The sequence below is a fragment of the Tiliqua scincoides genome, chromosome 2 (genome assembly GCF_035046505.1).
Source record: "Tiliqua scincoides isolate rTilSci1 chromosome 2, rTilSci1.hap2, whole genome shotgun sequence".
In the NCBI taxonomy this organism is placed as follows: Eukaryota; Metazoa; Chordata; class Lepidosauria; order Squamata; family Scincidae; genus Tiliqua; species Tiliqua scincoides.
Window position 1 is genome coordinate 129,012,500 of NC_089822.1, and position 60,948 is coordinate 129,073,447.

A 60,948-nucleotide genomic window follows, 5' to 3' on the forward strand; every position below is an offset into this window, starting at 1 on the left:
AGACCCAACAGGGCAGTGGAGGCTTGCCCTGGGGAAAAGAAACTAATGTCCCCATGCATCAAGGGGGCCCCTAGGACCTGAATCTTCCCTATGGGATGCAGCATACATCCCATTGGCACTACTGCGTTAGCACTGGGGAGATAGGTAGCATTGGGTTGTAACACTGCAATCCTATACATTCTTAATCTGGGAGTAAGCCCCATTGAACTCAGTGGGGCTTACACCTGAGTAGACATGCAAAGGACTACTCTGTAGCCCTAGTTCTCATACCCAACTGTCTACCAAGCAGATGAATCACTGGTGCAGGTGGAAACATTTGCAGTGAATAATAGAACCTGGGGGGTGATTTCCAGCAGGAAAACAGTGCAAGAGCCCCCCCCCTTCAGCCTGCCCCATGGATAGCCCCCTCCGCATAGCTCTATTTTTGTGAAAAAGAAGTGCTTCCAGCCACAGGCATGATTCTTAACAAGGGGATTCGGGGAATGTCTAGTTTGACTCTTAATGTGGTTTAAATTCAAAGACATTCAGAGCCTTACTTGGAAATTATTTTTAATGGAATCCTTATAAATGTTTTAAAACAAGACAATGCAATAGCATACCTTTGTCTTCGGTTGTTTAAATTTTAGGGGGAAAATATGAAGCCACTGAAAACCATTAATGTGCTAATTTTAGCACATACTTACAGTTATGTATTTTTATTATATATACATGCATGCTTCCTAAGGATAATATTTTTAAAAAATTAATTACAGCTTTGAAACTGCCCAGTTTGCTTGTATTGTATCCATTCATTCTGTTGCTAATTAATTGTTATGAAAAAAAGACATTGCTTAACATGGAACATTTTCCACACAGACAAAAATGTAAGAGCAGAAATAAATCTGGACATTTTACTGCTTAGTACCATTCTCGCTATGCTCCTTTAAAAAAACAGAAACGAGGTTATAAAGGAAAGTACTTCAGAGTACGTGCAGAGTGCATTCCCACCCCACTGCTGAACTGCATCCTGACCCTGCACAGTCAAAATTAAAGAGCAAGGCTTCCTTCCATACAGTGGCGTAACTAGCAAGGGGTGGAAGGGGTGGTCCGCCCCAGGTACCAGCCTTGGGGGGGTGACACCACAAATGACCCAACATCACTAACATTGTGGAGGTTAGGAATAACCCCATCAGAATTTTCAGCTGAATGCAATGCAAAAAACCGGAGTAAAATATCCCCTTTCCATCAAAAGTTATGGCCAAAAACCCAGAAACCAAAAAATGCATGGAGCCCTATGGAAAGTGAAACCGAGCCATATCGCGCATTTACTCGTGAGTAGGCAAACTTGCCTTAGTCTGTCAGAAAGGGCAGGCTGAGAGGAATCCAGTGACACCAGAATAGTCCCTATCCAATGAAAGCAGCCCCCAAAAACACCCAAGAAGAAGGTCCCTCCCTCCAAGCATATGAATGTATTGAGCCCTATGGAAAGCGAAAGTAAGCCACACAGTCACGTTGATTCGTGAGTAAGCAAATATGCCTTGGCTGCTGGTCATGTCAGGCAAAGGGGAATGCAAGGTTGGCTGCATGGTCCCAATCCGATGAAAGTAGAGCTCAAGAAATGCTCCAGAAGGCAGCACCCCCCGAAGAATAAAACAAGCTTCAGCTGGTAAGGTTCATTTTGTTTATTTTTAGACTTGCAAAGCCAGGTGGGTCCTGATAGTGCTATGCTTGAAATATAAGAATTTACACTGAACTGGGCACTGGGGAGGGCTGAATATCTCACTGATATTTTTGTGGGGGGAGGGAGGTGTTCTTGCAGGCACTACAGAGAAAATTCACTTAGGACGCAATCCTAACCCCTTATGTCAGTGCTTTCCAGCACTGACCTAAGGGCAATGCAGCTCTGAGGTAAGGGAACAAACATCCCCTTACTTTGAGGAGGCCTCCGTGAGTGACACCCAACTGCAGGATGCAGCACACGTCCCATTGGCACCGCTATGCCAGTGCTGGAAAGCACTGACATAAGGGGTTAGAATTGCGCCCTTGGAGGAACAGGGCTGGCTTCCCCTTATTTAATTATTTGTTTTTCTTTAATTTAATTATTTATAATTATTTAATTTATTTTGCTTGATGATGTCACTTCCAGCCATGATGTCACTTCCAGTGGGTCCTGGACAGATTGTCATTCTAAAAAGTGGGTCCCAGAGTTAAAAGTTTGAGAACCACTGCCGTAACTCAAAACAGGCCAATGAGACATCCTCGGGGGGAGGTGACACTCTAGTGACCAAAATTCTGGAAATCATGGCTTTTAGGAATCATGTTGTATACCATTTGATGCAGAATTTCATCCATTGCTTGTGGGGAAATATTCACTGCATTTTTTCTCTGGCTATTATTTTTATTCATTTCATGTCATGACTACAGGGTGAGCCTCATTATTCGTGTGGGTTCCGTTCCAAGCACTCACTGAATGGCAAAAAACACACTATAGCAAATCCATTTATAAAACAAAGTTTCTTTGCTCCAGTGATTTAAAAACAGCCTTGCTGACCTTTGTGATGTAAGATAAGAGTCATTAAGAAAACAATCCATCAATCAGTCGCCCTCCAAGTGCTTAGAAAGGTGCTTCATTCAGCTCCTCCCTTCACCAATGAAAAGTGATCACCTTTCTTTCAAGTGCTAGGGGGGAAGGGAGGGGTCGCCTGGAAAGAGAAGGATTGATGGATTGTCAGCCAGCTGCCCTCTCTCTCTCTCTCTCATTAAGGAGACTATTGTTAAAGGACTGTTCAGTTTCTTAAACTGATTTTAAAGGGATGCATTTTTCCCCTTCTCCAGGGATCAGCACATTCCTTCTCATTTGCAGGGGGCATTCGTGTTGAGTCAAATCCGTGTATAACAAGGCTGGCCCTGTATTACTATCTCTGTCTCACCTACCTCACAGGGTTGTTGTGAGGACAAAATAAGGGGAGGAACCATGTACACCACCCTGAGCTGCTTAGAGGAAGGGTGGTATAAAAATGTGAATGAATTAATTAATAATCAATATAATTAATTAATAAAAATCAATTAATCATTAATAATTAAATAATTAATTACTTGTGTCATATGGGGTGACAAAAATTTATGGGCCCTGGGTGTCAAATGATCTAGCTACACCACTGCTTCCAGAGTGGTTGGCAGGACTCTCGTGAAAACCTAAGTCCTGCCACCACAGTTCTCTTGATAGCTTTCTAAGAACACAAACCTATCTAGCCACCAAAAGGGACACTTCTAAAGTTTTTCATTTATACAGCAAACCATCTTGATCATGACTAAGCCTTCTGAACCAAACAAAGCTGCACATGTTCACTGTCACTGTCACCCACAATGACATCTTAAAAATCAGTGAAATGCATGGGAGAAGCCACCCAGCTAAGACAACAGTGGCCAGCTCCAGAACATGACCAATAACGTGAAGAAGGGTGACTCACAAGGGGCTGCTCACTTTGTACTTAGGAACTGATGTGGCCTGTAAAACACACATGCATAGTGTCATTGACACTACACACTATCACTCAAGCACACATTTCACACTTATAAATGTGTTTTGTTTTTTCCTCTACAGAATATGTATTTGTCTTTCATTTTTAGTTCCACTTAGGAAGGCTGCACAGCTCAGGAGAGAAAAGGCATGCTTGAGAGAAGTTGCTTATCTCATTCTCCTCTTGGCATTTTTCAGTTCCAAATCACGCACACACACACAGACACCCAGAGCTAATTTTTCACTCACAAGTGGAAAGAGGGGGACCCTATATGTTTCTCTCACAGCAGTTTGGGGGCACGATGACCTTAAAAAATGATCAGAAGGAAAGGGTGAAGTTGCCTCTCCTAAGTTTGCTTTTCCTCTCTTGAATTGAGCAAATGAGGCTACCTGGGCTGTTTGGGGTTTCAAAACCACACAGAGGAAAGAGTCCTTAAGTCCACTTGTGCACCTTATGAAAGATATAGCTAGAGGCACAAAAGCTTTCCAAGCGGCTGCTTACATGTATTTTGGAGGACCATATTTTACACATATCCACTCCATTACAAATGACATCATTTACAACATATGTGTTGTTCCTGAGTAAAAAATGCAGCAGTGCTTTCTTTGGTCGAAGTCAGTATTTCTCAAACTGTGGGTCGGGACCCACTAGGTGGGTCACGGGCCAATTTCAGGTGGGTCCCCATTCATTTCAATATTTTATTTTTAATATATTAGACTTGATGCTACCATGATATGTGACTGCATTTGGGGAAATGTTACAGACCTGTACTTTTAACAAGCTACTATGTACATGCTTTTAACAATGCTAGTAAATAGAACTTACTCCTGGGTAAGAGTGGGTAGGATTGCAGCCTAGGATTGTTTAAAATGTTCCTGCTGGATTATGTCTCTTCTGGTCATGTCATCACTTCCAGTGGGTCCTGACAAGATTCTCATTCTAAAAAGTGGGTCTCAGTGCTAAATGTCTAAGTGATTTGCAGTCACCAGCCAAGATCTTAGCAGGAAACAGAGGGATCAACTTTCTCATGATGCCCCACTCCTTGAACAGGTTGATTTCTGTCACATTCTTCATGTTTTCACATAAGCAAGGCTGTCACAGTAATTACCTGTGATTAAGCATCCCATCAATCTCGTACACAGGTAGGGGGTTGGAGATATGCTTTTATTCCCTTAAAGAAAGGAAAGGAACTCTGCATGTACTCAGAGGCACATTGTTCTTTAGCACTGCAACTGAGGCACTGATTTTTTTTTTTAAACTCTCCAGTGCAATAAGCAGAAGTATCTGACAGACACTTTGCATAATAGACTAGAGATTGGTTACAGGACTCCTCTAGGCAATTCATTTAAGAATTGATGTTTCTGTCAATAGTTTGAACATTTATGAAGAGTACAGTCAAAGGACTGGTTTTATTTAATTTCCTCCCCAACAATCTTTGCCAAAAATGTGGTGGATGGAGCTGGTGGGATGGTACAGGGGGTAGAACTTTCTGGGAAGAAGGTATTAACAACCATGGCCACATTTCAGTAATAATCCAGAGCAAGGAGCAGTACTCCATTGTTCCTGTATTCCCTTCTCGTGTATCTTTGTAGAAAGGGAAAAGGCCATGAGATCTAATCTTGTGACAAGAGTGCCCACTAAGATCAAAGAGCCCCAACTCCTTCTCAGTCATGAAACTTACATCTTGATCTAGAGACTGTTTCTCTAGGTTGTTGAGAGAGTAAAATGAATGGGGGGGGGTAGAAATCAAGTAGCCCCCCCGGAACTAACCCATTCATAAGTCCAGATGAAGCAGTCATCTCAGGTACACATCAGGTACACTCCAGAGACTGGTGGAGGGTACTCATTTCTGTCTTCCTATTTCCCTCCTCTGTTCCTTTGCCTCCTTCTACTGCTTGGACTGGAAGAGGGAGTCAGAGTGGAGGAGAGCAGAGTGCAGAGCTAAAACTTTGGCAAGTGGAAGGAGCAAAGACTAGCATACCATAGGTAAGGGAAAGGGAGGCAGCATTTGGCTGGCCACCTCAGCCGTGAGGAAGTCCTGGCCAGCCCTGTAGCCCATCCACAGCTTCTTAGGGGAAAGATGGGGTATGAACTCAATAAATAATAAAATTAAACACATTAAGAGTGCAATCCTATCTTGCATTAGAACAGGCAGGCCGGGAGGCTTGAGCTGTATCCAATGCAAGAAAGGGCTCCACAGTGGCTCAGCCAAAGGTAAGGGAAAACTCTTCCCCTTACCCCTGGGAAGCCACTACAGCCTATATGGGCCTCCTTGGACTTGCGCCACCTCCTGAGGTGGTACAAGTCCTAGGAGAGCAGAGCAGCTTGAAGCCGCTCCGCAATGCTCAGGAATGGGGGTTGGGATCCAGCATAAGAGCCAGGTCCCAGCCTCGCCTCCCGCTCCCTGCTCGCCCGCCCCCAGGACCGCTCTCCCCCCACCCCAGAATACCTCCCTCCCTCCTCCTCTCTGCCTCCTCACCACCCATCCCAGAGCCTTGCGTAAGCCGAGCTCAGCTGACGCAAGGCTCCCCCATGTGGTCAGCGCAGAGACTGAATTCAACCTCTGTGGGCTGGCGCGCATCCTTGCACTGGCCCAGCCGATTCATGAGGAGGCGCAAATGTGCTTTATGGCACGTTCGCGACCCTCCTGGACCAGCGCAAGGCACTTGCGCCAGCCCAAAAGCGACTCAGGATTGCGCCCTTACTTACTTTACAGGGTTGTCATGAGGATGACATCCAGATAATTCACATGATGTGCTTTGCATATGCAGAATGCTCTATAAATGCTAAGCAGTCGCACTAATAAGCTCACTGGCACCGATCCAGTCCAAGTTGGTGACTGTGATTAATGTGCCTCTTTGAGACCGAGTCATAACTAACTATACAGGTTGGGGCCACTCTGTTTGTGTGAATACAGCCTTGATCTGTGCCTTGGCTTCCTTGTCACTCTGCTCCCCCCATGGCCACTGATGCCGCACACACCTTTCCCCCTCTGTCTCTTTCCCTCTTTTACACAGACAGACACACAAATTAAGTTGACACGGAGTCTCAGTGCCCCGACAAGCTGTATGACAGAGAGAGAATTCTCCTCCCTCTCCCTTCCGTTCCTGGGAAGAAGATTTAGACAAATGACAAGCCAAGTGCTCCTACGCTGCATCTTCTTTTTAGATTCCAATGTAAATCCACAAGGTCAAAACCATTAAGGGTGTTATTAAAAACATAAATGTTGCACAGCGAAGAGGAAAAAAATAGTAAGGCAGGCATCAGGGAGGGAGGGAGAGAGAGAGGTGCACACTAAAAGAGGTAGAGGGGGAGATGGAGGAGGCTGGTAATTGTACCTGCTCCCCCCCCCCCCCCGTCAAGCTTCATAGGGTGCTGAATGCCGTGATTTCAAGACATACACAGAACATTGCTTTTTAATTTAAGCCGTTAAGGTCAGTGGCAGCAAATGGAGCAGAGTTTTAAATTACAAAAAGGGAGGGGAACAAAAAGAATTGGGGAGGGAGAAGCAGACTAGGTTGGAATAAAATAACAAAAGCAAGTTTTGAGAAGGAAAGAGCTGACACTGGAGAGTTGCCATGATACTCTTGATACTGTTGTAAGAGCTACCTGCAGGTTCAGAATCACAACCCATGTTCACAAACAGACACACCCAGATTGGAAGATGTGGCTGCTGCTGACCTCCCTTGGTTAGCCAAGGAAGAGGAGAAATGAGACACAAGGGCTGAGGGCTAAAGGCACAGGATGCTGAAGCTAAGTGGGTGAAGGTCTGGACAGCATCAGCTCCATCAATTGCAGCACTGCGAAGGCCCCTCCTGGTCAGCCCAACTTCCTGAAGCCTCCAATACCGGTCAGCTGCTATACTTCCCCCTACATTCACCAATGTAGAAGGAGCCCTAACCTACAGCCCATCAGCCACTGTTTAAGAGGGGGGGCTCAGTTCAGGATGTTTTCCAGGAACCTCCAGCAACCTAAAGCCAGCATTGAGTGCCTGGATAAGGGACCAGTTAAGAACCCCCATGTAGGTAGGCAGGCTCAAAGCTTCATGATAGGGAGGTTAGGTGCATGTGAAATAAATACATGAAATTACTGCACTCAGAGCTTTCCCACACATGTGCCACTTTATTGGGAGGGGGACAGAAGATCTAAGTGCAATGATGTCACATCACAGGTCCTCTTATACTAAACATTGCTGGGAACTGTAGGCTGATGATAGTCACACATTCCTCGTAGTAGAACATTGGAATCCAATTGGAATCCGCATCTGGACATTGGAATCCAATTCTGGGCAGCAGTCTGTGCTATATTAAAGAGAGCTTCTGTGGCTGAGTGCACATCTTCAACCTGTCAAGAGCTGAGACCCACCTCAAACCCTTGCCTGCAACATGGAACCCACAACCGACCCTCAAGAGCCCAGTATAAGAGAGAAGTGGGTACAAGAGAGCAAGTGGTCACACTACTATAGTTTCTTTTCCCCTTCCTCATCCTCTTTTTCTCTTGCCCTGCGGCAGCCAATCAGCATGTGCTGTGACAGCTTCATTCCATTCCGTCTTTCCTTCCAGGTCAACTCGACAGAGAGAAAGGGAAGAAAGTGGCATAACAACCTCATTCACTCCGTTTTGAAAGGCAGAAGAGAAGTGACACAAGGTTAGGTAGGCAGCGGGGATGAGTCCTGGAAGGGGAAAGCAGGTGGGTGGGAGATGAAGGGGACCTACTGAAGACTGGCCAAAGCAACCCCTCTAAAACCAAAGTCTCAAGTGAGATTTATCTCATCTAAGACTTCTAGCCCTGACTACTATCCAAAATGTGTAGGCCTGAGCTTCAAAATAAAATGGCAACCATATCATGGTCCAGTTGGGGTTGGGTCATAACCCTCCTGTTGAAGACCTCTGATTTAGTGCAAAGATGGCTTTTTTAATGCTCTCTGTTCACTTAGTAAGGAAGGAAGGAGTCTCTGCATTTATCCAAACTGCACTGAATTGCTAACCCCTGCACATTCTAGAAAAGGAAAGGATTCCTACCAATCTGCCTCTTGAGGCCATCTTTGATAAATCATATTCATTCCCCTGATCAGTGAACTTACACCATCCAAGCACATGTTTTCAGTATTTGTGAAGGCTTTACTATTACAAGACTCCAACATTATCAAAGAAAGTGGAAATTTGTGAGGAGACAGAGAGTTCCTGCCCACAGACTAAAGCCTGAAGGATAGAGTTGCAAAAGAAGACCATCTCTGAGCTAGTTAACGAAGTGTTTGACAAACACAGAGATGGTAATGAATTAGGGCAGAGATTTTCAGCCACTGTGCCATGGTATATTGGTGTGCTGCGAATGGTCTGCAGTGTGCTACAGGATTTTGGGGGAGGGTCATTTGTTAGTAGGGCCATTCGGGGATGTGAACCCATCACGGTGCAGTGTGTCTTGACAATTTGTCTGATGGTGTGCCTTTATGATTTCAGCACCTTCTCAATGTCCCAAGAGATGAAAAAAGATTGAAAATCACTGGATTGGGGACTAGTTTACACAGATAAAGCTCTTTGCTCAGGCCCAGGTGCACAGCTGACTCAGGTGTGCATCCAGATACAGGTGCACATCATGCCCCCACTGAAGCTGATGGATAAGGGGGCAGAGCACCAGCTCGTCACACAAAGTGGACCTGGATCAGGGCCAGGATGTTCATCACAGTTTCACTGCTGGCAATCTGGACATGAACATAAGAAAATAAGAGCATGAGAACTGCCATACTTGATCTGAGTCTGACCAAAAGCAAACTTTTCCCAGCACTTTGTCTTCAACAGTGGGCAGCCAGATGCCTCTCTGAGCCATCTTTAAAGGTATCCTCTTATATGCAGCAGAGGGATACCAGTTGTCCATCCTCACCACAGTGCAGCGTCTGTTGCTGGCATCTCTTTTGTGTTGTTTTTGTAAATTGAATTGTAAAAATCCCTACTGGGATTTAAATTGCCTGCCTATGTAAACCGCCTTGAATAAAGTCTAAGGAGAAATCTGAGGACCAAGAAAGGCGGTATAGAAATACCTGTGTTGTTGTTGTTGTTGTTTGTCTGTGAGCCCTTTGGGGATAGGGAACTGTTTATTGATTTGTTTAGCTATGGAAACTGCTTTGTAAACAACTTTGTTGATAAGTGGTATTTAAATATTCTTAACATTCTTAATTTCAAAGTCAGAGCTTTATAGTCAGGTCCCATCATATGCACATTATACAGGTGCAAATTCAAGTATATGCACTTCACAACAAAAAAAAGAGAGAAAAGCAACAGTTCAAATAGAGCAGGCAATTCCACCTGCCATTCCATTCACCAAATACCTGCGATGGAGAGAGCATGAGATGAGAGAATGAATCTGCAGTTCCCTCAGTTGCCTCAGTTCCTCTGTGTCTCTCACTTAAAGAGACAGCCTGCATTTTCTGGATTTAAAGTACCTTAAACCATTTTTTGCCCAGCCCACAGGTGTACACATTTGGTCCCTGTTGTGTATATACAATGTTGGGCAGAAATGGCTTAAAGTGGTTTTGACTATACACGATAGTCTCCTTACATGCTTATTCTACAACATAACCCTCACATTCAACCTGACTGTAATGAATGCTTAAACAAATGCAGTGAATTGATCACTTGACTTATGTATTAGGCATTCAATCCAGGCAGATGGAAAAATCAGCCACATGGCTCGAAACCAAGCCAGTTTGAATCATTATATTTATTCCTTATGGGTGGCCTGAACAAGCTGTGAATTGTTACCCACCAAGCCTAAGAGCACAATCCTAATCTGTGCTGGAACAGGCAAGATAGGGGCCAAGAGCGGCTCAGCCAGAGGCAAGGGGAAACATTTCCCCTTACCCCTGGGAAAGGCACCCTTCCCCTATGGGTCTCCTCAGACTTGCGCCACCTCCTGAAGTGGCACAAGTCTGAGGAAAGTAGAGCAACTTGAAGTCGCTCTGTTCTCCCCGGGAAAAGGGGGTTGGGATCCGGCTTAACTGCCATGCCTCCCCCCTGCCTACCTTTGCTCCCAGCTGGGCCGATGCAACCCATGTGAAGGAAGCCGGCTCAGAGGCTTCCACAGGCCAGCACTTCTTTGAGCGCCGGCCCGGCTTCCCCATGAGGAGGTGCAAACATGCCTTACAGCACGTTTGCAATCCTCCTGGGCCGATGCAATGGACTTGCGTCTGGAGGGTGTTCTAAGGGCCAGAGAGGTTGAATGAATGAGCCCATTTATTCACTCATCTAAGTTCCATCTCTAATTTATTTATATAAATTTTATATTTAAATTTTTTTCCGGCCCCCAACACTATGCCAGATATTTGATGAGGCCCTCTGGCCAAAAAGTTTGGAGACCCCTGACGTTTAGGAATTGCATTACAAATGGTCATACTACCCATTGGTGGATAGTATGGAAATCACGTTCCATGCAAGGGTGGACTGGAAATCACATTGGTTTTTTTTCCATTTTGTGATTTAATTTTAACCCCTGAAGCAAAGACATTTAGATCACCTAACAAAATAATAAGAACAGTGCATTTACAGGCATGCGATGCTTAACAATAGACTGCATAATGACGGACCACATATATGATGGTGGCCAAAGCACAACAAAGAGGTTCTTAATGAGGCAATCAAGTCTCCCATGGCCTGCAGCAAAGTGCCTGTTTACACAACAGAGAGGCTCTTAATGCAGAGAAGAGGCAATCTATCTCCAGTAGCCTGTGCAGCCAGCAAGTGTCTGATAGGAAGTGACTGTTTACTCATCAAAGGCACTAGATTGGGTGGGATGTTAGCTTAACAGCCCAGGCTGCAATCCTAACCTCACTTTCCTGGGAGTAAGTCCCAATGAACACAATAGGACTTACATCTGAGTAGACCTGGTTAGGATTGTGCCCCAATCACATAACAATGGGGATCGGAGAACATATCCCCGTTGTTAAGCGGCACACACCTGTATTGTGTAAAGACAGGATTATCTGAATAAGACATAGAGGTTCCTTGTGGCCCAGTTCACTCATGCAAGCTCACCTCCTGAGTTGCCAGGGTGCTGGGGGCTTGTTGGCAGGATTCTGAAGTAGTGATCCACAGCCAGTTCCAAAAACTGTGCTCAAGGCAAGTCCACATACACCAGTGGTCTTAGTAGTCACAGTGCCAGCATGCCCCAAATGTACACCCAAATATTGCAAATACTGCTCAGTCCTTTCAGGTGTAAACCGACATTGTGATATTGTTTCACTCAGTGTTCACTTGTGATGTCCTTGGAAATGCAGCATGCTTGCGTGCAATCTCATCCCTCTCCATGACCTGGCCATCACTTTGTGCAACTGAATTTCCATGTGACACCATTCGTTTAAGTGCAACTGTGCCAGTTTCAATGGTCTTGTTCAATTGTTCAGTTCCACTCATAGTCCTGCAACCACCTGCCTTCGATGGGATTTATGAGCTGGCAAATGGTTTCATGATTACAACCTAAATGGATGTTCAGAGTCAGCTGAAGATCATTGGAAGGCACTGAAGGGCACAAACTTGGATTTGGTTCTTTATGAAAGGCCAGGCTGTCTCTGATGACATTCCCAAATTCAAAATGCCCCATTTTCTGGGAAGAGTTTTATCATCTCCTATACGTTTTTTCAAAAACTCCAATCATTCATAGGTATCAGAGATACAATGAACCCATCAGAGGAGGGTGAGAAGGTGCTCAGTTCAGAACTGTTGCCCACAGACCGTGTGGTGCCAGTAATGCCAGTTCTCCAAAATAAAGGTATTGATGCTCAAGCTGGTTTGTCTGAAAGAAGAAACATGAATTTGTCCCTCCCCAGTCTCTTTCAAGAGCCACTGTATGAATTTTCATGGCTAATAGTCTCTGAACATTCTCCAGATCATAATATGTTCCATGATTATTTGATGCATCGAACAATCAGGGTTTAACATTTTGCAGTAGCAACACAAGAAGTAATAGTTCCACTCAACTCTACACCAGGCAGACCTCACCTGGAAAACCGCATCCCGGGCACCACATCCTATGAAGGACATTGAAACAGGTTCAGAGGAGGACAACGCAGATTATGAGAGGTCTAGAAACCACACCCTGTGAAGAATGGTTAAAGGAGCTTGGCATGATTCACCTGGAGAAGAACAGCGGGAGATATGGTAGCTGACTTCGAGTGTCTGAAGGGCTGTCACAAAGAAGAAGGGAAAGACTTACTTTCTGAGACTCCTGAGGGCTAGACTAGAGCCAGTGGGTTGATACACAGGGAAGTAGATTTAGGGTGAGCATTAGAAGGGCTTTCCTAAATGTAAGAGCTGTCGCTGCAATGGAACAGTCAGCTTCATGTAGTAGTGGGCTCTCCTCCATTGGAGGTCAGCATGCAGAGGCTGGATGCTACCTGCCAGGGATGTTGCAATAGTTGCCTGTGCTGACTCCAGCAGGGAGGATTGCACTGGCTGAGCTCGGCCAACATAAGGGTCTGGGGAGGGCAAGGAGGAGGCGGGGAGGAGGTGAGAGGGAGGCATTCTGGGGCAGGGGGACAGCGGGCAGAGGGCGGTCCCAGTGGCGGGCGGGCAGGGAGCAGGAGGCGGGGCTGGGACCTCCTGAGGTGACACAAGTCTGAGGAGACCCATTGGGGCTGTGGTGGATTACCTGGGGGTAAAGGGAAGAGTTTCCCCTTGTCTCCAGCTGAGCCACTTCAGGCCCCTATCTTGCGCTGGATACAGCACAGGCCTCCTGGCCTGCCTGTTCCAGCACAACATAGGATTGCGTTGCACATCTCCCTCCACATCGTTGTGTCTGTGAAGCCTATTGCAGAAGAAGTTCAGTTGTGTGAGCCAGATAGCCCTGTCAATTCCCTCCCTCCCAATATTTCACTTTGGGAAAATCAAATGGACATTAAAACCTTGAGCCTGTAATGCTTGCAGAAAACGTTGTCTTCGCCATCATGCTCTTTTGAAGTTCAGGCCAGATTCTGTGTTCCTCCATTATCATTGTCAGTCTGGAGTGTCTTCACCAAAATCAATGAAGTGTGTCTGAATCAGCACCAACATAACTCAGGAGCACAGACCTGGCTCTCTGCCTCCACCAGAAGCTATTATAGCCATGTTGACAGTTTAACAATCATATTGAAAACAAAATAAATGCCCTGTCCGGGCTGGAACCTAATCAGTGTTAAGATGCTACAGTAATAAGCACTTTATAAATGCCTGCGAATAGACACAGTGAAAGATCTATGCACCTGAGGATGATTAAAACAGAAGGCAGTTTAAAAACTTTCCCCTTCAGACATGGTGTTTTGCTTTGACAATCGACTTGTCAGTTTCAGTTTGGTTCCTAGTCAATTTCATGGGAGAGATTTCAAGCCCTGCTGAATTGTATATAAATGAGAGAGGTTGTTAGTTTCTCCTGGCAATCTTCAGCGCAGTCTCTCGGAAAGAGATTCCCAAATGGTAGGTGATGATAGCCAGGGTACATTTATGAAAACTTTTGGAAGTGGTAAAAAACTTCCCTTTGGACAGTTTTTTTGGGGTGTGCTCTAGAAGAGGACAAAAGTAGAGGCATTGCTCATTCAAAGTAGAGGCAATGCCAGGAAGCACTGCTCTTACTATCAGCTGGTTTTGTTAACCAGCTGTAAAGTAAAGTCCTCAGTAAAGTCAACACATAGTCAAATCTAATTGACTGTGTCGCATCAGAATGCCATTACATTTAACGTGTGAGCTCCAATTGTTATTACCGTGTTCCGGAGATTGTGAATTATTTCCAAGAAGAAGAAGGCCCCCGCCCCACCCCCATGATACTGTAGCAAAGCAGATCAGGGAACATGTAGCAGTGAACAGGCATCAAACAGGCTGCAAACAAAATGGGTTACACAGGACAGAAATCCCCTCCTCACCCTTCCAAAAAGCATTATTTTCACCCGATTAAAAACCGATTAATTATTGCCAACATGATCATCTATCACTGGTGGTCACATGGCTCTTACAAGTGACTTGCCAGGATATAATATAGGGTTTGCAACAGTGGGGCTTGGATATAAGGTAACATTTAAAAATGGCAAGAGGTTTCACTTTGAGATAAGAAGGTGCAGTTGAGGATGTTCTGAATAGGGACATATAAGAATCTTTCTCCTCAGCTACTTATCAAACACTCTTTTTGTTGCGTTGAAAATTATTTGGATATTTACTCCAAGCATGAGCCTTTCTGTGAAATTTTGTGAAATTTGCTGCTAACTTGAAAAAAACAGAAAGCTTCCCTTTTTATAACCCATAGAATCAAATAGAAAGGTTTTTCCTGCAGTACACTACTTGCAAGTGCAGGGAGGGGGCAGCTACACAAATTAATGCATCCCCACTAAAAAATTCCCCAAAACACCCTTCTTGCCCATAGAAACATAGCTTGTCAGGGAGAAGGCCAGGGAGAGGCATGCTAATTTTCTATGTACAAGTTGTTGGAAGTCCGCTCAGTGTGCAGGAGCAGAGTATTCCTCCCAGTTGCCACTTGCAGGCAACACAGTACCATTGCAAAAAAGTTTTACCGCGTGATTCAGTAGCATGCGTCATTGGCTCAACTTGCCATTCATTTTCCATTGGTGAATGCGTGAAAAAAATTATCTAGGATTATTTGCAGGATGATGCAAATTCCCCTGACTCCTGCTTGTCACATTATGAAAAAGAAACTGGAGTTCTGCAATTGGAATGACCAAGCCAAGTAGGAAGATTTGTCTACAAGTGATTATATTTTTTCAGAAATTTTCCTGCATTTAAAGACTTTGCAATGTTTAGGCAGAAACTGAGGAGATGGCTGGAGAATTAGAATGGGCACAAGTGGGCTATAGGAACACAGGCCTACAAGCAACGTGTAGGGATGGGCAGTTGTGTCAGGCAACAGTATCACAGCCTTACAGCCCAATCCTAACTAAATCCTACTCCCCCTGTTGACGCAGCCATGTCAATGGAGCATGTGCTATATCCTGCAGGGAGCAGAGGGAGTCCAGAGGTCTCCTTGCAGTAAGGGAACTTTCATTCTCTTACCCTGGTGCAAGTCTCTGCTACCCCATTTGTCTCCTTGAATCTGTGGCAGATATTTTGCTGGCACATGCCCAAGGAGAGTAAAGATGAGGGAAGGGGAGAGGGAAGGGAGTTAGGAACTGGCACATGCCAGTGCCTCCGGGATCCACCCGTTTCACCTCCTGCCCACTACCCTTCTCTGGCCATTAACTCCCCTATACCTCACCCAACCCACCCAATTCTGCCCACCCCCATTGCAAACTTACTGTCTGGGGTGGCCCTCACCTTCAGGCCCCGGCAAACTATCCTGCAGAGCCCCCAACGGCTGTTGGTCTCTTCTGCAGCCCGACTGGGACCATCACCGGACCTCCTCAAGGTAAGGGAACTTTCCTTCTCTTTTTCTGGGGGCAAGCCTCCACTGCCCCAATGGGTCTCCTTGAATCTGCACCAGCTATTATGTCCCACTCAATCATTTGGTCAGGCCTCTGTAGGGGTTCCCATTAGTCTCAGTGCTGATCCACCCAAACATTACAGCTGTGCCATGCTTGCTATCAAAAATAACATCGCCCTGGTTGGGACACCACACATCTGTGATGACATCTGGATGGGCTTTTCAGCTGTCATGGCCAGATTGTGTCATAAATACTCATGCCAAGCATCTTACCTCTCTGAGGAGTTGCCACTGCTGGAGTGGGTACTTCTCCCATGAGCTAGCATTTTACCTTCTGCAGTCACATGGGTGTTGCCCTGTCAAACAAAAGGCAAGGTGGAATAGGCCTGATTGAGTTGGATTTTCTAGTTTGCAGATACATTTCAAACTATATCATTTTGAATGGATTTTTAAAAATCTGCATGTCAGATCCTAGATTTGGAAGTCTTCCAAAGCCTTTCTGCTTGCAGTCTCTACCTGAGTTGTCAATTTCTAGAAACTGAAGGAGAAGCAAACTGCCTACATGGTTTGTTCATGCCCTGTATTTGTTCCAGTTAAATCTAATCCTGGTGGACACCAAGGAGAAAGTTCTGAGTCCTTCAGCACAATCCTATACATGTCTACTCAAAAGTAAGTCCCATTTTATTCAATGGAGTTTACTCCCAGGAAAGTGTTATAGGGTTGCAGCCTTAATTTCTTTGCAAGGAAGATTTCTGTGCATTTAAAAGGCTGAAGACAGGAAATGATTCTTAAGTCAGTGGCGTCACTAGAGGGGTGTGGGGGGTGCGGGCTGCACCGGGTGACGCACCAGGGGTGAGGCGCCCAGGGGGGTTGACGCGCTAAAATCATGCCGTTAGGAGCTACCATGTCGTGCCATACACCATTGGATGTGGAATGGCCAGCGGAACATAATGCAAAAAACCCCATTGAGATCGCTCCTTTCCTTCAAAAGTTATGGCCAAAAACCAGCAGGAAAAAATGCATGGAGCCCTATGGAAAGTGAAAGTGAGCCGTATTGCATGTTTACTTGCAAGTAGGCGATCTTGCCTTGCTCCATCGAAAAGGGCAGGCTGAGAGGACTCCAACTCAGAATGGTCCTGATCCAATGAATGCAGCCCCCAAAAACACCAGAGGAGGAGGTCCGTCCCCCCCAACTGCAAGTGTATGGAGCCCTATGGGAAGTGAAGCAGTCTCATGCAGCATTTACTTGCGAGTAGGCAGATGTGCCTTGGCTAGTGGTCAGGCCAGGCAAAGGGGAATGTGAGGACACCAGAATGGTCCCAATCCAATGGGACTGGAGCGAAACAAAAGCCCCAGAAGGCAGCCTCCCCCCCCCCACTAGGACCAACAAAGAGGCTTGAACTGGTAAGGGGAATGTTTTCTATTTTGCACTTGCAGTTTCCCTCACAGCCCAATCCTACCAACACTTTCCTGAGAGTAAGTCCAACTGACTCTAATGGGACTTACTACTGAGTAGACATGCATAGAATTGGGCTCTCAGACTTGTAAAGCCAGGTGGGTCTTTGTATTGATGTTCTTGAAACAGGACTTTAAACTGGGCACTGGGGAGGGCTGAAGATCTCACTGATTCTTTGGGGGGGGGGGTTATTGCAGGCAGACTACAGAGAAAACTCACTTGGTGGAACAGGGCTGGCTCCCCCTTATTTAATTACTTCTTTCATTTTAATTTAATTATTTATAATTATTTATTTTAATTTGCTTGATGATGTCACTTCTGGCCATGACATCACTTCCAGTGGGTACTGGACAGATCGTCATTCTAAAAAGTGGGTCCAGGTGCTAAAAGTATGAGAACTGCTGCAATAAGGTGTTAGTAAGTTGACACAGGTGTGTGTGTGTGTGTGACCCTACAAGTTTTCAAAATCACTAAAATCAGAGTCTGGAGGAATAATACCATCATGTTATATATCAATCAATGCGTAATTTCATGCAGAATGCAATGAAACAAACCACATTGAAATATCTGTGTTCTATCAAAAGGTACTGCCAAAAAACCAGTGGGGGTGGGGTGATGGTACATCACCACGCCCACCACCTGGGGTGTTGCCCCGCCCACTGCATGGGGTGATGCGCAGGCCTCCTGCACTGGGTGACACGAATCCTAGTGATGCCACTGCTTAAGTGAGACAAAGATGGTTTGAGAGAGGCTTCATTTCCCATGGAGTGTACCCATGTTTCTTTTGCTTCGCTGTTCTCTCTGATCAAAAGGGCTGTGTAGGCTTTTTTGAAACAAAAATACAAACAACTGCAAAGCCTGTTTACCTGAGGTGAAAATGGAATGAGCATACTTGCCCCAAGCATCTAGCCCACTTTCAAATTTTTTTCAATTCTTTCTTTAAAAAAAACAAAACAAAACAAAAACCTGTCAGCAAGTGTGTGTGTGTCTGTGTCTGTGTGAATTCCAACTCTTGTCAGTGGCGTACCTAAGGGTTTCACGGTGAAACTGACCCCAGGGGCGCTACCACCATCCCAACTGTGCCTCCCTGAGGGCCATCCACTGCCTCTTCCAGAGGCATCCTGAGGGCTGGAGAGGCCACACATGACTTTCCCGGCCCTCAGAAGACCTAAGGCCTCCAGAGGGCCTTTAAATGTCAATTCTGATTTTCAGCCAATAACCATGACCTTTTAAGACCCTCAGGAGGCCTTAGGAGGAGGGGTAGCACATCCAAGCCTGCCCCCATGGGCCACAGGGGCCAGGACCAACACAGTCACTGTGTTTCACTGTTAGGCTCACCTGTCCCTGGCTCAACAATTTGGCTCTCCTATTCACCTTACACCCCCTTCCTTTAAAAAAAAATCATCTGTTTCCAGTCAAAATGATTGCTCCTTAACAAGTGCCCTTCTTAAGCAACCACCCATCAGCTCTGCAATAACACAGGGACTTCAGAATGTAAAAACTTTGATATTTTCAATGGCACAGTTCATGAGAGAGCCCACAAGGTGGCAGTAGGTGGTACCCTTATTGTCATCTCAGGAATGTTGATTTAAAAGCCACTGATAGCATTATTTTGGTCCTGCTGCTGCTGCTTTCCCACTTTGGTGTTTCTGCCTATAGGCTCACTTCTCAATGCTCATCTCCCTTTAGCCTCTGTGAGATTATCTCTCCTAGTTGATAGGGCTGCAAGCACATTTTCTATTTTAATTTTTTTTTTAAAAAAAACTTGATTTTAGGAAGTGTTCACAGGGGTATGTGAGACAGCCAGTGCTCATGTGCCATCTATATATGGCTTTGTCTGAATGCTTATCTATGAAGAAGGAGCCATCTACTTCTGAATCCTATCTTTACTCCGGCGAGCCCAGTATTGCCTACTCTGATAGGCAGTGGCTCTGCAAGCTCTTGGGCAGGGGCCTTTTCCATCACCTGCTACTTGATCTTTTTAACTGGAGATGTTGGGGGGGGGGGGGGACTGAACCTCAAATGCTCTGAGCTATGGCCCCCTCTCATTGCTTGGATCACTCCCACAGGAAGGTGCTCACCATAGGTAAGATCAGTACTCTGAATCAGTCACTCATCTCCCGCTTTTTCCAAAAGAGATTCCCTTTTTTATCAGCAACAGGATCAGCAGCGAAGACAGAGCTATCACCACCAAGCCCAAGCAGCAAAAACAGACTGATGAACAAGTCCTGAAGTCAAGGCCAGGTGTGCAAGGACTAGCCTGTGGGGTCAACTGACAATTACTATAGCCTGGGTGATGCTTTTGCTTACAATCTGCAAGGTTTGCAGAGGAGGTGGAAAGCGGAAAGTTGGTGAGGCAGGAAGCAAGGTGCCAGTCTCTGATTGCTGGCAGCCTCCAGTCTGAGACCTCCAGCACCTTACAGGTATACTGGTGGTTGGCAACCTTCAGTCTCGAAAGACTATGGTATAAGCCTACAGCACCCGGTATTCCCAGGCGGTCTCCCATCCAAGTACTAACCAGGCCTGATCCTGCTTAGCTTCCAAGATCAGACAAGATCGGGCATGTGCAGGGTAACAGGTATACTGTCTCTGTGCATAGAGGTTCAACCTAGTTACTACGGTACTGTTGGTGTGGAGATCTCTGGAAATGAGGGATCCCCTTTGATGACGAGCTGCATGGATGTGGTCCCCCTGTCAGCTAATGTGGCACAGTTGACAGCAGTCCTGTTTGGGGTCTGAGGGTGCATCAAGGGCTTCTGGGGATGCTCATCCCTCTTCAGGAAGCAGACCAGGCCCCCTTTCCCAGCCCTGAGCACCACAATTATTCAAGATGCATACAGTACCAGGAGGCAGGGTTACAGAGAGGCCACAGCATGCCGATAAGCCATGAAATACAGCCAAGCTGATAAGAAACGCTGTCCTTAATTGGCCTAGATTGCCTGTATCATCGCTAGCTGAGATGAGTGTTGCCGTGTTTTTACACGCCGCTGTAACACGCTGTCTGCTTCCTCCTGCATGCCCCTAAATCAACTCAGAAATATGCACACGGCCCATCAACTGCTCTGTGGGCTGTCAGGCATATTGCACAGCCACAAGGCTCATAGCAAAACCCAGGCATAGAGAGAGTTCAGCATGGGTTGTACACCCGCACAGGCACCACTTCCTCTGCTTCTGAGGACTGAACGCACTTCTGTTGTATAAGAGGAGGAGGGGCTCCTGCTAGCCAGATCCCACCAATAACCTGTTTCTGGACCTGCACCATATGCAGATGAGTCAGGGTGGAAATGGAAGCGTTGAGCTGGTGAAGTGAAGGTTGCTACCAGTGGCAGGAAGGTGGTTGTGGAAGAAGGGAAGGGGATGAAGAATGTATGAAGAGGAGGGGTTAAGATGGAGGGAGTAGTAGTGGTGTGGAAGTAGAGAGAGGGGGTTGCATCAGGGAGATAAAGAAACCGGACAAAGCGGGCTCAGGGGGAGGAAGGTAGAAAGGGGAAGAGTCTCTCTTCCTTTAGAAATTTGATTTCTACCTGGCTCTCCTGACATGCACATAAACTGACATACACACTGACATGCACATAGACTTGGACTGATGTATGCAGTTCATGTCAGTCTGCATACACAGTCTATGTGCATGTCAGTGTATATGTCAGTCTATGTGCGTGTCAGGAGAGCCAGGATGGTGTAGTGGTCTCTACAGTGGTGTACAGTGGTCTCTATAGTGGTATAGTTGGACTTAGACCTGGAAGATCCCCTGCTTGGCCATGAAGCTCCCTGGGTGATCTTGGGCCAATCACTGTTCTTTAGCCCGATCTAACCTCACAGGTTTGTTGCAAAGATAAAAGGAGGGAAAGAACCATGTACACCACCCTGAGCTCTTTGGAGAAAGGGTGATATAAAAAAATGGAATATATAAATAATAAATGATAAATATTTGTGCCAGTCAAGATGCAACACAGATATATTTGGAACAGAATCTGGGTGCCTCTATTTATCCAAGGCAGTCATAACTTCTGGTTCCATTCCTAGTCAATCAGTGCTGTTATTTAGATCCTCTTTGCCTTTGGGATGTATGTTATTTACTTAGGGTACCTTCTTGAAATGTTGTGAATGGGAATTGCTAAGATTGTCATTCTTCAGATTTCAGTCCTCTTCTACTTCCATGTCTTTAGAAGTTAAACCCTCTAGTGCAGTGGTTCTCACACATTTAGCACCGGGACCCACCAGGACAGAATGAGAATCTGTCAGGACCCACCGGAAGTGATGCCACAACTGGAAGTGACATAATCAAGCAGGAAAATTTTTAACAATCCTAGGCTACAATCCTACCCACACTTACCCAGGAGTAAGTCCCATTTACTATCATTGTTAAAAGAACATACATAGTAGCTTGTTAAAACTACAGGTCTATAACATTTCCCCAAATGCAGTCACATATCATGGCAGCATCAAGTCTAATATATTAAAAATAAAGTATTGAAATGAATGGGGACCCACTTGAAATTGTCTCACAACCCACCAAGTGGGTCCCAACCCACAATTTGAGAAACACTGCTCTAGTGAATCAGGAGAGGCATTTTGGGTCTTGTGCACATGCAGGGACATGCTCGTCTGTGGGATTGAAAGCACTGCAGTACACGGCCTGCCATCTCATGCACTGCAGCTGCAGGGTTTCCATTTCAAACTGCTGATAACATTTTTTAAATGATCATTGCAATAAGATGTATATCTTGTATATCATTGCAATAAGATGACATGTGTATAACCATGTCATGTGACAAAAGATAACATAGGACATTATTAGTGCATTAATACTATATCACTGAAAAATATCGTGTTGCAGTGAGATTTGTCATTGTAAAATGCAAATGCAATAAAGACCATGTTTTTTTTCCCACAAAGAAATAAAGAACACCTTATCACTGACGTATTCAATCTGTGGGCTCCCTTGGGAAGTGTGGCTAGCTCCCAGGGGTGTCATGATGCATCTTGGGGAGAGAGGTGGCCACAGCTGCTAAGCTCAGTTGCAGGTGCTGCCTCCTTACTTGCTGCTTTTCTGCTGCTGTGAATGAGTTGGGTGGGGCAGTGTGAGGTGGGGAGGGCTTGTGAAACATGATGGGGGGAGGTGTTACCAAAAAGGGCCGTTATGTTTTAAGGGGAATTATTATATTACCCTTTTGGAAACCCCAGGATCGCAGGCTGGATAACAAAACAGCGTAATGCAGAGAAAATCCCTTGTTTAGCTTAAAGAGGAGACTGGGAGAAGGATAACTTTCAATCAACAATTATATTTTTATTACAAAAACACATAGGTAAACATAATGCACATGGAGAATTGATAAGTATAGGTTTCTAGTACTTGTGTCCAGTGTACCTAGCTTTATGGTGGTTGCATGTGCCATGTATTTGGTGCATCCGAGAAGGAATCAGAAAAGGATAGGTTGTAGGGAAGGATTTTAGGGGTCCCTGGTCTGCATAACCCAGTTGCTAACTAAGATGGGGGAGAATGGGAGAAATAGGTAGGATAGAAGGGAAAAGATTCCAGATGCAAGATATAGTTACCTGTCCTGGTAAGTAGTTGTGGGGGGGGGGGGGAAGAGTCCTATGGAGGACCTGTGCCTTGGGGGGCAGCCAGAGAGAGAGAGAGACCATGTGGCCAGAGCTTTCTCTTAAAGGGTTGTGGCTGACCTGAAATGACCCGGATGTGGCCTCCTGGATGCGCATGCTCAGTACACACACAGTGGTACACGTGAAGTATGTAAAACAGACATGATGAACAGGAAGTCAGCTTATCAGCCAAGGCTGACCCTGGAGGAGGGGGGTAGCTTGCTTCCTGTTGCCACTGGACTTTGGAGTCAGGATGTAGCTTAATGGCTGTGATTTAGTTAACAATAGGTGGAGGCTAGGTATTTACACTTTGCTGCTAAAGTCTTCCTCCCTTAAGGTGTTTGCATATTCAGTGATTGACTTAAACAATAAAGACATTTCCAGTGTCCCTAGAGAAAATGAGTCTTTCCAGACTGAAGGTTGCCAACAACATGAGAAATTAGTGAGCTTATTATTTGACTCCTTTTGTGGCCTGTAAGAGAAGTTTTAGGCCTGCATTTTAGTCCAAAATACATAACCAGATATAAAAACACAACTTGGAAGGGAAAAGGGGATTTTCACGTAACAGAGGTGGTGGAGACTCCCTGCTAAACCAAGAGAAGGCTGGTTGGGCAGCTGCAGAGGTGCTGCATCTCATCAGCACAGGGCACTTTCCTGGCAGGCTTCAAACTGGGAGGGAAGCAGAGCTTTCCTCTGCTTGGGAAGGAGGGTGCCCAGCCTGCTTTGGGGGGGGGGGGTGTCCAAATGCCACAGCCTGCATTCTTCTGTCTTGCCGGGGGGGGGGGACAGGGGTGGCACCTGCATGTTGGGGTGTATGCGTGTGACCATGCCCCCATCTACGCTGGGGGTGAGTTGTAATCTTGCTCTGTGCAACTGCAATCCTATCCACACTTTCCTGGGAGTAAGCCCCATTGACTCAAATGGGACTTACTTCTGAGTAGACCTACATAGGCTTGGGGTCTGTGTCAGCTTAACCAAGGACCTTCACCTTTCTCTTTTTCCTCACCCTTCAAAAAAGGAAAAAAAGCAGCTCTTGATCAGTCAAGCTTTGTCTCCCAAAATTGATTAAAAAATAAAAATACCCATTCCTTTCCAGCCATCCCCCTTTTTCCTCCGGCCTCCAACTCCTCCATGTTGGCTGCAATTATAAGACAAAAGGCACAATCCTAGCTAGGTTTACTCAGAAGTAAGTCCTATTGGGTTCAATGGGTCTTACTCCCAAGAAAGTGAGGTTAGGACTGCAGCCAAACAGTCTCTGGGTCTCAATGTCACATCAGTTTGCAATTAGCAGATACACACAAAACAAAGTCTTCCCCCCTCCCAGCAAATTCATCACTTCCCCCCCCCCTTACAAGAAAGAAAAAAAGTCCCTTTCCAAATTCCTCCAGGTGTGCTGCTAACAAACTCAGGACACAATCCTAACCAGGTCTACTCAGAAGTAAGTCCTATTTTGTTCAATGGGGCTTACTCTCAGGTAAGTGTGGTTAGGATTCCAGCCTCAGCGTGCTGGCAGCTGTTTTTTTTTGTTTGTTTCTAGTGTATAATTATAACACCTTCACCCCCATTTTGGGGGTAACTGAGGTGAGGTGATGTAATAGGGAGCTGTGGCCAATGGCCACAAGGATCAGGGGAGCTGTAGGCCAGAAAAGTTCGAGAACCACTGCCTTATCAGTTTGATTCTTATAATAGGTTCTTGAAAAATATGTTTCTTTGGACATAAAGTTACTATTATCCCTGCTTCCATATTCACAGCTATGAACACTGCTCAGAAATTCTGGACTTGGAGTCCAGAACTACCTACTGGGTAGACCTGGGCTCCGATTTTGACTGCTCTCTGGAGCCTTCTTCTAGGAAGGTAGACCTGGGCTCCCGTCTGGACTTGGAGCCCAGATGCAAGCCCTTTTGGACTTGGAGTCCAGATCTACCTGCTGGGTAGACCTGGGCTTCCATTCCAACTGGCACCCAATTTCATTCCCCATCCTAGTGGCTGCCCTTACCTGCTGACAAATTAATTTTGTCCTATGGAGGGATGACAAAAATTTTTGGTTCCTGGGCATCAAATGACCTAGCTATGCCACTGCATAGAATTACACTACAGCACAAAGCACAAATTGGGAAAATACATCACGCACATCACTAGTGGCACATGGACACTTCCATAGTGGCACACACAAAGTCACCTTTCACTGCCATGCCAGCCAACATAGAGCTCCATGGTTGCAAGTGCACAGTACTTCTCCCAGTGCAAAACCCAGGAAAGCAGCAACAAGGCCCAGGGCAAGGTGAAGATAGCCAAACAGAGGCTCAGCAGATCATGTAGGCTGGCAAAACCACCCAAGCAGGCTCCAGAGAGGACTGAAATAAGGTGGAGTGGCACATTCAAGATTCTGCATACAAAAAGTGACACATGACATACTGCGGATGGGCCACCATGGCCCTAGACCTTGATTCACTACGCCACAGCTCTCAGAGCATCTGCAATGGTTTCTTGTGGGTTTGGCTAACAGTTTAGTTAGTGTTTAAACATGCGTTTACATGAATGGATTATCTCAACACATGCTCTCATTCTCAGTACCACTGGACATCAGTGCTCCCCAAGGGGTTGAATCCCCTTGCCAACAACAAAAATGGGGGGAGAACCCCAATCTAAAGTATATCTAAACATTAAATCATCATCATATAGCAAGAGCTATGCACCTGATACTTTCCAAGGTAGCAGAGAACAGGTTCCAGCCCCAAGGGTTTGCAATCTATATTCAAAACTGGGGAGACAACAGAGGAATGGGAGGAAAATAGAGACATGAGTAAACAGGGGGGAAATGCTATTACTCCAGTTGCACATCCTTAGGTTTAGTCAGTGGCATGGCTAAGGGGGTGCAGGGGGTAGTAATTGCACCAGGCAACAAGCTTTAGGAGGGAAACAAGCAGAGCTTGACACTAGTGGCCAAAATTGTGAAAACCTTGGTATGTATGAATAATACCATCATGTTATATATCACCAGAAAGGTAATTTAATGTTAAATGCAAAGAAGCAAACAGTGCTAGAATATCTGTATTCTATCAAAAGTTGTGGCCAATTAACCAGAAAACGTATTGATTTACTTAATAAATTAAATTTGATTTCATTGTTGGAGGGGCTATAAAATCTTCTTTGACCCCAGGTAGCAGATGCCTTAGCTATGCCACTGTCCCATATTTCACTTTTTCAAAAGTCTGGGTGTAACGTCACTTCTGGGGCATCATTTTGCACTCTGTACTGGGATTCACTTTCATTAGCTATGCCACTGGGCTTAGTTACAGTAGGATCTGAGGATAATAAGGGATTGTACCAAAGGCTCTGTGGGAAAAGTGACAATAATAATAAACGTGCGAAGTTGAAACAGATTGAAATTATTTGTTCTAGAATCAACTGATTGTTTAAACATAATCTTGGCCAGGAGTTCTGTGTTTGCTACACTGGCACTTTTGGATTAAATTGCCACTTTGAGGCAAGGAATTTCTGGCAAAAGAAGAAAGCAGAAATAAAAGGTTTAATACCACTTACTACCATGCTGTGGTCTGATTCAAGATGCAGTCCCAGGGCCCAATCCTATCCAGTTTTCCAGTGCAGGTGCAGCTGCAGCTGTGCCAATGGGGCATATGCTGCATCCTGTGGTGGTGGGGCAGTCACAAAGGCCTCCTCAAGGTATGGAAACATTTGTTCCCTTACCTCAAGGCTGCATTGCAGCTGCACCACTGCTGGAAAGTTGGATAGGATTGGGAACCCAGTCAGCTGCTACTAGTAGGTAAACTCAATCAACTAATTATGCAGTGATGTGTTTAACACAAACTGATAACAAGCAGAGGCTGGGAATCTCAGCAATTCCCATACCAAGATTTCTGATTATTTATTTCTAGTTGTTTGTGTTTTCAATAACTCACCAAATGATCAGCTGACATCGCATTAAGGTTAGGATGGATCCCTTTTCCTTAATTTTGTAGACTATATATACAGTTGTATACAGGATGTTTTCTCAGTCTCAATACATTGTACTTGATTAACTTAAAAAAAAAAGTAAAGTAAACCAAAACAAAAACACAGGAAAATATCAGAACACAGGTACATTGAAGTGGTGGGATTCTACAGGTAAGCCTCATGTTTTGAAAGGTTTCCCCATGTAAAAAGTTCCTGTATGCAGTGAAACTAGGGAGAGGGTGACACTCAACAGTTCTCCCTAATGTGCTAGTTTTCTACATGTGGGGAATTGCTTCATCTAGAAATATGCAAAAATAGCACTACTCAATCATGGTTGCCAATATCTAAAATTGAAAAAAATTGGTACCTGAGCAGGTTCTGGGGTTGGAGGTCCAGACAGGGCCTAGGAGAGGGGGGTAAAGGAGGTAATTTGTACCCGGGCCCAGGGTCCAAAGGGGGGCCCAGGAGCCAAAGAAGGGGGCCCAGAAATTTCCTGAGATCTTAGTTTTCCTTACTATTCAGACTTGTTGCCTGCATGGGATGCTGGGGACACTACTGATGCTACATGGGTTGGTAGACCTGGGCTCCAAAGACTTTTCCAGCTGTCTCCCACCCTTTCACCCCTCTCTGCCCCTATTCTGCTCACCCGTCACCACCCTCCCCCGCTCTGTTTCACCCCTCCTCCTTTGCAAAGGGGCCCAAAAGAAACTTTGTACCCCCTGATAAAATTCCTCTCAGAGGCCCTGGGTCCAGAGCCAGTCCAGTCTTGGGCCAAGAACTCAGTGGATTTTGAAAGAGCCCAGTGCAAAGATGATCTATTTAACCTTAAATGTGGGGGAGGGGGTGAGCAAGGCAAAAATAATCAGTCTTGCTTTTGTGGCCACTGACTCCAAAGCAGAACACATCCAGGCTTTCCCCCCAGGGAGATTACCCCAGCCTTTTTGTGCAGAGTGAGGGAGAAGCCAGGGAGGGTACATGAACACCAGTCAGTTCAAATCAACCAGCAGGGATGTCTCCCACATGCATTTTGGCATCTCTATAGCCCTGTTGGACTCTGCCACCTAGTGGGAAACAAAGAGAGCAGCAGGCTGTTTGGAGACTCCACCCGTCTGTTCCCTGCGTCCTTCTACAGCCATGCCTGCCTATCTTCATGGGAGCCTGTTTGGGGGGGGGGGGGGAGGCGGGGGGTTGTTTCCAGTTGTTTTAGTAGCTCCACAGTAGTGACAGCTGCTGCAAAGAATTCCGAAGGGACTAAATGGGGGAAGTGGGCATGGATTCCAAATGGATCGCCATAGTGTGAAAGATGTTTGCCGTTGGGATAAAACAGGACAGGGGATGCTGCTAGACATATTTGTATTGGCAACCTTCAGTCTCGAAAGACTATGGTATCGCGCTCTGAAAGGTGGTTCTGGCACAGCGTCTAGTGTGGCTGAAAAGGCCAATCCGGGAGTGACAATCCCTTCCACACCGGGAGCAAGTGCAGTCTGTCCCTGGTCTGTCTCCCTGGCTATGGGCCTTCCTTCTTTGCCTCTTAGCCTCAGACTGTTGGCAAAGTGTCTCTTCAAACTGGGAAAGGCCATGCTGCACAGCCTGCCTCCAAGCGGGCCGCTCAGAGGCCAGGGTTTCCCACTTGTTGAGGTCCATCCCTAAGGCCTTCAGATCCCTCTTGCAGATGTCCTTGTATCGCAGCTGTGGTCTACCTGTAGGGCGCTTTCCTTGCACGAGTTCTCCATAGAGGAGATCCTTTGGGATCCGGCCATCATCCATTCTCACGACATGACCAAGCCAACGCAGGCGTCTCTGTTTCAGCAGTGAATACATGCTAGGGATTCCAGCACGTTCCAGGACTGTGTTGTTTGGAACTTTGTCCTGCCAGGTGATGCCGAGGATGCGTCGGAGGCAGCGCATGTGGAAAGCGCTCAGTTTCCTCTCCTGTTGTGGGCGAAGAGTCCATGACTCGCTGCAGTACAGAAGTGTACTCAGGACGCAAGCTCTGTAGACCTGGATCTTGGTATGTTCCGTCAGCTTCTTGTTGGACCAGACTCTCTTTGTGAGTCTGGAAAACGTGGTAGCTGCTTTACCGATGCGCCTGTTTAGCTCGGCATCGAGAGAATGAGTGTCGGAGATCGTTGAGCCAAGGTACACAAAGTCATGTACATATTAAACATATTATATGTAGACATATGTCTAATATGTAGACATATTAAAATGATACCAATGTAAGCCTTGCAGGATCACATCAAAGGCCCATCTAATCCAGCTTCCCAAGTCACCAACCAGATGCCTCTGGCAAGTCCACACACAGCCTATGAAGGAACTAACCATCTGTCCTCTGCTGTCGCCCCACCACAACTGATTTTCAGAGGTATACTGCCTCTGAACCTAGAGGCTCCACATAAGCATCGTTTCTAATACTAGCCATTAATAGACTTACCCTCCCATAAATTTTCCAAATCCACTTTTGAGGGCATCCAAATGAATGGACATCACCACATCCTGTGGCAGCCATTGCCTGAAGATAACATCCACAAGGTCACCAGTTCAAGGCCACCGGCACCATGCGACCTTGAAGCAGCTGACAAGCTGAGCCGAGTCATTCCATCTGCTCTGAGCGTGGGAGGATGGAGGCCAGAATGTGAAACCAGATCAGAAGGAAACATCTGAAATGTTGTGGTTTTTGAAAGATAGAACCTTCTTTCAGTTATGAAAAACCCTACGGGGATTTAAAGAGCCTGCCTATGTGTACCGCCTTGAATAAAGTCTTGAATAAAGACCAAGAAAGGCGGTATATAAATACATGTATTATTTATTATTATATAATTATAGGGGTTGTGGGTCTGGGTATAGATTGACTGCATGCAGTGTTGTCAGTGATGCAAGAGTTCTCATATACATAGAAGGATCAAATGCCTCTTTATGGCACATGAGATTTTTTTTTTCACTCTCATATGCACTTATATGAGAACAAGGCTGGCTTAAAGTTTCAGGAGGACCTCAGCAAATTGCTCTCTATAGTCCCTCTCCAATATGGTTGGCCAGGAGAGAGACACTTCTTCATCACTTCACAAAGGCTTTAGGTAGAGGTGTTTGAAAGCCATTATTTATTTTACTCAGAAGTAAACCCATTGTGCTCAGTAAAACTTAGGAGGCTGTAAATCCTACCTGACTCAGCAGAAACAAACACCTCTAGCTATGGGCACAGAGGGCTCAACAAGGCCTTCTGAGAGCCCTGGGCAGCTGCCAAATGATGTTAAGTCCCTTGCTGTAGGAGCCAGTGAGTATCTTATGGAATGGAGCTCCAGGACTTCTCCTAAAGCAGGAGCACTGATGTCATCAGGAGGAGCCCTGAAGTGCTGCCTTTGAGATTTTTGTCACAGGACTTTAGCCAAGAAGAAGCAATAGGATCAGTGGGAAGCAAACTGAGAAATATGTCCAGGGGCATATGTTAATACAGGGGTGTCAAACTCATTTCATACAGCTGGCCAAATAGCATTCATGATACCTGCTGAGGGTCGGAAATGATGTCATTAAGCAGGAGATGATGTCTTTAAGTAGGTCATGACCAAAAGAAAGCACTTTTTTCTCATTTAGGAACTCATTAGCTGCAAACGCCTGAAGAAAAAATGTGCAAATCTTGATCTTATTTTCAAGATATGGGAGAGCCAAAATATCATGCAGGCTGCCCTTTCAGCAGTGACACCTCAGTGACTCAGCAGTGACAGTAGCTGATGGTGGTGCTAGGAGAGCATAAGGGCCTGATAAAGAGCCTCTGTGGACCAGATGCAACTCGAAGGCCTTTTGTTTGTCACCCCTGTATAGGTCAATGTATAGGCAAAGGACTGCTTGCGAGATTGTATGTAGCTCATGTTATCAGGCTACAATACTATGCAAACTACCTGATAATAAGCCCTATGAGCACAGTGGAACTTCTGTCAGAGTAAACCTGCATAAGTTAGTACTCTAATACGTATACCTTTTATATTTCTCTGAATTTTTATTAAAATTCTGTTTTTCAATTATTACGCATTTGTTTTTAAACCATTGCAACCCACTCCAAGACTCTGCAATGAAATGAACTAGAACAGCATTTCTCAACGTTTGTTCCTCGCCGTACCATTTTGCATGGTCCATCTATTGGAAGTACCACTGGAAGTACTGGTAATGATGTCATTACTAGTTACTTCTGGATAGAGGCCAGAGGCAATGCAACAAACACCAGTAAGAGGCTCAGGGCACATGGGAGGGCTTTTTGGAGCATGTGAAAAGTGCACACTGGAGCTCTTCCCACTGAGCCAAGCCTTCTGCTGCGCTTGTCATGTTGCACTACTGGTTGCAGTGCCAGGGGATGGAGGTTTGGGGGTCCTGGGAGTACCTTCAGACACCAGCTCAAGTACCATCAGTGGTACTTGTACCACTAGTTGAGAAACACTGATCTAGAACTTTCAGTGAAATATAATAAGTTTTAAAGTAGGTGACAGAAAAAGAAAACATTGTAAGGAGTACAATTAAAGTTGATTTTTTTTTTTTTGTTCTTTAATGGTTGGCAACCTTCAGTCTCGAAAGACTATGGTATAAGCCTACAACACCCGGTATTCCCAGGCGGTCTCCCATCTAAGTACTAACCAAGCCTGACCCTGCTTAGCTTCTGAGATCAGACAAGATCGGGCATGTGCAGGGTAACAGTTGCTGCTTTAGTCTTGGTGGGATGTAGTTATGGGGGTACGGCCATGGTGGGTTTATGATGAACTCCTGTGTTTCAAAATGTACCACTGCACCACTTTGGATGTGGGCTTTCTCTTTTTTTCACTACTGTTGTTGCCCCAACAAGGCACTGTTTGCTGTGCAAAGGATTATTCCAGTTTCCTCATCTACAGCAGTGATTTTCAACCAGTGTGCCTTGGCCACACTGGCGTGCCACGAGTGAGTCACAAGTGTGCCATGGGAGTATGGTGAATTTATTTATTTATTAAATAAATATCATTTATTAATACGGCCATTGAGGGCTGTGAACCCCCCACCAGCAGCATGGTGTGCCTTGTCAATTGTCAAAAGACTGATGGTGTGCCTTGACAATTTTAGTGCCTTGTCAGTGTGCCATGAGATGAAAAAGGTTGAAAACGTTGATCTACAGCAACAGTGTGAAAAGGCTGTTTCCTACCTGTTCAGTTTTTCTAGGTAGATGGCAGGTTGCTTTTCATGAGCAGTGTCACAGGGGAAGTAGACTGAAAATGCAAAGCAGATGGGAAGAGGAGGAAAGAAAAAACTAAAAAAGGAGGAGGAGGAGGAAAGAAAAAACTAAAAAAGGAGGAAAGAAAAAACTAAAAAAGACGCTGCTGCACTCCTTTATGCAGGACTATCTGTGAGGGGCAGCAGGTATGCCTGAGGTCTCTGCTGCCTGAAGTAAGAAGATGACATCACAAAGGAGGGATGCTCTCAGGAAATGTCATGTTGTCCTGGTTTATGATGTTGCTGTGACAGAAAGAGAAGAAGTGCAGGAGGAGGCTACAGCTGGAGCACAAATATACTGCATGTCTGTGAACCAAGAGCAAGAGGTTCAAAGACATTTGAAGTGGCTGGTATGAAATCTACTTCAGTATAGACTGACGCAGGGAAATAATACACCACATAAAGAAGCCCAAAGCTTCCATTTGTCTATGTCATGAAATAGTATTGGGCATGTTTCCTAATTTACATTCGTTTGCATTTGGCTTTTAAAACCTCCCACCAGGCTTGATGTTCCTCAAGGGAGCAAGAAAAAGTACACAAACATGCCCCTTTTCAAAGTCACCTCTCAGTAAGCTGTACTTTGGGAATGCCAGGCAGGTGAAAAACAAAACAAAGCCTGCTTTTGTAGCTGTAAGAGTTTCAGTTCATTTCTGAAATTTGGATCCCTGACTTTGGAGTGCTAGGACAATATTGTATATTCATATTCAACAGGGTTTCCTGACAGGTCAGTGTGTTATAAGAACATAAGAACAGCCCCACTGGATCAGGCCATAGGCCCATCGAGTCCCTGTATCTCACAGCAGCCCACCAAATGCCCCAGGGAACACACCAGATAACAAGAAACCTGCATCCTGGTGCCCTCCCTTGCATCTGGCATTCTGACATAGCCCATTTCTAAAATCAGGAGGTTGCACATACACATCATGGCTTGTAACCCGTAAAGGATTTTTCCTCCAGAAGCTTGTACAATCCCCTTTTAAAGGCATCCAGGCCAGACGCCATCACCACATCCTGTGGCAAGGAGTTCCACAGACCAACCACACGCTGAGTAAAGAAATATTTTCTTTTGTCTCTTCTAACTCTCCCAACGCTCAATTTTAGTGGATGTCCCCTGGTTCTGGTGTTATGTGAGAGTGTAAAGAGCATCTATCTACTTTATCCTTCCCGTACATAATTTTGTATGTCTCAATCATGTCCCCCCTCAGGTGCCTCTTTTCTAGGCTAAAGAGGCCCAAACGCCATAGCCTTTCCTCATAAGGAAGGTAATTATCTTAGTTGCAACACTCAATTTTAGTGGAAGTCCCCTGGTCCCCTGGTTATAAGAATGCAGTTAAATGTTTTTTTTAAAAAGGAACAGAAGTTACTCATTTGTATATGTTAATGTACATAAGAACATTCAAATAGAGAATTGCTTACTTTGTAACAGTGAGATTGATGGCCCAATTCTATCCAAATTCCCATCTCTGACATAGCTGTACCGGTGGAGCATGTGCTGCATCCTGCAGCGGGGTGATAGTCACAGAGGCCTCCTCAAGGTAAGGGAATGCTTGATCCCTTACCTCAGGCTGCATTGCAGTTCCCTCAGTGCTGGAATGTTGGAGAAGTTTGGGCATTGACTCTTTTTTAGAATCCAGATACACTGCTACTTTAAAATCCTCTCATTTTAGAGGTTGGCTAGCCTACATCCCTAGAACAGGATGACTTTGTGTATGTGTACATGCATCTTCATGTTAAAATATGTATCGGGAGGAGTGGTTCCTGAGAGTTTGACCTAGCTAGTATGTTGACCCAGGTCACCATTGGTGCAGGTATGCAGACAGGGTGTCCAGCTTCAAGGCCTAGACCTCTTTGTATTGTCATGCAGAAGAGGGCATTTTGTCAGACAAAGCTCATACAGGGGTGAGAAAAGCCACACCTCTGAAATCCCCTCTTCTACCCAACTATCTGTCAAAAATGTGAATTCTGCCCTTCCTCCACATAGCTCAGGATGATTAACATGGGGTGAAATTATGAATAGGAAACTGGAATTCTGCAATTGCTCTAGTAGGTGTTTGAACCAAGATTTCCCCAATCCAACACTCTATCCTGTACCGCACAAGCTGTTACAGGTCTACAACAGCTTGAGTCATGCCCCTCCTTGATATCTCAACACCCATTGCATATATAGGCTTAAAGGCAGAGAAAAAAAAGTGTATGACTTTGGAATCCAATTTTGCTTTGGATGTCGTTCAGGGGTGAACTTGCCCACTGTCATGGAATGGCCCACCTCTGTTCCTGCATCCAGTCTAATCCTAGTGACTCCAGAAACAATGGGAGCTGCACAGGAGCCAGTGGGCAACTGTCAAGCAACCAAACATCAACATCAAACATCCTCATGGCCAAGGTGATGGAGACACCACAGTCAAGCAGCCAGGAGCTGAAAGGGCAGAGCGCAAGAGAGACAGCTAGCGCAGGGAGTAGCAGGGCTTAAAAGGTCTGCCACTGGCTTGTGATGAGATTGTTGACCCTTCCCACGTACAGTGCAGGAAACCTGGCCACTTGCTGGAGCAAGCAAGCCTGTGCAGGGGCTTGGATGGAGGTGGGGAGAAAGTTGAACAGGTGGAACATAGCGACAATGGAGGCCGGAACGAAGGCAGATCAGGCCTGGGTTCAGTGGCAGCAGCGCACACCAAATCCTGACCATCCCCGTCCTCGGCCTGATCTGTCAATGGAGTTGGAGCAGGTCCACGTTGACCCATAGCGGCTGCTGGAGCTTATCCCGGGGCAAGGGAACTAATGTTTCCTTAATAGGAGGAGGCCTCCACTTGCCATCTCCCCCTGTGGGATATAGTGGCAGCTGCATCCAGTGGTGTAGCTAACCCAGTTGCTGCCTGGTGCAAAGAACATTCTGTAGCCCCCCTCCCCAGCAATGACATCAAATTTAATTAATTAAATTGAGTCTTTTTATTTGTTAAAGTGAGTGAGAAATGTTCGTTAATATTTTGAAAGAGCAGGCACTTGTTGAAAGTACTCGTTGCACTTTTAGAGGGCAATCCTATTCATATCTACTCAGAAGTCCTGTCTACTCAGAAGTAAGTCCCGTTGTGTTCAATGAGGCTTACTTCCAGGAAAGTGTGCGTAGGACCGCAACCTTAGAGTTAGCGAGGTGCACACAAATAGGGGGTCACATTATCTCTCTGCTGCAATAAACAAGTGGAAAGTCCAACCACAACTTGAATTCACCTCTGGATTCATGGTGAGAACTGAGCCTTACCTGGGGCATGTGCAAGAAGCAAACACTGGCATTCTGACAAAGGAGACCGTTTTTGCTTTGTGATGGCAGGTTGCTGCCAGCTTTTGGGGGGGGGGCTTACATTCAGGTGCTGGATGAGGTGAGTGAAGGCGCCCCTCCCCCACTGTGTGAGTGTGTGGGGGGGGAAACAGAGCATCTGTGTATGTAAGAGAAGGGGGCAGCCTGTGTGTGTGAGAGAGGGGTGGAGCATTTGTGTTGTGGAGAAACTGTCATGCTCCAGGCTTGGGGGGGGGGGGAAGAGAGAGGCTGTGATGCTCCAGGCTTGGGGGGGGGACACAAAAATGGGCAGGGGCAAGAACGTGCAACCCCCTCCCCTGACAGGCACACAGGAGCCTGGCTCTGTGTGTGTGTGAGAGAGAGAGAGTGAGGGAGGGAGGGAGCATGCGGGAGAGAGAGAGGGATGCTGACCGACCCGCTGCAGCACGAGGGGCGATGGAGGAGCCCGCCAGGCTTGCCAGAGGCTGCATATACCTGGATAGCAGGGGATGCGGGGTGGGAGGTGCAGAAAGCGGAGGGAGGCTCCTGGCTGGCTGGCTGGCTGATTGGCTGGTTGATGGGGCTCTGAAGTTTGGCCCCGGAGAGGAGGGAAAGGGCGCAGCCACAACAGCAGCGCTCGCCGTCCTGCGTTTCCTGGGATGGGTACGCTTGGCTGGATGGGCAGGAGGCTGCATGCAGGCGACTGTTGGCTCAACCTCTGACAGGGCTGCAGCAGCCCGATGGAAGGCATGCAGGGGGCATTGTTGCACGTTGTTGCTCCCACGTGTTGTTGCCCCCCCAAGCTTGCTGCCCGGTACATTTGCTACCCTCTGCACCCCCTTAGCTACGCCACTGGCTGCATCAGTACCGCTGCATCGCCACACAAGGAGTTAGGTAGGCTCGGGCTGCCAACATAGCCAAGAATATGATAGGCTTGTTGGAAACTCCTCCAATCACAAAGAAATGCAAAACTGCCTTACAGATAATGACATCAAAAAGTCCTGAAGGACCTTAAAGACTACTCCTTTTCAGCCTAAGATTTTGTGGACCACAGGCCATTAGCTGTAGTGTCATTCTCATTTGAAGCATGCATATAAATGCACACAAAGTCAGAAAGCTATGGGGTGGGGTAGAAGAGGTACAATCAGTGACCATCATTATTTAAGTACAGTAGAGTTTTAAAAATAAATAAATGAAAGGTCTCCCATGCCACATGGGCCTGGCTGTGCTAGTTTACCAAACAGAGTGGTAATCAGGATAAGTGAAATTGTGTATATAAAAGGCTTTGAACATGTGAACTGTGCTTTATTAATTATTACTATTATACAGAGTGAGCAACAAGCATTGCAGGGTGGTTTGAAAGAGACAGTAAGTAGAAAATGAGAGCAGTCCCCTATCTGGCTGTAATAACACTGTGCAGTCTTATCTCATTGAAGAATGTGATTGAGTAACAAGCAAGGCCTTCTGTTACCGGCCAGCAGAGTCTGCATGGAAAATTGGTGGCAACAATTAAAGAAAACCATCTGGTCAACCTATTATCTGCCTCGATCCAAAGTCACTTAATAGGCCATTCCAAAAGAGTCATTGCCCATTACCAATGACGGAGGACATACTATCAGATTTAGCCAGGTGTGACAGAAATATGAATATGCCTACATTATGTACTAATTTTTGTGGCAATTGCAGCTCATGGAGACATGGGCAGTTCATAGCGTGAAAGTGAAATGTAATACAAAGCTAAGGCACACAAAGAAAACCAGAGCTGAAGCCAGGATACCAGAAGCTTCACGATAGCTATGGAAGGCAGAGAGACTCTGCACACTCCCCTCATCCTGGTGGTACCACTTATGTGAAAGGGTAAAGACATAAAAGAACCGTTTCAGTGAATCACCCACAGCATAAGCCAAAGACACTGACATACATACCAGCAAGTGAAACATCAGGCCAGCCATCAGTCTTGCTCCGTCCCCCAAGATTCAAGTATGCTCTGTACCTTTCTAAATATTTGAAAGTGACCCAAATATTGATTCATTTATACATTCATCCATCATTAAAGAAAAAATCCACCCCCCATTTTGTTGTAGCAATATGCAACATCTACATTTTGTTGCAGTTGCTGCAGAATGATTCCAAGGATTGTGGTGGGGAAGCTATGTTGGTGAGGGCACAGGCACTAGCCATTCAGCAACCTTCACAGTCAGCTTGTGGTCTGTACAAACAGGAGTTCTGCAAACTTACAATAACAATAACAATAACAATAATAAAATATTTATATACCTCTTTTCAACGAAACAAGCTCACGAAGCAGTTTACAGATAAAATCAAATAACCAAATTTGTCCCAATGGGCTCACAATTTAAAAAGATACAGAAGGAACACCAGCAAACAGCCACTAGAAAAGACACTGGGGTGAAGGGGACATTTACTCTTCCCCTGGTACATATCAAATAAGAACCACATGAAAAAGTGCCTCTTAGCCAGTTAACAGGGTAAAATAAGAGTTCAGAGCTCACCCTGGGAGCAGAAAAGATACATTAGTGCTGTGAGGGTGCTTTCAAGTCAGCCCCACTCCTCTAAAATGTCACCACTTGTTTTCACCTGAAGCCTTCTTTCCCTACTTCCTGTTTGCTGCAAGGAGCAGTCATTGGAAGTGCCCCTAGAAAGAGTGGCAGTCGCAATACGTCTGAGAGTCCCCGATCTCACTGACCTTCTGATATCCTTTTCAAAACTTCAGTTCCGAGGCAAAGCACTTCCCAGAGGAAGTCTGCAATCAAACTGCTGAGTAGAACTGAAACGCATGAGGCTTTTTATATTCATGAATCAAATTCGAGAATTCATTTCCTTTGATGAATGCCCACATTTTGAATCTGGGAACCTTTGAGAACCTCCACAGACTTCAACAGATGTCAAATAATTAGTTGATTTACAGTTTGTGAACTCACTCTTCGTAATTTGTTATTTCTGTATTTATATGCTATGCGGCTGACAACCTGCTTGCTTCAGTAGCAAAGTAACAATTTGCCAGGAAAAAAAATGTAAATTGCAAAAATTGCAGTTTTATGGATGGGGAACCTGAAGACACGTTTTAACAAATGGGACAAGTACCCACGTCCATTCTTCCATTCCGTTAACATTTCAAAAGCGAGGTGAGACTAATTAGAGATGCCCAGGAAAGATTCACATGAAATGACCTTCTGAAGTATTCATGATAACCAAATGACTTCAGGGTGACTTTCCCTTGTCTCTCTGTTTTGTTTGTGGATGAGCAGCATATCTTCCAGGTTGGAGAAACTGAATGCTGTCCAGAGGTCATATAGCTTCTGGAATGCTTTCTCCACTCTATGCTAATGAGGAGCCAGATGGCAAAGACAGGGCAGACAATACCAAGCAAGGAATTGCTGGGGCATCCACACATCTAGGGGAGGAAGATGCTGGTGTGCAAATGTTCAGAAACTTCAGTGCTTGTCATGGGCTCTAGGGGTAGGAGGAGGACCTTCTTCTGAGGCAGGCACCAGAGCTTAATGAACAGCCTGACACTCTGAGCTTCAGAGTCTTCTTCAGGCACGGGATCAGAATAGGGACTGACTGGTGGTGGTGGTGGTGATGGTGGTGGTAGTAGTAGTAGTAGTAGTAGTAGTAGTAGTAGTAGTAGTAGTAGTAGTAGTAATAATAATAATAATAATAATAATAATAATAATAATAATAATAATAGTATTTATATATGGCAGTCATCAGATGTCTTTCAAGAACCGCACAACATTTCAGATGGATCTTTCACAGTCTGGTATCACTTCTGGCCCCCAGTTGCCTCCCGCAGAGGCTGACAAGCAGCTCCTTCATCTCTCACTTGAAGGGCAGCCAAGACGCTTCTTTCACTCACACCAAAGAGCAGGTGGAATAACTCAGCTCGGCTTGTCAGCTGCACCATTCATGGAGCTGCCGGTGGCCTCGAACTGGCGACCTTCAGATGTAATCTTCCGGCTAAGGGAGGCTCTACCCTCTAGACCAGACTCCTGCCCAGACCAGACCTCCTGGTAATATGAAGCATTGATTCTGGATTGGCTGGATGTGGTGTAATTATTAGGAGCCTGGTCTTCTGCCCAGTAGCATAGCTAGAGGGGGAGCAAAACTGTAAGTACTGTAGGCGCCTCAACACCTCGTGTAAGCACCCCCTCCTACTCACTGTTGGAACCATACTAGGCAGCAACAGCAATGTGCAGGAAATACTGTTTGGTTTGGTGAGCACCTACGGGTGGCTGCCACTTCCCAGAATGGCTCTGACAGTAAGTGGGAGGGACAGCTTACACTGCATGTTGTGGTACCAGCAGTATTTACTATTCCCCCCTTCAGCTGTACCTTCCAATTGACAAACCCTGGGTTGAAGAACACACATTCGAAGTCCATTTGTGTAGTTGCTCATGGCCCCAGCCTGGTCCTGACAATGTTTACCCCTCTGGCAAGAAAGCTGGCCTTGTATGAGCAGAGAGAGAGAGAGAGAGAGAGAGAGAGAGAGAGATTCACACCACGAGGGAGATGAGAAAAGGGGCAGTGATAGAGGCAAGAACCAATTGCAGAAAGGAAAGAGGGTGCACCTAATATTTAACAGTAGGAAATGGGGATAGTTCTTGCCAGGACCTGTGCACACATTCTCTGGCTTGACAAATTCCAGAAGAGTCTGAGCTCATGCCATAATGAACAAAACAATTACTGTAGTCTTGGAGTACATCTGCCCTTGTTTGAGAGAGACAGGAACAAACGTACAAAAAAGTTCCTCAAGTTCTTACAACTGGCTATGAAATTTGGTGGCATGGGATACTTCAGGACAGTATGCACTTGACTGAGACAGAATTACCTCTGGAGTTAATAGTGGTTAACTATTGGTTTTCCAGGGCCTTGGATAGAGGTTTTTTCTATCATCTCTCCTTGATCCTTTTACTGCAAGTGCCAGGGGACTGAATCTGGGTCTTTCTGCATGCAAAAATGACTTTAGGATGCCCCCAATGCTCCAGACTTTTCTACAACCACAGTTAATCCTACAGCATGACCTCAAGAATTTTCTGCTCCTATATGAATCTGTCAGAGCCTTGATGGACTCCTGTAAGGCCCACCTCTGGGTGAGACCTGTGGGCAGGCACCAGGGATACGACCCCCTTGGTGGCAAAACCATGATGTGGGAACTCCTCCAGAGAAACTCATTTGGCTCCCTCCTCATCTGTTTTTAAATGAAAACTGAAACCCTTTTATTCCACTTAGTCTTGTAAAATCTGCTTAATTAATACCCTATGTAATGAATGGAAGATGGAGAACAGCTTTTCTTCAGAGAAGAGGATAAGCCGATTGACTGTCCTTTTCCATTTGTGAGCTGAAGAGGTAGTACTCTCTATATTTATTTAGCGTAGTGTCAGAGGAGTGTTCCTGTAGTGAGTAGAAGACACTAAATAAGCAGACACTAAATACATTATTTAGTATTTAGTGCAGACACTAAATACATTATTTTTAAAGAAATGACAGAAGGTCACTATAGAGGAAATCACAGAAAATATCCAATTGATGCCTAACAGCCCCACATAATCACATTCTGAATAGCAATGAGTATTCTCCCAGGAAGAGTATCATAGTTTTCTGGATCCAGAATTGTGGTTGGAGTACTGGGGCTTCCTTAAGATTACTATCAGTGGGACCACCATGCAACATGATGGCATTCTGGGCTGAAATTCCATTCCTGTCTCAATGATCCCTGCAGTCATCTGGCAGTGCCACCGACAACCCATAAGTACAATCTGGGCTGCCTACTGGTACTGTCTTGGCTTCCTCCCAAGTCCAAGCAGGAGAAATGGCATCACTGCACAATGGTTGCTAAGCAACTTCAGGAAGAATCCTAAACACCTGTGAGGGTAGAAGGCCGGTATTTTGCCCAGTGAATGGGCAGGCCGAGCATTTGCAAAGGTGACCACCTACAAAGGCTTCTTGGGCCTTTAATGGTTGTATGGATGGGAGATTTTGAGCAGGTGAAAGTTTTCAGCCACTATAGCGTGGCAAAGTGAATAGCGTCATAGCAAGAGGATGCTCCTTTGCTGTCTCACGGCCCATCCTGCCTTCACACATGCTGGAGGAAACAGGACCTTTACGTTGCCCCATAGTGTGCAAGAGGGAAATGGGCCTACAAGGGGGAGAAGGAACAGAATGAAATCAGCTGTCACTGGAGTGTTAAAGAGAAGGGACAGTTCTCCAGGCTGCTACCTGGCCACCTCCCTGTGCATACGGACTTTCTCATATATGATTGGGGGGGGGGGGGTTATACCTCAGTCTTAGCAGATGTTTTACATGTAAAAAAATAAAAATAAAAAAACAGATTCAGTCCCAGGCATAGTCAGTGAAAAGGATCAGGTACCGAGTGATAAGAAAGACCCTTGTCTGAAACCCCAGAGAACTACTGCCAGCCAGAGCAAAGATTCCTGGGCTACGCAGACTGATAGTCTGAGTGAGGCTGCAATCCTATCCTCACTTACCTGGGAGTAAGCCTCATTGACTCTAATGGGGCTTACATCTGAGTAGACATGGCTAGGCTTGAGCTTTGTGTTTCAGCTTCACACGGTCTTCTGTCCAACCATTAAGGTTTGGAAGTTCTGTTGAAGCTGTCCCTACCTTGAAAGAAATACACTTTCCTAAGCTTCTTTGTCTGGAATGCCATGTTGGCCAGCATTCTTGTCTTTGTCCTTGTCTTCTTCTAAATTTATTTCCAAACCATCGCCTCAAGGCTAGGTAAGGGGCCATTTTGAAATGTGCTGGGGTTAATGTATCTAAAATGAGCTGGGGAGATAATGAGCTGAGAGGATCTGAGGAGGGGAGCAAAGGCTGGGAATTTCTTTTGGCTAGTTGGCAGTCCCAGACCTCTTTGGAGGCATTTCGCTGTGTTAACCTGCTACTTGTGTTTTGTTCCTCTCCTTACCATTCCTCCCCACCCACTTCATCTGTTAGCACCCTTGGATCTGACTTCACACACACACACACCTTTCCTCACCCAACCATGCCTGAAGCATTCCTTCCATCTTGGAATGCAGGTGGTGGAGGGCTGCGCCTGCTGAAACTCCCCCCCCGTTTGTTCCTCCCCTCCCCCCTTGCTCTGATCTCCCCCCCTTAGCTCTTTACCCCCCTCCCCCTCTTTGGGCACTGTAATGCGGATCCGGTTTTCAGGTCATGTTTTCAGTAATAACCTTTAATGCAGCTGGCTAGGGTCCAAATTGTTGCTATGGTGCCGTGCGTGTAACTGATCAGATGGACTATGAAGTGTTAAGCTGCCTCGGGGGTGCACTCCCACATAAAGCTATCATTAATTTCTCTGAATTACACCAATTCCGGGACATTCTTTATGGACAGATAGTGAGGGAGACAGTTATATGACAGGACTTGCTGTGCTAAGCAGATGTGCCTGCTTTTCTGCTATTCTATGAATACTAAATGACTGCTCTGGAGAGCCTACATTACTGCCTGCTTTACTGCCAGACAGGAAAATGGCCGAGCACGTGCCTCGCCGCCAAAGCGGGGGAGGGCAGGGCAGGGGAGTTCGTGGGCCCTCCAGGAGCAGGACGCCCATGCCCACCCCTGATGGGAAGAGGTGAGGGGGCAGGCTTGTTCCCCCTCCCAGAGGAACCAAGCAGTCATAAGTTGTTTGCAGTGCAGGCCAATAGAAAATCTGCACAGCAAAGGTCCAAAAAAAAAGAAACAGGTGGCAGGAAACAAAAACAAACCTGCCAGGCCATTTGAAAACAGGCCAAGTAACAACTCTCAGTCTGGGATGCTGATCAGAAGGAGTGGTGCTTCTCTCTCCCTCCCCCCTCCCAAATTCTGTTGCTCTTTACCCCCAGAACAGGCTTCTAACTCCTTCCCCAGGGTTCACTGCAGAGGTCCTCCTACTGGCAAGGTGGTAGGTCTTGTTAGCTAGGTAGGAAAGGAGGACAGTGAAGACTGCAGCCCACGGCACCCATCATAGGGAGGCAGGGAGCAGGGTGACCAGATACAGTGGAGGCCAGAGTGCTGATACTTTGAACCATTGTATAGAAGAGGGAATTTGGGAAGGTGAAGCTTTTTCAACCTTCCATATTGAGCTGCACCTGCCAACATTTCCTCTTCTATACAATGGTTAATTAAAGGTATACAGACTCTGTCCTCCATTGTATCTGGTCACCCTGAGAGCGAGGGACACAAAGGGTGATAGAAGCACCCCTGGAACAAAGAGGGACTTCTTCAAAGGTTGAAGAGTTCCTGGACAGCTGAAACTGTATCCAGTGAGGAGGAGTAGGAAAGGCAAAACCACAATCCTGATCCTGGTTGGCAACCTTCAGTCTCGAAAGACTATGGTATAAGCCTACTGCACCCAGTATTCCCAGGCGGCCTCCCATCCAAGTACTAACCAGGTCTGACCCTGCTTAGCTTCCAAGATCAGATGAGATCAGGCATCTGCAGGGTCCTACTCCCAAATCTTCTCAGGTGATGGTCAGGCATATCTATACATCACATCAATAAATGAAATAGCCACTGCATGGAAGGAGAGTATCTGGATCAGGACTGTGTCAGGCTTAAATCCCTCTTTCCTATGCCACAAACTTGATTCTGATGCCCTCCCCCCCCCCCACATACACATACACGGTTGTTAAAAATCAAGGACATGGGTTGACATAACTTAGGGCACAATCCCAACCAGGTCTACTCAGAAGTAAGTCCTATTTTGTTCAATGGGGCTTACTCTCAGGAAAGTGTGGTTAGTTTTGCAGCCTTAGTTTGGCTTACAGTAGAAGATAATCTGGGGCTGATATTTTTGCCCATGTACAAACAGGGAGTAAAAGATGCAGACCCTGAAAGGCAGGAAGTGGTGTCTGGAAGGAACTAACAATGGTGGTACATACTGAGGATCTATCTATTCTAGAAATGTCTATTCTAGAAATAAATAGAATGTCTATTTGGAATGTATGTTCCAGAAACTTATGTCAGCTTGATGTCACTTTAGCTGTCATGGCTCCCTGTCTTATTGCCACTATGAAGAATCAGACAAAGGAGTTTGGCAGAGGTGCTACAATTTTTTCTAGAGGTTCCTACTACCACCACCTTTCACATAAAGCTCGAACCATTCCCTGGAGCAACAGAAGGTCTGCTAAACCAGTTGTCTATGCCAGTGTTTCTCAAACTGTGGGTCTGAACCCACTAGGTGGGTTGTGAACCAATTTCAGGTGGGTCCCCATTCATTTCAATATTTTATTGTTAATATAATAGACCTGATGCTACCATGATATGTGACTGCATTTGGGGAAATGTTACAGACCTGTACTTTTAACAAGCTACTATATATATTCTTTTAACAATGATACTAAATGGGACTTACTCCTGGGTAAGTGTGGATAGGATTGCAGTCTAGGAGTGTTAAAAATTTTTCCTGCTTGATGATGTCACTTCCGGTCATGACATCACTTCTGGTGGGTCCTTACAGATTCTCATTCTAAAAAGTGGGTCCTCGTGCTAAATGTGTGAGAACCACTGGTCTATGCTATAGACATGCTATGTCACTTTGGTCCCCAGAAACATCCCATCACCAGGGTTGTTGCCCTAGCACAGGGGTCGGCAACCTTAAACATTCAAAGAGCCATTTGGACCCGTTTTCCGGAGAAAAGAAAACCTTGGGAGCCACAGAACCCTTTTGACATCTAAAATGAAGATAACACTGCATATATAGTTTTTTTTACCTTTATGATCTGCTGCAAGCTCCCCTTCCTGTGCTAACCAGACAATATACTTATTGTCAAGATAGATATATCTTAACTGAGGGCCCAATCCTATCTAACTTTCCAGCACTGATGCAGCCCAGATGTAAGAAAACAAATGTTCCCATAACTTGAGAAGGCCTCTGTGGCTGACTCCCCACTACAAGATGCAGTGCATGCCCCATTAGAATGGCTGCAACGACACTGGAAAACTGGATAGGATTGGGCCTTGAGACGGCAACTCTGAGGCACACACAGGGTGACCAGATGTCAAAACAATAAAAGAGCACAAGTCACCCCAAAATGTAGGATATTGAAGAAAAATGTAGGACCACAAAATAAAAGCTTAAAACACACATAATATATAGATTATATATTTATTATATATTGTATTATTGATCTCATGTGCCTAATTTAAAATTACTTATTATTGAATTTAAAACTGTATTACATATAATTTATTAATTACAAGAGGGGATGTGTTGCCTGCTCACAGGGAAAAGCAGGACATTTAAGTTCTTTTCCAGGATATGGGGCTAAAAAATAGGACATGTCCTGGAAAAAGAGGACCTCTAGTCACCCTGGGCACACACTGGGACAGTGCATGCTAAGACGGCACCCTTGAATTTAGCACTCTTCATTTTCCCCAGGTCAACCCCCATCTTTCTTGCTCCTGAAAGAGCACCCCTTTCTAAGGCTCCCACAGCCCCATTTCTGCCCTCCTGCTCCCCATGGCACCCCAGAAAAGCAAGGTAAAGATGGAGTCACACAGGCAGCCCTTCCACAGCCTCCCTCTTCCCTACCCACCCACCCTTGCAAAGTCAATACTCCCCCCCCAACCCACTGTGCTCTGCCTCACCTATTGCCCTACAAGACAAAAGTGAGGTCATCCCCATTGCCTCACTGTGCCAAGCCCCACCCCACAGCTGTGGGCACAGGAGATGCCCACAAGGGGACTGCAGGCACCTTCTGCCCTCTCCTGGGAGCTGCCGCTGCCTCCCCCCACCCAGGCAGCCCTGCCTGGGCTCCCCCTCCTGCCTCTGCGCCCCCCACCGACCCCCCACTGGAAGCCCACCTGCCTGGCGCCCCCTTACCCCTTGCCAGCCACACTCAGGTGGCAGGAAGCCAGGAGGGGAGCCTGGCTGCTGTCAGCCACACTCACCATATACATGACGAGGGCGCACAGCACATTATGGGAGCAGGCGAAGCCCCAGCACATCATCTTCCCAGGCAGGAGCAGCCAAGCCCCCCTTTCCCTCCCCCACAGCACAAAACAATCTCCTGCTCCCCCCAAGGGGAAAGCAGCAGCAGCCCGTCCTGCACAAAACAATCTCCCCCTCCGCCCAAGGGGAAAGCAGCAGCCGCCCGTCCTGCCCCTTTAAATCCCAGCCTGCAGGAGCCAAAGCAGCAGCCGCCTGTCCTACCCCTTTAAATCCCAGCCTGCAGGAGCCAGAGCAGATGGCTGAAAGAGCCGCATGCGGCTCTAAAAAACACAGGTTGCCGATCCCAGGCCTAGCAGGATGACAGGAAACTGGCAATCAAAAGATACAATTTCTTCCACTATTGTGGGGCAAGAAGATGATAAGAGAAGTAACTTTCTCAGGGGCAATCTAGAAATCCCTGGATGACCAGAAGTTCCATCCTGTCAGTTTTGAATAGGTTCACATGGGACTTTGTTCCCCCATCTAAAACTTATCCTATTCATTGGGAAATGGTGTTTTTTTGTCTTTGTTTCTTGTTTTTTTGTTTTGCACATATTGAAATGATTTCACAGCTACAAGGGAATAAGGTTCCCCCCTTCCCCAGAATTAAGTGGTTAGTAATCCCAGGTTGGAAACAACAGCTATACTTCTGGTGCCCCTCCATTAGTGGTCAGGTAGTTTCTGTCAATAGGCAGGGATTGTGATCTATGTCAGTGCAGAGGAACCAGGTCTTAGGAATTCTAAATTATTGACTTTATATTAGGGAATGTTGTTGGGGTCCAAATAGTCAACCACATCATGAAACTTGACAGTAACTTCTGTGGCTTGTTTCGATGAATTATTTCAGACAACTCATTCACCCGTGCACATAATGTAATCTGGGTGGAGAAGTGTGGCCATGCAGAACAGTCATGTGAATCAGCCCTCACACTCCTTTCAGAATCAGGGATATAGAACTGAACTCTCTTGTAATCAGAAGGAAAGGATGCCTTTTTGTTTTCTGTGTCAGGAGGAGACAGCGGAGCTCCTCATCACACGCAGTAGGAAGCAAATGGAATAAGTAGCCTGCTTCCATAGGATTTGTTGCCAGCAGTCTCCAATAGACCATTTCTGGAAGCTGAAATTTCAGAATGCACATTTTCCTATCCCCTTTTAAAATGCATGTTTTTGTTTGCTCCCGGTTATCACAAGTCTGCATGTTTTGCAGAGCATCATAGAAATCTAGTTTGCAAATGTTATAGTTTATAGCTTTTTAAAACTCTCAGACAGACTGTACTAACAAAGTTGTGTTCAGCTACCCACTTACCTGCAGCTGGACAGAAGGCAAAGCTTAATATTAGGTCCACTCCCGGTACACATAACTGGTCCTAGTTATGGGACACAGGAAACCATACCTGTTGAAGAAAGTACAACAGTTAAAACCATCATGTTTTAGCCAGAGATGATTTAATCCCAGCCAGTGGAGTACATGGATGTCATCAACATTGTCTAAAATAAACATTGCTGAAAGTTATTTGTTTACAGTATTCAAAAATAATCTATTATTTTTCAGAAAGCTCAGAACAGCTGACATGAAGTTCTAGGGGTCTCCTGTCCAGGCATGAAATGGGCACACAATTACCTAGTTTTGGCAATGTTGTTGTAGGCTCTCAGACCTTTTGCTTTGTTTCAATAATTTCTGCTTGAGACAAATGAAAATGATGAGCCCATTTACCATATACAATAGGAGAATATACTCTGAAATTTTGTCTGATTCTTTTTCACCAGAACTTAGGCCCATATGACATTACCATGACTGTGTGTGGCTCCGGTTGACCCATATCTCTTTCCTGCAACTCCCTAGCAAAAATTCATTGCAGACGATTGATGTCATCCTCTCAATGTTCCCTTGCCCCACCCTTGCACATGGTGGCCAGTGAAGTGAAATGAGGGCAAGTAAATACATATGCCTCCTTGAACACATCTTTACCAGGCAAATTTGGGGGGGGGGGGGTCAAGATAACGTATTGTTGGGGCCTGGTGAAGATGCCTACCCTCTTGCCTAGAGCTAGCAGGCATACCTGCTCAGTGCTTTACTGATGAAATAATACCGTACTGTGTGGACACATTCTCAAGGTGGGGAGAAGACATGATTTTACTAAAGAAATTTTATTTATCTCTCCCCATTCAATCCCCCCTCCTTCCTATGAAGAAAAAAAACACCCAAAAGTTTTTTTTTAATCCCCTTAAAGGAAAGAGTAGAAAAACCTTCACCTGAATCCCCCCTTTCCCCACATAAGAAAGATAACAATTAAAATTCCGTTAAAGAGGTTTGATGGGTCCCGGAGCTCCATTCAAAGTCATCGGGTTTCTTCCGCGGAAAGGCTGCTATGCACAGAGACTTATATATAGCTGGTAATTTACGTAAAGCAAGTCAGCAGATGGTTCGGCAATTTAGCAATTACCGGGTGTTAGAACATGTAGATCTCGACTTGATGTAGAATTTTATTATTCCTAATTGTCTCACCTTTTTTGCTTTGCCTTTCTTATTTTAAGCCATTCCTGTGGCTTTCCTTTCCCCTTTCTTCGGCAGTCCTAGGGTTGGCTGAAGGAGCCTCTATCGCATCACCCTGTTCCTGGAAGTACCAGGGGAATCCTTGTTTGTCTGGCTGGGTGGAAGGGGCATTTAGTTACAAGGATTTTTTTTTTCAATTTGTCCTTAAGGATAAGTCACGTTAAAGGTGTAATCATAAAAAATAATTGCCAGGCATAAAGCTTTCGTGAAAATGTTGTGCCCATTACAAATTGTCGTTGCTGTCTTATTGGGCTCTGGTGGCACTATGCGCTAATGCACTCAGCTATTTGCCTCAAGAGAGGCTGGGTTCAAATCCTGGGTAAGGTCACTCATGAAATGAGCCCACAGGGCCCCAGCATTGCTGCCATAGAGGGCATTTGGCTGCTGCCTTTAACAGCCTGGTTCCTTCGTAATTGGAAGGAGGATGGTCCATTTAGTTACAGCAAAGAAGACCGAGGGGGAGACTCATGAGAACTGTAATATAGCTGCCTGTGAACTTGTTGTGTCTCTGCCAACACAGCTAGAAATGCAGAAGGAGAGATCGAAAGAGAGAGAGAAACTGAACCCTGTCAATAGGAAGTACATTTTGTTAGGAGTTCTGTACCTGCTGGCTGCCCCATGTTAAGAAGAACAATGGGCCCTCTTTATCTGCCTGTCCAGCACCCATGGATTTGATTCAATGCAGGAGCTGAGCCTGCATCTGGGGAGCCTCCAAGACCTCCAGATATGATTGGAAGTGTCTTTTGGTCACATCCAGGAAGTGTTCTGAGGCGCAGGGAGGTTGCATGTGGCCTCAGAAGGCCTCCTGAAAGCTTCAGAGAGGCATTTCCAGTTTCTCAAGCAGGGCTTCTGCATGGATGTAATAATCCATGAATTCAGTATCTGTGTGTGTGTGGGGGGGGGGGGGGGAGGTCCTGGTATCCACAAGAGGGAAATAAGAAGCTGCTTTGTGCTGAATCAGGGCATGGATCCATCTACCTGTTAATGCTGACTGGCACTGGTTCTCCAAAAGTCTTTCCCAGTCCTACCTGGAGACACCAGAACCTAGGACCTTTTGCACACAAGACATATGCTTTCTGTTGAGCTACAGCCCTCATATCCTTCCTCTCCAAGACATGTCAAGACCATGAATCACAATCTTTGGTAGTTCCTGCTTAGGTGAAACACCTAAGGCAATCCAAGGCAAGGGGAAAAAAAGAGTTTTGACAAGACGGATCACTTTTCTCAGTGAGTTTTCATGCATCTCTGCTCAAGGCAAAAGAAAATGTTACTGCAGGACATTAAGTCAAAGTTATGCAGGTGTCATAAGCTTCAAACCAGCACTGGATGTTCTGAGAGGAGTCCAGGACTGAGGAGTCAGTTCTTGATGCTGTGGGCAAAGTTAACGACACTTGGGACTACAAGAGTGATCACCAAATTTTGCATAAAACAATATACTGAGCTGAATGTGGATTTTCACGTTCCTCGGGTGCTTCTCTCAAGCAACTGCAAGGGGGAGCAAAGTTTCAGCTAGGTAATAACTTACATTTCTTGGGGCACTCACCACCATGTTTTTTGAAGGTTTTCCAGAAAGTTCGTTGAGCCAAACTCTAGCTGCTGCCTTTGGCTCCTTTCTCTTTGAAATTATAGTAATGCTGCCCTGCTTGTAAAAAGAGAAAAGTGGTTCTGTTAGGGGTTTACAGCACAGTCCTATGCATGTCTACCTAGAAATGGTTGGCAACCTTCAGTCTCGAAAGACTATGGTATAAGCCTACAGCACCCGGTATTCCCAAGCGGTCTCCCATCCAAGTACTAACCGGGCCTGACCCTGCTTAGCTTCCGAGATCAGACGAGATCAGGCACAAGCAGAGTAACAGTTGCTGCACCTAGAAATAAGCCCCACTGAATTTACTGGGTCTAACTCCCAGCTAAGTATAGGATTGCAGCCTCAGTCAATGACTGGCTCTCCAGTATGTTGCTGTCCAGGAATCAAACCCAATGTAAATGAGACATGGGAGACATGAGAGTAGCTTTCCAGCTATTTTGTAATCAAAATACAGCTATTGGGGGGGGGGGATTTGACTGGAGAAGCTGCAGAGGAAGGGAGCTCTTAACCATGGCCCTGCAAGCCACTTTTTTCTCATCCAAATTGCTCCCCCAGAAATTGCTTTTCTCTCCACAGGGGAAAAGGATACAGGAACTTGATCGTTTTCCCCTTAAGGGTAGGAGAGAAACTGGGAAGCTATTTTGTTTGAAAAAGCAGTCCACTGAGGAAGGGTAAAATACGTACCTCTACCTTTTCACCACTGATCAAAGTCATAACACCTCCAATGGCTATGTTTCAGCAAAGACACAAAAACATACAAGAAGCCTGTTCACATGTTTCTTGGATGTTATCTGGTTCAGGTCTAACAATGCCCTTCACGATAAGCTGGGCTAGGAAGGCCAGGGGTGAACTGGCAAGGAAATGCTCCAATAAGTATTTTCTCCTTCCCCAAGGGCTCCCTTGGAAAGCCATATGTCTTGATCTGTACAGTTATGAGTGAGGCAGAATCCATTTTTTCATAAACTTCTCAATAAGAGATGCAGCAAGAAGGCATGGCAAGGTCACCCAGAAATGACACTTTCACATCAACATACATGAGAGCTTTTAAGTAATGATGGCAGCTGTTTTAATGGAATGATCAACAGAAGCATATGTACAATTTAAAAGAAGTAATGGTTAGACTACAGGTTCTGACTATTAAAGAGTGTTGCTGGAAATTCAGATAGAAATAGATTGTTGCGCATAAAGCTGTAATCCCACCCTTTGGGGAAATGAAACATTTGTCCCTAAGCTAATGCCTTGAAGTGCACATACAGTACCTGCTACTCTTCCAGTTGCGTTTTTCAGTTCAATCAAATGAGCTAGGGCTGAAGGGGCTAAATTTGAATGAGTGGGATGCTCTAGCCAGGTGATACGGCCAGTACCAGCTTAATTGGCATAGAATTGGCCTTCTTTACTGCCGCCGCACATTGGGTCGACACTTTCATCGACCTATCCACCACCACCCCAAGATCTCTCTCCTGATCTGTCACAGACAGCTCAGAACCCATCAGCCTATATGTGAAGTTTTAATTTTTTGCCCCAATGTGCATGACTTTACACTTACTGACATTGAAGTGCATCTGCCATTTTGCTGCCCATTCTGCCAGTCTGGAGAGATCCTTCTGGAGCTCCTCACAATCACTTCTGGTCTTCACCACTCAGAAAAGTTTGGTGTCATCTGCAAACTTTGCCACCTCACTGCTCAACCCTGTCTCCAGGTCATTTATGAAGAGGTTGAAAAGCACTGGTCCCAGGACAGATCCTTGGGGCACACCGCTTTTCACTTCTCTCCATTGTGAAAATTGCCATTGACACCCACTCTCTGTTTCCTGGCCTTCGACCAGTTCTCAATCCATGAGAGGACCTGTCCTCTAATTCCCTGACTGTGGAGTTTTTTCAGTAGCTTTTGGTGAGGGACCGTGTCAAACGCCTTCTGAAAGTCCAGATATATAAAGTCCACGGGTTCTCCCGCATCCACATGCCTGTTGACCTTTTCAACAAATTCTAAAAGGTTAGTGAGGCAAGACTTACCCTTACAGAAGCCATGCTGATTCTCCCTCAGCAAGGCCTGTTCGTCTATGTGTTTTGACATCCTATCTTTGATGAGGCATTCCACCATCCTACCCAGTATAGATGTTAGGCTGACTGGCCTATAGTTTCCCGGGTCCCCCCTCTTTTCCTTTTTAAAGATAGGCGTGACATTTGCTATCCTCCAATCTTCTGACACCGTGGCCATTTTGAGGGACAAGTTGTATATCTTAGTCAAGAGATCAGCAACTTCATTCTTCAATTCCTTAATAACTCTTGGGTGGATGCCATCAGGGCCCAGTGACTTATTGATCTTTAATTTATCAATGAGGTCTGGAACATCTTCTCTTTTAACTTCTATCTGACTTAACTCCTCGGTCAGGAGGGGCCGTTCGGGCAGCGGTATCTGCTCGAGGTCTTCTGCCGTGAAGACAGATGCAAAGAACTCATTTAATTTCTCTGCCATCTCTAAGTCTCCTTTTATCTCCCCTTTCCCTCCCTCACCATCCAGAGGGCCAACTGCTTCTCTGGCGGGTTTCCTGCTTCTAACGTATTTGAAGAAGCTTTTATTATTCCCCTGAACGTTGCTGGCCATGCGTTCCTCATAGTCTTGCTTGGCCTCCCGTATCACCTTCTTACATTTCTTTTGCCACAGTTTATGTTCCTTTTTATTCTCCTCATTAAGGCAAGACTTCCATTTACAGAAGGAAGCTTCCTTGCCCTTTACAGCCTCTCTAACTTGGCTCGTTAGCCATGCGGGCACCCTCCTGGATTTAGTGGAACCCTTCTTTCTTTGTAGTATACACCTCTGCTGGGCCTCTGCTGGACAAATCAAGGGTTGGTAATATTTATTTTAAAAATGCATATCCTACTTTTCTTCTAAAAAGAAATTATTTATAATACACTTGTCATATTTATTACAAAGTATCCAGATACTTTGATCCCTGCTTTTATTTTGTTGTACTCCATGGTGATACAGCAGTTAAAAATGTACCTGAGTAATCAATCTGGCCTGAAGGAAGCCAAGGGCATCCCCTCCTGAGGGAATCTTGGGCAGATCACTACTAAGCTTGAGTTTTTGGTCTTATTCTTTGTTGAAATACTGATATTGTCTCTAATGGTAAGAACTGCTCTTGAAATGTTCGTTGAAATAGATAATTAGATTTTGGTCTACTGTATATTGTTGCTGTTCTCTTTTCTGTGTATTGTGAACTGCTTTGGGCACAAGTTTGGAGGAAAACAGGAATGTAAGTTTCATAATAAATAATAACAATACAGCAATCAACAGTAGAATATAGAACTTTTTCTCATTACACCAGCAATAAAAGATCAGCAAGCACTGGCAAGGGATACCCCATGGCAAGATGTTTTGGGTAACCTCTTGCTCTAAAACAGAGCCTTCTGAGCAACAGTTTCTCCTATCTTGCTACCATCCAGAATATTAATGTCTGCTTTGGTCCTTTCTCTTTTTCATTCCAGCTCTTAGCTATATCACAGTTTGATCTTGCCCTTTCTCCACGGAGCTCCGATTAGTTCACCAAATTCTCCCTCTTCCCCTTTTATCCTCACAACAGCTCGATGTGGTAAGTTAGGCTGAGTGATTAGTCCAAGGTCAACCGATGAGCTTAATAGCAGAAGAGAAACTTGAACCCAGATTCCCCCCTCCAGGTCGAGTCCAACATCCATCCATGGGGAAACCCATCCGTGAGGCAAGGTGATTGGGTTGCATCAGAGGCAAATTACAGGGGGACAAGAGGTTGGACAATTTGGGTTGCCCTTCATCAAGTTTGCCGCTGTCCCTGCCACCTTCCCCCAGACTGCCGCAGAAGCAAGCTGCATTGATACCCTTCCTGACCACTCATCACCTACCTCCTTGCCTTGCTCCACAAATGGTTTCCTGAAACACAGAAGTGCGGGACTTCTCATTTTATTACAGGGACCAGGCAAACATAGGAGCTCCTGCGTTTGCACAGTCCCATTCAATGGTGCTCAACTGGAAGCACCACATTTCCAAGTTTGTGAAAACTGTGCGAGGAGCACAGCAAGGGGCTTCTGTGTGTGTGTCGGTCTCTGTAGCGCAGAGGCAGAGCAGGAGGTGGCATCAGCCAGTGTTCTGGGTCACACCACACTGGTTCTGCTAAATCCCACTTCTACAACGGGCTTGGCTGACTTTCTTGAGTCGCTTGGAACACTTTTCTCTTCCAGTGCCCTTTCTGCAATATGCCTTCCCTCAATGTGTGTACTAAATTGTGCAGGTCAAAAAGCTAATCTGTGAGTGGCCCTTTCTGTGCACAGCAGTGAATGGAACAGGCCAGTCCCTCGCAAGTTACAACTCTCTAGTTCTCAAGTAAGAACTCTCACCCAGATAAACTTCTGGTTTTTCCTTATGTGGTAGGAGATTGATGGAAGAACTTTGCACAGTTGCAGACTGATGGAGTCAGTTCCAGGAAAACAATTGCAGGTTGATGGCTCAAGCTCTACTCGGAGCTGTGCCCTCTGGTCTCTACGGCAAAGATTTAATTTCTCCAGCTGGCAAAGAGGTGCCAGATGGGCAGGGCCAAGAACCTTTCTTCTCTGGCCTGAGCTGGAGCAAGACCTACCCAATCTGAGCTGCCAAGATTCAGTACTTTGCCCCTTGACTTCATGTAACAGATGGGACAGACTTTTCCAAGACTGGCAAGTTACTTGCCAGAATCTAAAAACCATTAACCCTGAGAAAGCACCAAGATTTCATTTCTCCAGATGGCAGAGAGCTGCCAGCTGGGCAAGGCCAGAAACCTTTTCTCAGATTTATTGCTCTTGGGGCAAGATTCTTCCTCCTCCAGCTGCCCCTTGATCTGAGCTGCCAAAATCTGGTACTTTGCCCTTTGCCTTTCTGTGACAGATGGACGGACCCTTTTGGAGACTGGCATAATAATAGTACTTTAGCACATGCCAGAATCCAGAAAAAGATAAATCCTTTTCCTGAAATAGAACCAAGATTCCTTGACAAGGAGTCATAACTGATGTTGAGCAAAGTTTGCTAAAGGGTGATGAGCTGAGGTCTATTTCTCCAGTAGGGTTGTGGAAGCCTTGCGAGTTGGGCAGTCTGGCTGCTATCTGGGCAGATCTGGGACTAGTGGGTGCACATACACATCCTCCAGGACCCAGCTGCAGCTTCCTTCCCCCTGCCCTCTTCCTTTGGGTAGTGGCAGCAACAATTTTGATAAATATGTTACCGTTCAGACCCAGAGAATGAGATGCCATTCTAGTGTGTATGTGTAGACCTTCAACACACACAAGCATTTCTGTTGAGGAGTAGGCAGTAGCACCCAGCCGAAGAGCCAGGGTGGAGTTGAGGTCTGTCTTTGTGCCACAGCTGGGCCTACAGGTCCTCCTGCTCTTCTTTAAGGAATGCCACAAATACCGTATCTGCACCGCTTGTGACACCTATGGTACAGGTTGTTCACTCCTGCTCAGGGGTGACCCAAAAGCAGTCAAGTTTTGTGGCTATTTTGCAACGCCACTCCAGAACTTATTCTTCTTTAGGCCTCATAAAATGGCCAGCATGTTGTGACCAGGTCAGAAATAACAGGAGCTGCTGGTTGTTCCTTTCTAGAGTGGGCAGCTACAGGGCTGGCCCATCCAACTATAGTGGTTGCCTCAGGCGGCAGATTTGGTAGGGGCTCACATCTCTGTCCACCTGCCTGCTTTCATTGCTCCTTCTTCTTCTTCCACTCTGTGGATTGGAAAAGAAAGAGGAGGATGAAGAGAAAGAGGAAGTGTGGATGAGGAGATAGGCCTAAGATAGAACACTGGAGAATGGGAGGAGCAGAGGCTGGGACATCATCTAGTAAGGGTTTCGGCATGCCACCTCAGGTGTCAGGAGGTCGTGGGTAACTATGACCTGGTTATTCTTTACGCATCAGAATTCTTTTAGCACTTTGCAGCATAAAAAGAAAGTCACGATTCTCATCCAATTTATCCTTGCAAACAGCAGTTAAGGCTGAAAGATAACTAACTAATGGAGGGGTTAGTGGAGCTGGAGCTGTAGTTCAGAGGTGCCGCATCTGCCTTGCTTGTGGAAGGTTCCAGGTTCAATTTCTGCCACCTCCAGGTAGGGCTGGGAAAGACCTTCTTCCCCAAAGCATGGAGAGATACCATTCCTGACACTGTCAGCAGCACTGACAACCCCAACTTAGATGAACCAGTGATCCAATTCCACTAAAGGCAGCTCCGCAGGCTCCAGCCTCTCCGAATTACCCAGTGCATTTAGCAGAGATTTGAACCAATGGATGCTATTCATTGCACTACATGGGCTCTCATTCATCAGTCCCCAGAAGAGGCACCTACATGCCAGCTGCACTTCTTCCCTGCAGTCTGATTCACAGACTTAATGGCTTTTAAAATCAGTGCCTACTTTTTGCTCCTGGGTCTGGTTTCTAAAGGTTCCTAGTTCCTGCCCTGCCATCAAGCAAAAGGGCTGATATCCCCAAGTTTTCATGCATTATATTTTATTAAAATTATAAACTCCATTTCTAAAAATGCAAGGCAGCGTATAGGCACAGCCTGTCTTCATTGCATATACACTTTTTCGAACATGAATATGATGAATGTGACGGGCTACAGTTTTATTGTTGGCTGTCCAGGATTATTTTACCTGCTATTAACAGTTATGTTTTATTGCCTTTTTTAAAAAAAAAAAAATGGTATTTTTATTAGTCTTGTATTGTTTTTGTTTGTTTTACTTTACCTTGAGGTATTTTTAGAAAAGTCAGTAAATTCAGGTTTCTTAAATAAATTGAATTAATAAACAAGAGAAGTAGTTATTTTTAACTTTAAATGCCAGTCATTAAAACTGTGGCAATTTAATGCAAATTTTTGAGTCAACGCATGTTTTTTATGTCTCCAAGTTGCTCTCTTCCCTTGGTTGCCACTTTTGCCATGGAAAAGCCCAACTGCTAGGTCTTCCCTCTGGGAATGTGGCCTGTCTCTTGCTCTAGAAAATGGGGAGGGGCGGTTTGCTATTTCCAGGTGCATGAAAACCTTAACATTTGAACATACATAAGGCAATGATCATTTGTATACTGCTTTTCAACCAAAAGCAGTTCACAAAGTGGCTTACAAAGCAAAATCAATCAATCAATCAATCAGTCAATCAATCAATCAATCAATCAATGGTTTCCTGTCCCCAAAAGCCTCACAATCTGAAAAAGGTTGCAGAAAAGACCCCAGCAACAGGAAAAGACACCATGCTAGGGTGAAGAGGGACAGTCGCTCTCCCCTTGCAATCCAATAGGATATCAATAGGCAAAGGCAAGCAGTAATAAAGAATCAGTGAAAAGCCAATCAGGAGACCTCGGAGACAGGCTGGACGTTGGCACCCATCCTGTCCTTCCAGTGGATGCTGAGGAGCTTGCTGTCTCCAGGTAATTAGTGTGTTCGCTCAGCTGCAGTGAGACTCATTACCCGCCACAGCGATTCTGCAATAACACACAAGTCCCGGTGACAGCAGCCACCACACGTGAATCTGCAATTATCTAGTCAGTGGCTTGCTTAATCACCAGCTGCCCAAACAGCATGGAGAGCACCAGGGCACAGAAGGACTCTGTGGTTCCAGAAACGTGGCTCCTAATGAGGACAGGACACACTCCCCCTCAAATGCGGCCTAGCAAAGACTTTTCATGAGGTGCTGAGAGATGTGGTGATAATGGTGATAATGCTGCATTCCCCCCTATTTTCCAACTGTTTTTTGACCTTCCTGGCCCAAAAGAAGCTCCTGTGATGCCTCAGCATCATGAGGGGACTGCAGAGACATTCAGGTACAACTTTGACCAATTGTTGTTGTTTAGGGTTTACCCTTCTTCTTTTCCAAGTGACTGGTAAACAAAGAGCTTAGTGTTGAGCCAGCTTATTGGCTATGGAACCCATTTTGATCCCCCAAAATGGCAATCAGGTGGTTCAATATCCAGTTTCCAATATCAGCCAGCATTAACTTGGTAAATACCCAAGGATTATAAAAAGTGGGCTCATGCCCCACCCTCTGAGTATTTGCCCAGTTGCCCTGGTCTCTAATCCAAAGCACTGGATGCATAGGAAAAGAGTTACCTCCGGGAGTGGAAAGACCAAGATCCTGAACTAGTGGTACTTATGGTAGCAAAAAGACCCAAAACGACTGCCTCTGTTCAGCATTCCTTGGCCCGTTCCAGACACAGTTGCTTCGTGTTCTTACCAGTGAGCAGCGAGAACACTATCATCAGTGAGAGCACAAGGTGGCAGTGTCTGGAGTGGGCTGAAGATCACGAATTGGAGTTTTGGCCGATGTGGGGCCACCCCTCCTAAGGAATCAAGGAGGTCTCCTCATGGTAAGGGGACATCTCTTCCCTCATCCTAGAGTGAGCCTCTGCTGCCCAAATAGGTCTCCTCAGATCTGCACTTGCCATTTTGCTGGAGCAAAACCAAGAAGAGTAAGGGAGAGGAAGGGGAAAAGAAATGGGGATAGGATCCTGGTGCATGCTGGTGCCTCTGGGATCTACCCCTTCAGCCTGACCCCTCCCTGCCCAGACATTCTCCTGTTCCTCCCATTTCCCGCCCCCTTCTACCTACCACTTGCCCCCTGCTCCAGCTTGCCTTGCAAATCTCTGTTCTGCTGTCGTAAAGCTTAGTTAGTCTCCTTGTGTTCAATGGAGGTTACTCCCAGGTACGTATGTACAGTATATACAGGATTGCAGCTTCTGAGAGCCAAATCTGCTTAGCTTCAGCAGCCTTCAGGCCGTTCTCTGGATTCCTTCCTGAAAGCCATGCTGAAAGCACACCTACGTCAAATAATTTGGTTCAACCAGAACATACTATTAAAAATGAAAACAAAACACTCTCATTTTTTTAATTAAGTGGTTTGTTTATTTTGATTTATATCCACACAAGTCAACTGCCATCTGTTCTGAATTGTACATATGTCCCACCTCTTCAGGGGCCATAATAAAAATAAATGACAAAAATGGACTCCGGAGGTGGGAAAAGCAAAGTAAGGGGTAACAAGAGAAAAGATATTGATCTCAACATCACAACTCTCCCACTCATGGAAGTAGACTTTGTCCCTCTTTGTTATGTCTTAATGAATGCACATTTATCTATAGTTAATAACCCTGCAGAAAAGTTTCTCTTTCCTTAGGAGCTTTCCTTTGATTTTGCAGCTCAGATCAGTCAAAACAAATCTTGCTTTCTCTTGAGTGTCCATCTTATGTTGTTCATCAAATTTCAAACAAGGAATACATGCTCTGTCGCAATTTAGAGCAATTCTCCTCATTACAAGAACATAAGAACAGCCACGTTGGATCAGGCCATAGGCCCATCTAGTCCAGCTTCCTTTATCTCACAGCAGCCCAACAAATGTCCCAGGGAGCACACCAGATAACGAGAGACCTCATCCTGATGCCCTCCCCTGCATCTGGCATTCTGACATAGCCCATTTCTAAAATCAGGAGGTTGCACATACACATCATGGCTTGTAACACATAATGGATTTTTCCTCCAGAAATTTTTCCAATCCCCTTTTAAAGGCATCTAGGCCAGATGTCATCAGCACATCCTGTGGCAAGGAGTTCCACAGACTAACCACACGCTGAGTAAAGAAATACTTTATTTTGTCTGTCCTAACTCATTGTATGAGGTGAGCTACTCTGAACAAGTTCAGGCTTTTGCTGGGGAGAGCATGAGCTCTTATTTTGCCCTGCCAGGTAAATCTCAGTCCCCATTGCCTTCTTAGGACTGTATTCACTAGTTGTCGCACCTACTGCAGTGCCATTTGGTTATATTGAAGGAACATTGATCCAATGTCCCCACAGTACACATGAGAACCACACCACCAAGCTTGGGTGTAAGGCGAGGAAATCAGCCACCTGCTGCCTGGATGCACTGGGTCCCAAATCCCAGTGCAACAGTTTGGTCACGTGAGTTGCCCTCTTGTTTGATGGAATCTGCAACTTTTGATACAAGGACGCTAAGAGAGCGGGAGTGCACGTACATACAATTGCACTCCACAGCCATCACTGACAGCACATGGAATGGGTCCCATCTGGCTTTCACCACTCCGTTACAGACTAGTCAGAATGGGATACAGCAGGGCCGTCTGTTCAGACCACCTGGCCCAAACAGAGATGTGCCAGCCATGTGGCACTATGATGAAGCCCTTTGGATTTTTTGCACAGATGTCTCCAGCGATTCAAATCCAGCTAGGCACAGAAGTGGGAAATGAGAGTGTTGGGGTTCAGTTGGTCCATGTCGTCCAGCCTAGTCTCCCGGAGCAAGTCACTCATGGAGCAATAGAAAAGCTGTGCAGCAGAGTGGCTAAGAGCCTGAGCTGCAAACCAGGAATTCTCTGGTTCAAATCTCACCTTCATCCATTCATGAAATGGCCTTAGGCAAGCCACAACCTTTGCTTCCCATCTGTAGTATGGGAATATACATTTATTTA

The 60,948-nt window shown here is 45.7% G+C and overlaps 1 pseudogene; it reads right to left on the minus strand.

The window, feature by feature from the left end:
- Positions 1-50,648: 50,648 nt before the first annotated feature.
- Positions 50,649-50,768, minus strand: LOC136642619 (5S ribosomal RNA; annotated as a pseudogene).
- Positions 50,769-60,948: the final 10,180 nt, after the last annotated feature.